At 34.9% G+C, this 50837-nt stretch overlaps 5 protein-coding genes across 5 annotated transcripts; all 5 read left to right on the forward strand.

Moving 5' to 3' along the window:
• Nucleotides 1-12481: 12481 nt before the first annotated feature.
• LOC136855257 (uncharacterized) lies at nucleotides 12482-22121 on the forward strand. The gene is made up of 12 exons (XM_067132155.1): nucleotides 12482-12586; nucleotides 14304-14374; nucleotides 14964-15076; nucleotides 16069-16138; nucleotides 16768-16901; nucleotides 17971-18039; nucleotides 19474-19608; nucleotides 20036-20069; nucleotides 20745-20806; nucleotides 21029-21154; nucleotides 21525-21659; nucleotides 22013-22121. The coding sequence occupies exons 2-12, from the start codon at nucleotides 14314-14316 to the stop codon at nucleotides 22019-22021; spliced, it is 948 nt and encodes a 315-aa protein (XP_066988256.1). The 5' UTR covers nucleotides 12482-12586; nucleotides 14304-14313; the 3' UTR covers nucleotides 22022-22121.
• A 1276-nt stretch (nucleotides 22122-23397) lies between these two features.
• Nucleotides 23398-24009, forward strand: LOC136855309 (uncharacterized). The gene has a single exon (XM_067132214.1). The coding sequence runs from the start codon at nucleotides 23398-23400 to the stop codon at nucleotides 24007-24009; it is 612 nt and encodes a 203-aa protein (XP_066988315.1).
• A 56-nt stretch (nucleotides 24010-24065) lies between these two features.
• LOC136855310 (uncharacterized) lies at nucleotides 24066-24757 on the forward strand. Its single transcript, XM_067132215.1, has 2 exons — nucleotides 24066-24438; nucleotides 24588-24757. Exons 1-2 carry the CDS (start codon nucleotides 24066-24068, stop codon nucleotides 24755-24757), a joined length of 543 nt encoding a protein of 180 aa, XP_066988316.1.
• A 692-nt stretch (nucleotides 24758-25449) lies between these two features.
• On the forward strand, nucleotides 25450-26123 carry LOC136855311 (uncharacterized). Its single transcript, XM_067132216.1, has 2 exons — nucleotides 25450-25549; nucleotides 25678-26123. The coding sequence occupies exons 1-2, from the start codon at nucleotides 25450-25452 to the stop codon at nucleotides 26121-26123; spliced, it is 546 nt and encodes a 181-aa protein (XP_066988317.1).
• A 3847-nt stretch (nucleotides 26124-29970) lies between these two features.
• LOC136855258 (zwei Ig domain protein zig-8-like) lies at nucleotides 29971-44266 on the forward strand. Its single transcript, XM_067132156.1, has 7 exons — nucleotides 29971-30354; nucleotides 36804-36923; nucleotides 40128-40339; nucleotides 40968-41178; nucleotides 42172-42299; nucleotides 42922-43096; nucleotides 43877-44266. The coding sequence occupies exons 2-7, from the start codon at nucleotides 36878-36880 to the stop codon at nucleotides 44062-44064; spliced, it is 960 nt and encodes a 319-aa protein (XP_066988257.1). The 5' UTR covers nucleotides 29971-30354; nucleotides 36804-36877; the 3' UTR covers nucleotides 44065-44266.
• The last annotated feature ends 6571 nt before the right edge of the window (nucleotides 44267-50837 follow it).

A 50837-nucleotide genomic window follows, 5' to 3' on the forward strand; every position in this document is an offset into this window, starting at 1 on the left:
TGACGTCACACCAGTTAAAAGTCCAAATGATTACCAGGACGGATTTGACTCCGTTCGGTCATGTTGAGTTTCGTGCATGGACCATGGCACTGCAGATTTGAGTTCCCGGAGCTGTGAAGTATGCAACTGATATCTACGATAAAAGATATTTTAAGTTCTATATCATTATGAAGATCTTGGATCATTTCGTCTGTGGATTTTTTTTTTTTTTGTCATGCGCAGCCCAAATATACAAGCATCTTGCTTTTTTTTTTTATTGGTATTGGCCTAAATGGCGATCACATAAAACCACATATTAATTGAAATGATGCATAGACTTGCAGCCATGTCAAATGTTAATATCATTGGAGAGATTAGCCTCACATCAAATTCTTATATTTTGAGACAATGACAGGGCATGGGCCTACACGTCAATTTCTTATATTCTGAGGCAATGACAGGGCATAGTCCTACACCTCAAATTCTTATATTTTGGTACACTGACACGGCATGGGCCTACACTTCAATTTCTTATCGCAAATAGTTTTCTACCCGTATCTGTTGGAAATAGAGTAGCTTTTAATTAATATAGTAGTTTCAACTCCACGATATATAATGTATATGCATAAAGTGGAATGTACACGTGGATGGCCATAGTAACTGTAACGCCACTTATACCACAGAGAATAAAAGTAAAACTTGTGGGCACGTAGTCGATGACACACATACACACAGATCAGTCACAGGACTGTCTCAGCCTCGCACACAACTATCAAACTGCTCTCAATGAACTATATTGAAAATATATTTACAAAAGGGATAACAAATTATATTACTGTGATGATGAGTAAATATATGGCTACTGTAGCATTTCAGCGAAAATGAAGGCTATGGTAGGAAGGCATCATAAGGTACTTAACGAAATAGGACAAAAAATAAATGATAGCTGAAAAAGTTATGTATGAGATGATCCAAACCAGTCTATGAGTAGCCCATGATTCATTTGCTTTTGGAGGCATTCTTAGATTACCCTCTTGGACAAGAGGATACATAAGAGTCAGTCTCTCTCTCTGTTGTTAGCATATTCTAGCATAGATTATATTCATAAAGATCTCGATTACTTTTAATTAAAACAAATTACTAAATTTCAATTAACAAGAGTGGGCAGATAATTCTTTACACCAGTATTTCATGAATAGGTCTATATTTATTCTGCAATGTTAGGATACCATATGAAAATTTTTCGAAGACATCACAAGCACCATAACAGCAGCAAAAAAAAAAGGACTAACCACACAAAACCACAATAAAACGGCTGAATATAAGATAGGCCTATAATCCAAACGTCATAAAGACATAGGACATTATAGGTCTATGCCATTTTTTATGGTCCTGTTATTTCGAAAGGAGATAATGTCCTTGAGAAAATTCTCAGCAAATTCTATCCGAAATGACTCGTATAGCCTATCATGATGTAACTTTAAGTTAAACATAGGCATATTCTGGTTTTGTAGAGTGCAGCCACTGCTCGTCATCCCTCCGAATGTGTAAACGATTGCAATGAAATCGATTTTATGACTATTAAAATGCAGTAAAATTTCCTGAAATCAATATGAAATACCAGTCTGCATAGCTCTGAGAAAATCTTTGAGTTAAACTTTGAATGGTGAACGCGCTTGACAATATCAGACGGTAATTATCATTGTCCAGTGATTCAAGCGCACCGATTCGAACGCAGACATTCCCTGTGTCACCTCCGTATTCAGGCGAACCTCATTTACGAAACACGACATTGAAGCATCGCGGAACACTCCTGACTTCATTCGTATTTTCCCGTATTATTACCATTTTTTGGGAGATGTCTATTATGATTTTATTTCAGGGGATTATATAATGTTTCTTTCTGATAATCAGCAGAACGTAATTTACTTCGGTAAAACAACCATTGGAAAATAATTGAAGATGAAAAGAACCACAGATTAACCAACTTTTCGAAACCATTGCCAACCAATCAGCTTCAAGGAATGGTCGTGACGTAATCAGTGGGCGGGGCTTAGCTGCAAAGCACAGTGAACTTTGCTATACCAGCAGTGCTGGATTTTGGCGGAAATTCGTCCGAGAAACGGATAATGATGTCACACTTCGAAGATGACGGAAATGGCGGTAAGAAAGGAAAATAGTACTTGTAGAATGAAATTTTTACACCAAAATTTTGTATTTGAGCTTTTTAACCGTTTCTACTGGTTTACCGGGAGTAACGATTACCGAACTAAAATAAGTTCTGCTGATTATCAAAAAGAAACGTTATATTATCCCCTGAAATAAAAATCATAATACAAATCTCCATAAAAATGGTAAAAAAAACAGGAAAATATGAAAGGAGTCAGGAGTGTTCCGTGATGCTGCCATGTTGTGCTTCGTGCTATAATTTGCATTATTTTCTGGACATAAAAAAAAAGTTTATGATAATATTTTCAATGACATTTCAATTTTCCTAGTATAAATTAAAAATTTTTTGTACAAAAACGTTGAAAATTTTACTCTTACTTGGCTACAGAAACGTAGGTTCAAGGGCCTATTCTGCTTTAACGGATCATAGACCTACTGTATACTAGCCTATATACCACTAGACTATGCAGGATGCTGTGTATGCAACATAGTTACTTTTTACCTTTGCAAACTCGTGTTGCATAACTTGAATCATTACTTTACATGTCTCTGGGATTATGTGCCCCAAGAAACGACTACTGACGCCGAAGCAAATCGCGGCCAGCAACCTCTCGTACAGTGATACTGGTTGTCTTGTAAAAGCGTGCCTTTTATTTCTAGAAGAGGGGAGATCATATAGAATTCCATGTCGGTCTGCTCGTCCATTCTCCGGTAATTAAACCAGTCGCCAGGGTAAAGTTTCAATTCATTAAATAAATAAGCGTGAAGATCATTCATTTCTCTTCTCCAGCTATATATATATACATATATATATATATATATATATATATATATATATATATATATATATATATATATATATATATATATATATATATATTGCATCCTTCTCCTGTAATTTTCAAACTAATTTGTCATAAGCCTCATTTCGCTTTCCTACGACGTTCAATAAACTCCTCCAAGAACTCATCTGCCGACGTAGCTGCCATGTTTCCCTTTCAGCGTCCAGTTGAAACTGAAGTAAATCTTGAGATCACACCATAGACGTGGAGGCTTCCAGCCACCTGAACTAAAACGGAAGCCCCGAACCTGGCAACGGCAGGTTACGAGCTGGTCAGAGAGGCCGATGGACTCCGCCCACTTTTGGTCGGAAGAGAACACCATAGACAGTGAGGTTTACTTCCAGTTAAGACGACCGGATCCGGCGATCGTAACGTCTCTGGGGACTTTAAGAGGGCCTGGCAGCTGCTGATTTCCTTAAGGAGACAACCCACCATCCAAAAGGTGGGCAGAAGTCCAGTTTCGATGACAGAGCAAAGTTTTGTATCTCGAACTAGTATCTGTAACCCAGTGCCCTAACAGCAGCTGATTTCCTTAAGAGACAGGCCACCATTCAAAAGGTGGGCAGAAATCCAGTTCCAATGACAGAGACAAATTTGCCTATGTCTCGAACTGGTATACCCAACCTCAGGAGGGCCTGACAGCTGCTGATTTCCTTAAGGAGATAGGCCACCAACCAAAAGGTGGGCAGAAATCCAGATTCGATGACAGAGGCAATGTTGTCTATGTCTCGAACTGGTATACCCAACCTTAAGTGAGCCTGACAGCTACTGATTTCCTTAATGAGACAAGCCACCATCCAAAAGGTGGGCAGAAATCCAGTTTCGATTACAGAGGCAAAGTTGTCTATGTCTCGAACTGGTATACCCAACCTTAAGTGGGCCTGACAGCTGCTGATTTCTTAAGAAGATAGGCCTGCAAAGGTGGGTGGGCAGAAATCCAGTTTTGATTACAGAGGCAAATTTGCCTAGGTCTCGAACTGGTATACCCAACCTTAAGTGGGCCTGACAGCTATTGATTTCCTGAAGGAGATAGGCCACCATCCAAAACGTGGGCAGAAATCCGTTTCAATGGCAGAGGCAATGTTTCCTGTCTCGAACTGGTATACCCAACTCTAAGTGGGCCTAACAGCTGATTTCCTTAAGGAGATAGGCCACCATCCAAAGGGTGTGCAGTGAAATCCAGGCTCGATGACAGAGGCAATGTTGCTATGTCTCGAACTGGTATACCATCCAAGTGGGCCTGACAGCTACTGATCTCCTTAAGGAGACAGGCCACCATCCAAAAGGTGTGCAGAAATCCAGCTTCGATGACAGAGGCAATGTTGCCTATGTCTCGAACTGGTATACCCATCCTTAAGTGGGCCTGACAGCTACTGATCTCCTTAAGGAGACAGGCCACCATCCAAAAGGTGTGCAGAAATCCAGCTTCGATGACAGAGGCAATGTTGCTGTAATGTCTCGGAATCTGGTATACCCATCCTTAAGTGGGCCTGACAGCTACTGATCTCCTTAAGGAGACAGGCCACCATCCAAAAGGTGTGCAGAAATCCAGCTTCGATGACAGAGGCAATGTTGCCTATGTCTCGAACTGGTATACCACCCTGAACATACCCATCCTAAGTGGGCCTGACAGCTACTGATCTCTTAAGGAGACAGGCCACCATCCAAAAGGTGTGCAGAAATCCAGCTTCGATGACAGAGGCAATGTTGCCTATGTCTCCGAACTGAAAATACTACATCCTTAAGTGGGCCTGACAGCTACTGATCTCCTTATGGAGACAGGCCACCATCCAAAGGTGTGTAGAAATCCAGCTTCGATGACAGAGGCAATGTTGCCTATGTGAAACTAGTATATACCCATCCTAAGTGGGCCTGACAGCTACTGTCTCCCTTAAGGAGACAGGCCACCATCCAAAAGGTGTGCAGAAATCCAGCCGATGACAGAGGCAATGTTGCTATGTCTCGAACTGGTATACCCATCCTTAAGTGGGCCTGACAGCTACTGATCTCCTTAAGGAGACAGGCCACCATCCAAAAGGTGTGCAGAAATCCTTCTGATGACAGAGGCAATGTTGCCTATGTCTCGAACTGGTATACCATCCGCAGTGGGCCTGACAGCTACTGAGTCTCCTTAAGGACAGGCCACCATCCAAAGGTGTGCAGAAAATCCAGCTTCGATGACAGAGGCAATGTTGCCTATGTCTCGAACTGGTATACCCATCCTTAAGTGGGCCTGACAGCTACTGATCTCCTTAAGGAGACAGGCCACCATCCAAAAGGTGTGCAGAAATCCAGCTTCGATGACAGAGGTAATGCTGCTCTGTATGTCTCGAACTGGCATACCCATCCATAAGTGGACTTACAGCTACTGATCTCCTTGGGGAGACAGGCCACCATCCAAAAGGTGGGCAGAAATCCAGTTTCGATGACAGAGGCAAAGTTGTCTATGTCTCAAATTGGTATACCCATCCTTAAGTGGAGCCTGATAGCTGCTGATTTCTCTTAAGGGAGATAGGCCACCATCCAAACACACACACACACACATATATATATATATATATATATATATATATATATATATATATATATGTATATATATATATATATATATATATATATATATATATATGTATGTATGTGTGTGTGCATTATAATTCTTCTTGGGTGTATGTTATCCTCGAGATATTATACGACATTTGTAGTTTAATATTTGTGAATATATATGTATATATATATATACGTATATATGTATATATTGTATATATATAAATAACATAATATATATATACATATATATAATGTGATGTATATTTATAATTATATATATATATATATATATATATATAAACATATATACATATGTATATGTGTGTATGTGTTTGTCTAAGTATATATATGTGCAGGGGTGTATTTTAGTTTCGTTGCAGCACTAGATAATATCTGTTTTTTGGTTTTCATGACAGGTAAGATGTCCCTCCAAAAACAGAAAGTCACCATGATCATCCGTTCCAGAATACACTCAGGCCTTTTTTTAGTCACTCACTAAATGCCAGCGCAGCGGAACCTGTACTGTACATTATTGTTCCTAAATAAATCCTTGAAAGACACAACTCGAAACGAAATATGCTTCTGTCGTTGATATGGTCAAGTTGAGGAAATCTATTTATTTCTAGGCATTGCAAAATCTTATTTAGAATATATAAAGAATTGCATACCAGTTATGTACTGGTATTTGCATTAGTCTACTGGTGATTATTGATGGAATAACAAAATTCTGCATGTTGCAATTATACATTATTAATAATGACATTTAGCATACATGAAAGTGAAATATAAAGTATAGGAATTTATTTCTGGTGATAGAAATTCATTTCTCGGTATAATGTGGTCTGGATTCCACAATAAGCTGTAGGTCCCGTTGCTAGGTAACCAATTGGTTCTTAGCCAAGTAAAATAAGTTTAATCCTTGAGGCCAGCCCTAGGAGAGCTGTTAATCAGCTCAATGGTCTGGTTAAACCAAGGTATACTTAACTTAACAGGTAGGCTCTATCCTAAAACTAGTACTAGGTCTAATCATACAGAAATTAACTTTCTTCCGCTGATAAACTTTATTAAAATAGTAGCACTAAGTATTTGCGTGCTGACATCCTGGCTTTACTTTGAGCAGATACAATATTGTCAACCATTAGTGAATAAGATATATATATATATATATATATATATATATATATATATATATATATATATATATATATATATATATATATATATATAATATTAAATATGCATACATACTGTTTTAAACGTGTTTGCAGGAGTTTTCTGATCAATTCTTGTGAATTATCAAATATATTAGAATTGTTGAGTACAAGTTTCCCTTGGAAAGATATATAAATTTTTACTTTGGTAAAACTTTCCAAATGATTCTTTCAGGGAATATGCTTTGTTTTATAGAGACTGGATAGGGTACACGAACATATGTAAATTTTTACAGCGGATTTATTATTTTATAAACCTAAAATGGACATAAATACTTCGATTGTTTTGCCTGATCTCTTGTATGTACTTAAACGTCTCTGGATTCAACATTCTTCTTGTCAAGTTTGTGAAAGCTACTTTATCGGATTATCCGGTTTATCTTTCTGTTTATTACCCTTTGACAATAATTGACCATCTGGTATTCTTGTTCTTTTTGTTTACTTTGTGACCTTCCTTTCATCAGTGTCTCATTTGTGCCCAGATGATGCGTTAGTAAACGTGAAAGCGCTTGGTACTGAACTTCTGCTGCCTGTCATTTTCCTGTGGGATTTTTCAAGCATTATACACTGAAGTCACGTGCATCTACTGTGATTTCTTAAGCATATATATATATATATATATATATATATATATATATATATATATATATATATATATATATATATATATATATATATATATATATATATATGTATATGTATATATTCTTTTATATAGTATATATATATATATATATACAATATATATATATATATATGTGTATATATACTGCCTGGGAAAACTCTGAAGGGTTCCCAAATATTTTCCCTCCTTTGCTGACCTGTCCTTGTGCTGACTGTCCCTTTTATCCAGATATTACTGTTCTGACTGTCCCATTTATCCAGATATTGCTGTAGTGACTGTCTCATTTATCCATGTATTGCTGTACTGACTGTCCCATTTATCCAGGTATTACTGTACTGTCTGTCCCTTTTATCCAGGTATTACTGCAGGGAACTGTCTCTTTTATCCAGGTATTACTGTACGGACTGTCCCTTTTGCCCAGGTGTTACTGTAGTGAACTGTCCCTTTTATCCAGGTATTACTGTGGTGATGTACCAGTAAAACCATTTTAAAACTACACCCCACTGTAACTGGTAAACACCCCACTAAACCTAAGTACACCCCACTAAACACACCCCAACTAAACGTAAACACACACATCCACTAAACCTAAATACACCCCCACTAAATACACCATTACAAACCCAAAACCTGAAACCTTAGTACAGAATTATTAATCACAGGAAAGAAAAAGCATTTACGATGATATATTTCTGGGCATCGGAGTACATGAAATGAGGTATGATAAACCCGTAAGTTTATTTTACCATGAGTTACAAAGGAAGAGGAAGGGGTACGGGTTTTTAAAACTACCTTGTTATCTAATTTGGGTTAACTGATGGCCTGCCTAATTTTGTCTAGATCGGTCAAGCTGTTATCACATAAATTACAATGGAAGGGGAAAGGGAAGGAGGGAAGGGGTGGGTTTAGAAACGACCCTATTTTCTAAGTTGGGTTAAATGGTGCCACCTGCCAAATTTTGTCTAGATCAGTCAAGCGGTTCCGGATCTCTATAGCGCACAAAGCTCAAGTATAAAAGCATACAAGTATACAAACATTCACTTTTACGTATAAGATATATATATGTATACACACACACACACACACACATATTATATATATATATATATATATATATATATATATATATAGTATATATATATATATATATATTACATATATATATATATATATGACCAGCCGCAAGTGTTGGTACCACAGGTCATCAAATGGCTCTTAGCAGGCCTACATTCTACATGCAATGTAGAACAAATTTCTTTAAATAAAATTTCGTACCGTACTGTGTGTTAATAAACCAACATAAACTACAGTATGTATGAAAAATTATTTACTTTATCATGCATCCACATTTTCAAAATAGAACCAATGTCAGTCATACATTAAATGACAAGATAATTTATCCTGCTGTGAAATGATTCCCAAGAACATGTGCGAATGTAAAATTCCTCTGACGATGATGAAACTGACGCCATAATTGTACTATCACCGTATTTATTATTTCCTCTGAATATGATCAAATTACTGAACAACAAAGAAACCAATACAATTAAGGATTCTGATTCGCATTAAGCTACTAAGATTAGTAAAAAAAAAATGAATAAAAAATTACTAAAAACCTTGACTTCTTCATTACTCCAAATGTACTATTTAGTCTTCAATACCGGCCTTGTTTACCTCAGGGTGTAAACGGCGGAATTTTTGAAGAGGAAAAAGAACAGCACTGTATACCAGCTATTAAGACTCAAGTCGATCTGGAGCTTATAGGACTTACAATGTTGAAATGAGCCCCCCATAGTCCTAACGCTTGCTGGGTTTAGTGCACACAGGCTCCGTCGTTACATTGTTAAACCAAAGTCTAATAAAAGATAAGTCTGTTCACTTGCTGCGAAAAAAGCAGCACGAGCCGCGCAATGACGTCATCTGGCCCGCAATATGCTGGGTCCGTTACATGGAACCGAGTCAGTCAGCCAGCGTGCCAGATATAGGGATTTATCCCTAGATTTGGGGATATTGGGTGTCCGATGGGGATATGGGGATATTCTGTACAAATCTGGGGATTTTTGGCTAGAAAATGAGAAATCCCGTAAATATCGTAAAAAAAAAAGGAATAAACTATATAAATGCATGCAAAAGGACGAAATATCATTATAAATGTCACATTGCTGAAAAATATTCCTAACAGCTAATTTGCGTAACAAGATTCGCATAAGATCATGAATGCAGACATATATAAAGCAAGGATAGCGACTCGGAATAATTTTTTTATTATTGAATTGGAACCACATAAATTCAGTGTGGCCATGTGCAATAAATAAGTTTTTTATTTCGAATGAGAGCCCTCAGGATAATTTTCCTTTTGTAATGCATCGATGCAAAGTATATCTTATATAATCAGTGAATAAACCATTTTCATTTTTATTGGAACAATTAGCCCTTGATTTACTCCAGGATTAATGAAAACATTTCCATATTGCGAATTATTCTATAATCATTGGTTTTAACTATGAACAATACTGTTGCCATTTTCATCATTATTTTATAATATACCCCGGTATATAGTAGCATGAAAGTAAATTAAAACCATTATTAATGATATAGCATTTTAAATAAAAGCCTTTCTGGATGTCCTTTGGATTCCTAGGAAAATAAATTCCATCTATGAAGAAGAAGCAAAGTTTGCATGCACTTATATGAAGCACAGTGAGTAATTTCTATATTAGTAAGGCTCACAGACTCAAAAGAAAATATATTTGTGGAAATGGGGATTTTTGGGGGCTTTTGGGGATTTTTTTAGCATGAGTTTTGGGGATTTTTAGACTAACCCATCTGGCAACACTGCAGTCAGAAACGAGCCGGTGTCGTGTGCAGAGCTCTGACGGCGGCAATCAAACATGCCTAGCAATTGTGCTGTTAGTGACTGCACATCCAATTACGGAAACAAAGATGGAACTTTTTGTCACAGCTTCCACGAGATGAGACTTTACAATACAGAAAATATAAATCTACAAAAAAAAGACATAAGGATAGAAGCTTACGTTTCAAAGGTTAATTATCTAATTAAATGCCAAATTACATTATAATGATTGTGTAAGATGCTTTGTTCATTTCTCTCTCTCATTTCTACTCATTTACTGCAGTAACTTCTTATAAATTATAAGTAATTACTTCAGTCTAAAAATAATAATAATAATAATATTACACAGTCATTTATAATATTAGACAGTAATTTACTGAGAGAGTACAGTGTAAACTGGCCGCTCACCAATATTATTAACTTTAAGTAAGCTATAACAGGAACAGACATACTATTTATGTTATTTTTCTTTAAATACGAATGATATGCTTGAAATTAATACAGTTAAATAGTGTGACTGAGAAGTGAGCAAATAAGATAAAATAAAGTCATTAATCACCCGTTTCTATAATTTAGATACTCAGGCTAGGTGACGTCACCACCTGCGCACGAACAGATTTCATATAGTTCTTCACTGGATGGGTCGATATCGTACTCGCCTAGCAATCTCCTAGGCCCGCGTTCGATTCTCCGGCCAGTATTAGTGGAGAAATTAGAGCAAATTTATTTCTGGTGTCAGGAAATTAATTTCTCGGTATACTGTAGTTCGGATTCACAATAAGCTGTAGGTCCGTTGCTAGGTAACCAACTGGTTCTGCCACGTAAAATAAGTCTAATCCTTCCGGCCAGCCTAGGAGAGCTGTTAATCAGCTCAGTGGTCCGGTAAAACTAAGGTATACATAACATAACATATCTTTTAATAGACTTTGTGTTAGACTGTCTAACACAGGTTTTTCGCTCACTGGGTTTAGATCTTACAGACTTACTCATTACTTTGTTAAACGGTGTCCAACGTAGGCCTATCGCTCGCTGGGTTTAGAACTTACAGGCTCCAATTATTCCTGTGTTCACAGGCCTCCAGGCTTAACGCTCTCTTGGTCTAGAGCTTTGGCGTGCAGTTTTTCGCCACAGTCGAATACGCCTCAGTGACTGTCATGTATTTTACTCCTTTCAAAGGATACTTGCAAGAACTACTGACATGTTTGCATGCACTCAAGGCCATTCCTCTTCCATCTGCCATGACTGTGCAGGAAACAGATTATGTAACCTCAGCGTTTGTGACGTAAACGGTGACCTCTGGAAACAATATGCCTACTACTGAGTCACCGATTGATTTAAATTGATTGATTGATCTGCTGTTTATGCAAATTGTGTGGAAGACTTCCTATACGTACAAGGGATCCCTATTTAGTGGAGAAAACAGCTTTCTTCACTCCATTATCTTTTGTTTTCTGTCAAAAATACCACCAAATTGAACTCAGCTAGTTTATATTAACACTTTTAGGAAATATCTATGTTACAATTATATTTTTTACGTTTCTTTAATTCGTCAGGAATCGTTATTTTTATCAAAGGGAGACAGATCTCTCAACTATCCTATTCAGTTTTCTTTATATTTTTCGAAATACTTTTTTCAATGATGAAAGCGAATAATTTAATCTTTATCTGTCAAACGGTTATTTTTTTCCAATGTATGGATCTGCTTGTTTGAAACACTATTAAATTATATTCTCTTTTATTTTCAATATCATCATAGAAACTGTTTGTCTGGTAAATGCCAAATTTCTAATAATGAATTTCCAATCAATTCTGGTTTTTAGTTTGCAAAATTAAATACGTTAATCGACTGATCTTGTACGAAATTAGTACTAAAATGTGAATATTTTATAAAAACATTCTGCCTTGTGTTCAATGTTGCGTAAGGTGTTTACGTGGTCCAGTGGCTATGTAACTAAGCAAATAATTTTACGCTAAGGTATGACGTCAAACAAACACTAAGAAAAAAATTACATGTATAAAAGCATACGTTCATTCAAATCAGCCAGACGTGAAAAAATACACCCCAGATTTATCCGTGTATGCAGAAACTTTAAGATGCAAGAATATAAAAGATAATATGCGCACGCACACAAGTATTATGTGCAGTTAACCAGAGCGAGGAAGTGTTACGCTCAGCTAGCACACTTACCGGGCGTGTCTGCTCTTCGTACATATATACAGGAGGGTGACAGTTATCATTCGTCAGTTGCCGTTGCAGTCATAGTCTCATAGTCGAGTGTTCTCCGTTCCTGTAGTGGGACGCCACCAACAGTTCAGTTTCGCCTGCCTGTCATCAGTCTGTATTGTAAGGATCCACGCTGTAAGTTACGACAAATTCTACCTTTAATCGTTATCTTTCAACAGACATACGGGTACAGGTGTTGATTCATTAGTGACAGGTAAAATCCAGGAGTACCGGACGCTATCTTCCATACAGTTCGCTGTTTATCTTCTGTACTTTACAGGATCAGCGCTGTAAATTATTACGTTTTCATCTGTAGTTATTTTCTTTAAGAAATTATTTATTTTTTGCATAGTTATTGTGTTTTAACTGCCATACAGGTATAGTGTCACGTGACGACTTATTAGTGGCCAGGTAAGGTCCAGGTGAGCCGGACGTTTAAATGAAAATACGACATAATAGAAGAATTATTATCTGTTTCCGTTTTCTGTGAAATACAGCATTGTCAGCAACGTAAATAGATAGATAGATAGATAGATAGATAGATAGATAGATAGATAGATAGTGAGATAAGCTGCTTATTCAGCAGAACCTATCAATGCTTCACTTCCGGTCGCCAGACGTCATAATACAGATTATAAGTCTATTTTAGTTCTCCAGTCATTGACACCGAATCCATCGCATTAGAAATGTAATTATTTGCTTATTTATTAATTAATTTGCTATTATTTTATAAAAATACAGTGCAGTTACAGTGCGAACATATATTAAAATATCTACCCATCGCAGGATTCCATTCTATAGTCCGCCATGAAATAATATAATAGAAAACGAAAAAGGTTTATTCTCAGAGTTTGCTCCGGAAAATGGTTTAGTCTCAGAGACTAAACCATTTTCTGGAGCAAACTGGTTCCTGTCAAATGAGAGAGAGAGAGAGAGAGAGAGAGAGAGAGAGAGAGAGAGAGAGAGAGAGAGAGAGAGAGTATTCTGTTAGTCTCTGGAACACAAAATAAACCCAAGACGCTTTGGTTGAAAGGAGGTAAACCCAAAATATAGGTCTAAGGCTGGTAAGTTTTAACTCACCAGTCAGTTCTTGCTCACTTCACTCCCCTAATTATTATCATTATTGCTAGTACCACTGGATGCTTAATCTACTTACTCCCTGTAAGAATAAATACCAGGAAATATTCTTATGAGTGGAAATATAAACCACAAAGTGAAACTTGCTTGTCTTTACAAACTTTCAAATTTTTTTACGAGTCTCTCGAGTCTTAGTACTATCACTAACAAAAGCTGCATTGCCTACGAAAATTTAGGCCTAAGTGAATTTAAATGTAATAAAAAACAAAGATACAACGCCACAATTGAATATCAAAGAGTTAAACATAACGGACTTAATGAAAAAATATAAAAAAAAAGAGGATAAATACAAGGGAGGAGGAGTCACATCCGGTTTTTGGTTGTGTTTCGTCAGACCGACTACACCCAACACGCATGCGCACCACTACTCGCTTTAGATTTTGCTTGGGCAGAGAACGTCAATTATTATCCCACTATATTTCATAAGTTCTGATATAAATATGAAGTATTTTTATATAAATTAATTCATTTAGATTAGAAGGCTTATAGAGATATTATTATTTAGGTGTCCGTTATCATTGGTTGCAATATGTTATCAAGTGCGCAACACACGCACACATACACACACACACACATACACACACACACACACACACACATATATATATATATATATATATATATATATATAGGAGAGAGAGAGCGCCAATCAAACTATACATACAATTTCAAGAGTTTGAATTTTGAAAAATGTTCATTTTTCTTTATTTTTCAGTCCTGAAAGGATGGCGGGATTCTTCAAGGCGATCTTACTAATATCAGCGTCCGTGGCAGTAATTGCTAATGGTAAGATTCTCATATATTGTAAGATTCTCACTCGTAAGATTCCGTGATTCCTGTTCCTAAACCACTGATGACTGCACATGGCAGGGTGTCAGTGAGATTTCAAATATTATTCAATTGTGATTTTATTCTGATTTAGGTTGTAATATAGATATTGGAAATGTAAAATATAATTTAAATAAAATATAGCTTAATTGCGTATTTTGCAAGAAACATAATAGTTATACAGTACGTAATGATTTTATAAATATATGTATACAGTATATATATATATATATATATATATATATATATATATATATTTATATATATATACACAGTATTTTATGTACTGTATATATATATATATATATATATATATATATATATATATATATATATATATATATATATATATATTCATATAAAAGATATATATATGTATATATATATATATATATATATATATATACACACACATATATACAAAGAGAGAGAGAGAGAGAGAGAGAGAGGTACCCTTTCAATTATAAATTTCGCCCCGAAAAGTCTACGCTGCATATCAGGAACCCCCATATTTCTTTCGTTTAGTTACAATACCCAAATCCTACAGGAACAGAATTAGGAGGCGCCTTTGAAGTTAAGGACCTCGGGTGGCCAAAATGTCTGAGCAAGATGGAACTTCCCAAAAAATTGGCGGACACCTTTTCAATCTGCGAGTCGCAGGTCAGTGGGCATAAAAACTGTCTACATTTCTTCTATAGCTTGCAATAACCCTTCACTCTTGAAAACTGCCTACTTTTGTTCTGTAACTTACAATAAACTTTTCACTCTTGAAAACTGCCTACTTTTGCTCTATAACTTGCAATAACTTTTCACTCTTGAAAATTGCCTACTTTTGTTCTATAACTTACAAATTGCTACTGTGGTTCTATAGCTTACAATAACTTTTCACTCTTGAAAACTGTCTACTTTTATTCTGTAAATTACAATAACTTTGCACTCACGAAAATTGCCTACTTTTGTTCTATAACTTACAGTAACTTTTCACTCTAGAAATTTGTCTGCTTTTGTTGCGTAAATCTCATAAATAACTCAAACTAAAAAATTGTCTACTTTTGTTCTGTAACTTGCAATAACTTTGCAATCTTGAAAATTATCTACTTTTGTCCTGCAACTTACTATAACTTTGCACTCAAGAAAACTGCCTACTTCTGTTCTATAGCTTGCAGTAACTCTTCACTCTTGAAAATTGTCTACAATTGTTCTATAACTTACGATAACTTTTCACTCTTGAAAACTGTCTACTTGTGTTTTATAACATACAGTAATTTTTCACTCTAGAAAACTGTCTAATTTTGTTCTGTAACTTACAATAACTTGTCACTCTAGAAAATTGTCTACTTATGTTCTATAACTTACAATAACTTTTCGTCATCATTACTAGTGATATCTGCTCAGGTTTTGTTTCAGATAAGAATGATTATATCAGCTGAAATTCTCCTTGGCAAGATTCCAAGGAACAAACGTGCTATGCCAATTATATTTCTGACTAATAATCTTAATCTATTTGCCAAGCGAAAGTTTACCATTTTATTTTTAGTCTGTCCGTCCAAGGAACCTTTCAATGAAAACAAAGTAAGAATGAATAATTACAGTTTTGAAGTTTCTAATTACCAAAATAATAACCAAGAAAAAATTATTTGCTATTTTGACAGAGTTTCAGAGAGCTCAGAAAACGAATGGACTCCTTTTTGAACCAAGTTCCCACATTCTCCACAATTGACGGTAAGAGAGCATTTGATTTTATACTTATTGATCCTCAAAAGAATATAAAATATAAAGATAATTTACTCTGTTATATTCCTCAGAGGTAGGTAGTGCCGTCAGTGCATCTCATGCGGTACACTGTTGGCATTCTCAAGATTCTTTGCATTGTCTGTTTATCAAAAACTTATCAATAAAATGGAATTATTATGATTCAAAATAAAAACTTTTAAATTTAATTTTACAAAAAAATGCAAAAATATACGGAAAATATTCATAGGAAGGTTATAATCACTTCGAATAGAAATTTAGCAAAAAAATATTTTTCGAATGATGATTTAACTTTTTTTTTTTAAATAAAATCCTTGTCAGATCCCATGTTCAAAACTTATTAGATAAAAGAATTACCATCATTCAAACAAAAATTTTAAAATTTCATTTTACAAAAAAAAAAATGTATTAAAAAAACATTTATAGAAAACAAATACAAAGAAAATTTAACAATGACAAAAAAAGTTTTGTCGACAATAACTTACTTTTTATTCTTTTTGAATATTCATTAGAATTATCTAATCAGTGCAAATGGAGATTTAACGGTGAAAAAAATGTTTTTGAATCTTAATTTCTTTTAATAAATTTTTTTTTCCAAGAAATAAAAGCCATGACGGATCCGGTGTTCGCCGGATGCGTCGTTCAGCGGATGGAATACACCAGGCAAAACGGATCCCTAGACCAAGAGAAAGTGCTGAAGGATTTTGACACCATCAAGACGGAACACCTGCTTGTAAGCCTTCTTCCTTCTGAGTATTTCTTATTTTTTACTTAAATATTTCTTACTTTTTACTTAAATATTTCTTACTTTTTGCTTAAATATTCCTCACTTTTTAATAAATATTTCTTACTTTTTACTTAAATATTTCTTACTTTCTACTCAAATATTTCTTATTTTTTACTCAAATATTTCTTACTTTTTACTCGAATATTTCTTACTTTTTACTCGAATATTTCTTACTTTTTCTCAAATATTTCTTACTTTTTACTCAAATATTTCTTACTTTTTACTTAAATATTTCTTACTTTTTACTTAAATATTTCTTACTTTTTACTTAAATGTCTTACTTTTTACTCAAATATTTCTTGTTTTACTCAAATATTTCTTACTTTTTACTCAAATATTTCTTACTTTTTTTCTCAAATATTTCTTACTTTTTTACTCAAATATTTCTTACTGTTTACTCAAATATTTCTTACTTTTTACTCAAATATTTCTTACTTTTTACTCAAATATTTCTTACTTTTTACTCAAATATTTTTTAATATTTACTTTTTACTAAAATATTTCTTACTTTTTGAACTTTTGTGTAATACAATTTCCAAAAGAAAACTGTTTTCTATTCCAAGTGTAGTTTCACAAAAAAGTGTCAAGTGTAAAATACTTTCCAAGAAAACTGTTTTCCCTTTCAAGTGTAGTTTCACAAAAAAGTGTCGAGTGTAAAATACTTTCCAAGGAAACTTTTCCCTTCCAAGTGTAGTTTCACAAAAATATATTTATTTGTTTTCCTGGAAGGAATTTTCTCACTCAAAAACTTTCCAAGAAAACTGTTTTCCCTTCCACTGTTTTCTTTCTTTTTCCAAGTGCACTTTCACAAAAAGAGTGTCAAGTGTAAAATACTTTCCAAGAAAATTGTTTTCCATTCCAAGTGCACTTTCATAAAAAAAGTGTCAAGTGAAAGTGTCCTCATGACGACTAACCTTTGAAATATCTTTAAGGTAGAACATAAAAAAAGTGTCTGCTAATTCAAACTGCGAATTTCTGTGGTGTTTGAGTATTGAAATCTTGTTGTTTTTTGCAGACACTGTTCAGAGTCAGAGCGATGGTGTCTCGTTGTTTGCAAGAAGCTCCTGGAGATGAGGCTGATAAGGTAAGAATTTGCTTATTTCTGTGTCTGTGTATGTGAGTCTTTGAAGCATATTTCTGTGTCTGTGTATGTGAGTCTTTGAATCATATTTCTGTGTCTGTGTATGAGAGTCTTTGAAGCATATTTGTGTCTGTGTATGTGAATCTTTGAAGCATATTTCTGTGTTTGTGTATGTGAGTCTTTGAAGCATATTTCTGTAACTGTGTGTATGAGTCTTGGAAGCATATTTCTGTGTCTGTGTATGTGAGTCTTTGAAGCATATTTCTGTGTCTTTGTATGTGAGTCTTTGAAGCATATTTCTGTGTCTGTGTATGTGAGTCTTTGAAGCATATTTCTGTGTCTGTGTATGTGAGTCTTTGAAGCATATTTCTGTGTCTGTGTATGTGAGCCTTTGGAGCACATTTGTGTGTCTGTGTGAAGGTCTTTGAAGCATATTTCTGTGTCTGTGTATGTGAGTCTTTGAAGCATAACAATGTCTGTGTATGTGAGTCTTTGAAGCATATTTCTGTGTCTGTGTATGTGAGTCTTTGAAGCATATTTCTGTGTCTGTGTGTGAATCTTTATAATCATAGGTTTTAACTGGTCCTCAGCAATTTAAAAAAAAAAAAACTATGACTGACACGAAAATAACTTTTGATAAGAATAAAATAACTAGTACCATAGTTGAAGCGTGTCTTTGTACATAAAATAATTTAATTATTTTCTATCTTTTGCGTTGTAACTCTTTAATCAAGACAACTGTATCAGTACGGTTTAAACATTCTTTTAAAAGGCGTTTACTGACAAATATCACAGACGAAACACCGAAAATCAATTATCATTAAATATATACTTACACGGTGAACAATAGGCCTACTCTTGTTCCGTAACATTGTACATTCCAAAATTGTTTCTCCAAAATTATAATTAACATTGTTATCCGTAATTTTAAGTATTTCTCTATGTTCGTTGTTTTTTGAAACCTGTAGCAGGTTTTTTTAGGCATAAAAACCTTTCGTTATATATGATTTATTAGAGGGGTATCTGACTTAAAATTTTTTAATAGACGTATAGTGTCAATCCTACATGCTTACGTCATTTACCGTCAAAGTTGTAATTTATAAATATATATATATATATATATATATATATATATATATATATATATATATATATATATATATATATATATATATATATATATATATATATATATATATATATATATATATATATATATATATATTATATATAATATAAATTATATATATATATATATATATATATATATATAAATATCATTATTATTCCCTCTCTCTCTCTCTTTCTCTCTCGTTCCGTAATAATCATAGACGCTATTATCATATCTTATACACCAATACAAAAGTACATAAGAAATTTTTATCTCAAAAATAATTTATATTTACTTTCATCCTCTCTCTCTCTTTTATTCCCCAGGAGTTAGTCCACTTGCTCAACTGTGTCAAGTCAGAAGCGAATGATTTTTGCGACCAACAAACAGAAGTGCTTGAAGTGTTCCTGAACAATAATGTACACCCTTCACGCTGTACAGCCGTGCAGAGCCATCCGGAAGTAAGTGGCAATAATCTGTCTCTCCTTCTTGCTAACTCACTCACTCTCTCTCTCTCTCTCTAGATATCAGACCTGGCTTTCATTTTACCTAAATAACTTTATTTATATTGTCTTCATTTTATATCAAATCAAAAATAATGATTGAGCTTCATCGAAAAAAAAATATTTCGAAAATAAAATTCATGATTTAACATCGTTGACAAGCTGTTATCGAATCTTCTGTTTCCTATTGAAGTCTTATCTTATTATTATTATTATTATTATTATTATTATTATTATTATTATTATTAGCAAAGCTGACCACATATGCTTTTGAAAAACAAATAACTTCACCTCATAGTTTACGTGACGTACCAGTCTCTCGTGTAAATAAAAACATTATTTTTTTCTGTCAATAAAATACGCCTGATGTTTTTCCTATTTACAGATGAAGCAGTTTCTTAAAACGTGCAAAGATGATGGTGAGTTATTTCTTTGTTATTATTATTATCACTATTATTATTGGAAAATTGTGCTGAGTAACCATCCATTCACTGCCCAGAATCAGAGGTTTAATTTTAGTTGTTCGAAAAGCCATAACAAGCCCAATTTACATTGGCTCAATTCACATTAAGATGCAGAGAATGAAAGACAACCTTAACTCCTCAATGGCTAGGTTGAGACTGAAGATGAGACTATAATAACAGTACAATAACATTTATTTAGAGAAGCCGTGACGTCACTGACTTTGAAAATGGTCCCTCCTGATTGGCTGTGGAAAGGAGGTGATAAGTCAGCCTTGAATAGCATATATCAGCCTAGATATAAGTTCCTTTCTAGGTAAACTACGATATATATATATATACTCGCTTGTAACTATAGATATAACCAAATGCGTATTTACTATTATTTGTTGCTGAATAAATAAGCACGTAAAACGCATGAGCCCTGGGAATGAAATAGTTAAGAAGAAATTAGGCTTATGTTCAGTCTCAGTGAGATCGGTGCTGATAATGTGGAAAATCGCTCTTAGAATTTCTTTAGATTAAAATTAAATGTCTGTACTGGTTATACTGTATTTGTACAAATGTAAGCAAGAACTGATAAGTCGTCTTTAAACTAAGTTAACTTCAAATTCTTTCTTCATAATCTCACAGAAACTGAAAAGGTCCCAAGGAGGCGGAGACGAAATGAGACTAAGAGAAACAGCACAGTACCGGTAATAATATATATATTTTATCCATAAATACTACCAATAAATAATAAATTTTGAACAAATAATATGCGATTACATCTAATTTATCCACAAGTTTTGTTATAAATCATAAATTTCCCATAATGTATTTCTTGTAAACTTCACAGACTGTGGTATACATAAACTGATGTTACTGAAAAACATTACTAAGCTTTTATCCGTAAGTAACTGGGTTTTTTTTCGCAGGAGATGGCTCGTGTGGCCTTATGCTTAGGAGGTAAACTGGATTACTATAGGCCTACCACAGGTTTCAGCTTCACCAAACTCAATGAAGTAGTCGCGAACTTGAGCGGATGGAGTGAACTTCCTGAGGTTGGCACCTAGGTCTAATTTATTACCAGTTAACGGCGTTTTTTGCCTTCTATATCCGTCCCTCTCTTTTTTCTCCCTCTATTTCTCTTTCTTTTTGGACGTACTTTCTATTTTAAGCTTTAATCAGGCAAAGAATATATAAGGAAGGTCCGACCTTCCATGGAGGTATTGGGATGGTGAAATCTTCGTTTACTCCTCTATAGGCCTAAGGCTTCTAGTGATACACATATCCAAAATGCATCAAAGCCTCAAGAATATGAGGTTATTGTGGTTATTAAAATCATAATTATCCAGTAAGCTAATCATTCTATATACTTCTTTATGCTGTGAAGAAAAAATTACTGTATTTTTGTTGTTTTGCGGTTCACAGGATATACAAACCAACCTCAATCTCGCCCTGACCGAATGTAGCAGTCAGGTTGGAGGAAGCACGAGATCTTTCACCACTTGGTTCGAATGGGAGATGTGCATTAGCCTAAAATCGTCGGCCTCTGTGGATTTGGAAGTGAGTTGTCAGTACGTCTTTATAGGCCTAGTGTCTCTTTGGAAGTGAGTTGTCTGTACGTCTTTATAGGCCTAGTATCTCTAAGTAGGCACTGTTATTATAATTCATTTCAATATGACCATGCATTTTCTCACCTCTATGACCTTTGTTCTATACAAATGGGAAAGTAATTCATTATAAAAATGACTAGAGTTCTTGTAATCTGGCAGTTAACGGCACATGCAGAGAATGATAAATATAAACTGGCCTATAGACAGGTAGACAGATACAGGTGATTAAACAAAAGGCAAAAATCCATTATAATATGATCTGATGTATCTATCTTAATAAAACTCAACTCCTTTAATTTCCAGATAACGTAACAAGCACCCTTTTACCACTCTTAGAAGAGGAGGCTACACCCTTTGCTTGGAAATACGTCATGAGTGCAAGTCAGTCTAAACTTGGACATACCGCAGAGAGGTAATAAATGGATTTGGTATTTGCCAGTTTTCTTTGTTCTCTTGCGGAGGTAAATGTCAGGTGATTCACGCATTTATCTCTGGTTATTTTCTCACTTGCAATTACATTTGTCTAGAAAGATAAATACCAAAAGGATGTTCTTGCTTTTAATGTTTATATAAAGAAACATCTTGATATAAACATTTAGATTTCAAAGTTAAAATATTAAGTACAATCTTCTACTTCTAATTTAGGCTGTCCAACAAGATGATTACTTATGACTTAAGAGTAACGAACTGTATAAAATTTAATATAGAAAGATAATATGCAGAAGTACAAAAGCTACGAGTTTCTTACTTTATTATGATAATAATTATAAAAATAAAGTGGACCCATTATAGAAATAATGTAAATTAAATTCATTCATTTTCCAAAAGATACAAAGAACAAAGGTGCAGGAAGACACAGGGCCTATGAATGACTCCAACCAACGAGGATCCAACGAGTCAGGAGCGGGAAGACGCAGGAGGTCTTGGATGGTTTGAATTCTCTGAAGGATCAATGAGTCCAATGGAGCAGAAGATCGCAGAGTGTCTTTGGATGGCCCAGCCATTCAACGGGGTTCCAATGAGTCCCAGTGGAGCAGGAAGACGCAGGAGGTCTTTTGATGGTTCCAATTCCACCCAGGGTTCCAACGAGTCCAGTGGAGCAGGGAAGACGCAGGAGGTCTTTTGATGACATTAATTCTTCTGAAGGTTCAATGAGTCCAGTGGAGCAGGAAGACGCAGGGAGGTCTTTGGATGGTACCAATTCAACGAGGGTTCTTAACGAGTCAGTGGAGCAGGAAGACGAGGAGATCTTTGGATGAACCCAATTCCAGCTGAAGGATCCAACGAGTCCAGTGGAGCAGGAAGACAGGAAGATCTTGGATGACTTGGAATACCACTGAAGGTTCCAATGAGTCAGTGGAGCAGGAAGACGCAGGAGGTCTTTGGAGGTTTTTGGAAGGACCAATGAGTCCAGTAACGAGGGTTCCAGGAGGTCTTTGGAGTACCAATTCAACGGATCCAGCAGGTCAAGACGGAAGGAGGTCTCTTGGATGGCTCCAATTCCAACAGAGGGATCCAACGAGTCAGTGGAGCAGGAAGACGCAGGAGGGTCTTTGATGGCTCCAATTCCAACGTGGTTCCAACGAGTCCAATGGAGCAGGGAAGACGCAGGAGGTCTTTGGTGGCTCCAATTCCAATGAGGGATCCAATGAGTCCAGTGGAGGGGAAGACGCAAGGAGGGTCTTTGGATGGCTCTCCACCCAACGAGGGTTCCAATGAGTCCACGAGCAGGAAGACGCAGGAGGTCTTTGGGTGACTTGAATTCCTCTGAAGGATCCAATGAGTCCAGTGGAGCTGGAAGGCGCAGGAGGTCTTTGGATGGCTCCAATTCCAACGAGGGATCAACGAGTCAGTGGAGCAGGAAGACACTGGGAGGTCTTTTGGATGGCTTGAGATTCCAACGAGGGATCAATGAGTCCAGTGGAGCAGGAAGACGCAGGAGGTCTTTGGATAACTTGAATTCCTCTGAAGGATCCAATGAGTCCAGTGGAGCAGGAAGACGCAGGAGGTCTTTGGATGGCTCCAATTCCAACGAGGGATCCAATGAGTCCAGTGGAGCAGGAAGGCGCAGGAGGTCTTTGGATGGCTCCAATTCCAACGGTGGGATCCAACGAGTCAGTGGGCAGGAAGACGCAAGGAGGTCTTTGGATGGCCCCAGTTCCAACGAGAGGGTTCCAATGAATCAATGGAACAGGAAGACGCAGGGAGGTCTTTTGGATGGCTCCAATTCCAACGAGGGTTCAATGGAATCCAATGGACAGGGAGGCGCAGGAGATCTTTGGATGGCTCCATTCCTCTGAAGGTTCAATGGAGTCCAACGAGCAGGGAAGACGCAGGAGGTCTTTGGATGACATCAATGCAGAGTCCAGTGGAGCAGGAAGACGCAGGAGATCTTTGGATCTTGAATTCAATGAATCCAATGTCCAGTGGAGCAGGAAGACGCAGGAGGTCTTTGGATGGCTCCAATTCCAACGAGGGATCCAATGAGTCCAGTGGAGCAGGAAGGCGCAGGAGATCTTTGGATAACTTGAATTCCTCTGAAGGATCCAATGAGTCCAGTGGAGCAGGAAGACGCAGGAGGTCTTTGGATGGCTCCAATTCCAACGAGGTTCCAACGAGTCCAATGGAGCAGGAAGACGTAGGGAGGTCTTTGGATGGCTCCAATTCAACGGGGATCCGAGTCCAGTGGGCAGGAAGACGCAGGAGGTCTTTGGATGACTCCAATTCCTGCAGGCTCCTAATGAACTAATGGAGCAGGAAGACGAGGAGGTCTTTGGATGGCTCAGGTCAAACGAGGGTTCCAATGAGTCCAATGGAGCAGGAAGACGGAGGAGATCTTTGGATGGCTCCAATTAACTGAGGGTTCCAATGAGTCCAGTGGAGCAGGGAAAACGAGGAGGTCTTTGGATGGCTGAATTCTCTGAAGGTTCCAATGAGTCCAGTGGAGCAGGAAGACGCAGGAGGTCTTTGGATGAATTGAATTCCTCTGAAGGATCCAATGAGTCCAATGGAGCAGGAAAAGAGGAGGAGTCTTTGGATGGTCTCTAACGAGGATCCAATGACTTGACGGATTTCGCAGGAGATCTTTGGGTTCTCTGAAGGAATGAGTCCAATGGAGCAGGAAGGCGCAGGGAGGTCTTTGGATGGCTGAACCCAACGAGGGTTCCAACGAGTCCAACGGAGCAGGAAGACGCAGGAGGTCTTTGGATGGCTCCAATTCCAACGAGGGTTCCAACGAGTCCAACGGAGCAGGAAGACGCAGGAGGTCTTTGGATGAATTGAATTCCTCTGAAGGATCCAATGAGTCCAATGGAGCAGGGAGCGCAGGAGGTCTTTGGATAGCCTCCACTTCCAACGAGTCCAACGGAGCAGGAAGACAGGAGGTCTTTGGATGGCTCAATGTCCAATTTGAGGGTTCAATGAGTCCAGTGGAGCAGGAAGACGCAGGAGGTCTTTATGACACTGAAATCCTCTGCGGCTCCAATGAGTCCAGTGGGCAGGAAGAGGCAGGAGGTCTTTGGATGGCTCCAGGTTCCAACGGTTCAACGAGTCCAATGGGTGGGAAGACGCAGGAGGTCTTTGGATGGCTCCAATTCCAACGAGGGTTCCAACGAGTCCAACGGGGCAGGAAGACGCAGAAGGTCTTTTGATGTTCTAATTCAACGAGGGTTCCAATGAGTCCAGTGGAGCAGGAAGACGCAGGAGGTCTTTGGATACCTTGAATTCCTCTGAAGGCTCCAATGAGTCCAATGGAGCAGGAAGACCTGCAGAGGCAACTTTTGGATGGCTCCAATCCAATGATGGTTCCAATGAGTCCAATGGAGCAGGAAGACGCAGGAGGTCTTTGGGTCTTGGATGGCTCCAATGGGTCAGTGGGCAACGAGGTCTTTGGATGGCTCCAATTCAATGAGGATCAATGAGTCCAGTGGGCAGGAAGACGGAGGTCTTTGGATGACCAATTCCAACAGGCTCCAATGAGTCCAATGGAGCAGGAAGACGCAGGAGGTCTTTGGATGGTACCCCGTTCAATGAGGGGAACAATGAGTCCAATGGAGCAGGAAGACGCAGGAGGTCTTTGGATGGCTCCAATTCCAACGAGGGTTCCAACGAGTCCAATGGAGCAGGAAGACGCAGGAGGTCTTTGGATGGCTCCAATTCCAACGAGGGTTCCAACGAGTCCAATGGAGCAGGAAGACGCAGGAGGTCTTTGGATGACTTGAATTCCTCTGAAGGCTCCAATGAGTCCAACGGAGCAGGAAGACGTAGGAGGTCTTTGGATGGCTCCAATTCCAATGAGTCCAACGGAGCAGGAAGACGCAGGAGGTCTTTGGATGGCTCCAATTCCAATGAGGGTTCCAACGAGTCCAATGGAGCAGGAAGACGCAGGAGGTCTTTGGATGGCTCAATTCTCTGAAGGCTCCAATGAGTCCAATGGACAGGAAGACGAGGAGGTCTTTTGGATGGCTCCAATTCAACGAGGGGCCCCAATGAGTCCAGTGGAGCAGGAAGACGCAAGAGGTCTTTGGATGGCCTCCATTCCTCTGAGGGTTCCAATGAGTCCAGTGGGCAGGAAGACATGGCAGGGGTCTTTGATGGCTCCACCTCAACCAGGTTCCAATGAGTCCAACGGGAAAGGAAGACGCAGGAGGTCTTTGGATGACTTTAATTTCCTTCTGAAGGATCCAATGAGTCCAGTGGAGCAGGAAGACGCAGGAGGTCTTTGGATGGCTCCAATTCCAACGAGGGATCCAATGAGTCCAGTGGAGCAGGAAGACGCAGGAGGTCTTTGGATGGTACCAATTCCAACGAGGGATCCAATGAGTCCAGTGGAGCAGGAAGACGCAGGAGGTCTTTTGGATGGTACCAATTCCAACGAGGGATCCAATGAGTCCAACGGAGCAGGAAGACGCAGGGAGGTGTTTGGATGGCTACCAATTCAACGAGGGTTCCAACGAGTCCAGTGGGAGCAGGAAGACGCAGGAGGTCTTTGGATGACTTGAATTCCTCTGAAGGTTCCAATGAGTCCAACGGAGCAGGAAGACGCAGGAGGTCTTTGGATGGCTCCAATTCCAACGAGGGTTCCAACGAGTCCAACGGAGCAGGAAGACGCAGGAGGTCTTTGGATGGCTCCAATTCCAACGAGGGTTCCAACGAGTCCAACGGAGCAGGAAGACGCAGGAGGTCTTTGGATGGCTCCATTCCAACGAGGGTTCAATGAGTCCAACGGAGCAGGGAAGACGCAGGAGGTCTTTGATGGTCGCAATTCAACGAGGGGTTCCAACGAGTCCAACGGGAGCAGGAAGACGCAGGAGGTTTTGGATGGCTTGAATTCCTCGAGGGTTCCAACGAGTCCAGTGGAGCAGGAAGACGCAGAGGAGGTCTTTGGATGGCTCCATTTCCTCGAGGGTTCCTAACGGTCAGTGGAGCAGGAAGACGTGAGGAAATTTTGGATGGCTCCACCTAACGAGGGTTCCAACGAGTCCAACGGGGCAGGAAGACAAAGGAGTGTCTTTGATGGTTCCAATTCCAACGAGGGTTCCAACGAGTCCAACGGAGCAGGAAAGTGAAAGACAGATGAATCCCTCTTGGCCCAATATTCTTTGATTTATTTTTTACATTGTGTGTTTTTAATAATTTTATTGTAATATTATAAATTTAACTTAGAATTGTCATTTATAACTATTTTTTATTTTAAGTGTCATTTTTAACCATTTTATTTATGAATGACTATAAAAAAATGACTTAAAGAAAAATGTAATTTATAACCATTTAAAATTATCAATTGACTTAAAATGTCATTTATAACCATCTAATGTTATCAATTGACTAAAGATGTCATTTATACCTATTTTATATCATAAATAGGTTTAAAATTAAATTTATAGTCATTTCTATTTTGTTTAATGTTTAACTATTAAATCTTCACAAAAGTTATCTTCAGTAGAAAAATTATCTTGAATGAAATGAAAAGTTATATCACAGACAATCTTCACCAGTTAGTTCAACAGATAACACATTCCTATGATGAAGAAATAACTTTTGTTTAAATTTGATCTTTATATTGTTCTATGTTCTATATATATATATATATATATATATATAAAAAAATAAATTTTATTGCATCATCGGTATGTTTAATTAACCAGTACTTCAAGTTCCAACAAAAAAAGTTCTAGTTTTTTTTACTAGATTTAATGCCGTCAAAGGCAATGAGTGAAAAAATGTTTCATTATAAAATTCATGTTTCTTTTCTTTCTATAAATCTTCTGCTGACAACCCTTATGGACAAAGTCAAAAGGCCTTGTAAACCCAAGAGAGAGAAAAGGTAATTAAAAGGTGATAAACGAATAAATACAAGGGAATAGCAAATAAAACCGATACACATGAAATTTAGCAGACGTCAGCAGCTCGTTTCAACATTTGGAGGTCAGAAGATTCCACAACTGCACTAGGTAAATTATTCCATACTTTAATTGCAGCCAAGATGAAACTCTTATTTAGTTATTAGCGTTGAAAAAAAAAAACCGACTTTTTTTACTGTCAAAACACGAACAACCTCTCTCTCTCTCACATGAACTTTTTATGCGGTCTCTCTGCTTCAAAGATTAATATGATTTACAAAGTTCAAAAATGATATAGGATATTACTCTCTCTCTCTCTCTCTCTCATGAACTTTTTATGCGGTCTCCCTGCTTCAAAGTTCAAAAGATGACACAAGATACTCTCTCTCTCTCTCTCTCTCTCTCTCTCTCTCTCTCTCTCTCTCTCTCTCCTCTCTGAACTCTTTTATGCAGTTCTCTCTGCTTCACAGATGAATATGTCTTACAAAGCTCAAAAAGATGGGATATTACTCTCTCTCTCTCTCTCTCTCTCTCTCTCTCTCTCTCTCTCTCTCTCTCTCTCTCTCTCTTAGGAACTTTTGTGTGGTCTCTTTGATTTAAAGACGAATATGATTGGCAAAGTTAAAAAGATGATATAGGTTATTCTCTCTCTCTCTCTCTCTCTCTCTCTCTCTCTCTCTCTCTCTCTCTCTCTCTCTCTCTCTCTCTCTCTCTCCAAAAGAGAATCAAAATTCCCCGAAGAGAATCAAAACAGAAGTAATAATAATTTGCTATTAAGTATTAAGTAAAACCAAGGATTTGCGTCCAGACGAAGTCTTTATTTAAATCATTCAAAAATCTATTAATTACAAAGATATCTATGAAGGGATGAGGCTGTTACCCTCACACTTTACCTAATGTATGTACAAGTGGTTTATGTGTCTAGAGTATTTATTATTTACTGACGTTTATTCGTTAAATTTTAATATCTTTCATATTTTATCAGCCATATTCTGTGGTTCTGTTAATTTTTTTGAATAAATCCATTGGTATTTTGTGAAAAAAAAAACGGATTTTACTTTATCCAGCGTCACTTTCACCCCACGACCGTTGAGATCTGAGCTTAGGCCTGGGCCTAACCTTTCAAAAATCCCCCTTTCAAATTCCTCTTCTTTTAAATCCCCTAATCTGATCCCCACAATGTATCGATCATCGACTGGGATTCTAAAGAAAGCCGAAGATTTTAATTTAGTGCTTTTCTCTGTTTATACGTTCAATATTCTTATGGTACTACGTGATATTTTTACCTCTGAAGTGTACTGAATTATTAAGTAAAATAAATATAAAATAAATAAAAAAAACTGAAGGATAAAACAGTATATGAAGTAATAACTTATTAAAGGAAATAAATATAAAAAAAAATTATTGAAGGCTAAAATAACGTTTAAAGAAATATTTCCATTGCATTTTGCTTTAGTTCGTTAAATCATGCAATATGACCTAATGGAAACTATGACGTAACAATTACCAAGCGACTATATGACCTATAAGGATAATTACCCAGGACCTTTCAGACCGAGAATTGCTCTCATTGAAGGCGTGGACCAATAGGTTTCGACAAGAGTTAAGGAAGGCTGATATCTTTCTTAAAAGCCGGTCCAGTTCTGAATGCGTGAGTTTGTATGTGCGTTCCTCAGTTAGATGATACGGTTCTGCCAGACGTACGGGATGGTACGCAATATTGAGCCATATTTCACGATTCTGGGCTATTATTGCCATGATAGACATTCAGAAGTTGATTTAATATTTTTAAACGGGTTTTCTAAGATAAATTAAACTTTAAAACAACTGAGGTTAAATTGTATACATTAGTAATATCAAACGAAGTGACCAGTACGATTCGGGCACGGAGTTCAAGTTGCCAGAATCAACAATGCAATCAGTGATCGCCCAGGTCTGAGCGAGTGTGAGTGTCTGATTTTTCGTGCAACATTTTCGGCTCGACTTTGCATGAAATCTGTTCCCAAACAATAAATATAAAAAGTGTAACGTAAACTATTAAAATATTTATCGAAGAAATATAGTCTGATTAACATAACATCGAGTTATGGTGCGCAGAACTAATATAATAATTAGAAAGTTGTAAAACTTTAATAATTTGTAAAATTCGCGCTGATAAAACACGATACAAAAATGCGGCATGTATCGCATATGTGCAAATTAACTCGTCATAGTGATTTTACTGACCTCAAGACGTCATCTGCTATGTGGAAATATAGTTTTTAATAAAACAAATTTAAAGGAAAACGTCGACAATTATCCTGGGTAAGTTTAAATCTTCACAAGGAAAACTAAAACGAATTTCTATTATTGATTTGAATAGTTTTAAAAAATACGAAGATATGCTAAAAGTGCAAGTAGATATGGTTGAGACACGATGAAAATTTTTACATAATATATATATAAACAATATATATATATATATATATATACAATATATAATATATATATATATATATATATATATTTATATATATATATATATATATATATGCAATGCAGAATTAATAACATTTTAACAGAATTAAAATTAATAATATAACTTAATTAGAAAATACAGTATATACAGTATGTGTAGAGTGTATATGTGTGTGTACACACACACACATGTACACACACACACACATTATAGAGAGAGTATATATATTAGTATATATATATATATATATATATATATTATATATATATATATATATATATATATATATATATATATATATATATATATATAATATATATATATATATCTTATATAATAAATTTATTTAATATATATTCATCAATTATTTAACTTAAAATTATTTTTGAATGTTGATTTTTTTTACGACTGCACATCGATGTTAACTCGAATATTTTTATTTATTTATTAATTAATTAATTTACTTATTTATTTATTTCTCTATCTCCTGATTATAAAGATAATTATCTAGTTTACTTTAGTCTTGCTATCTTTTACAAGATTCTAGCTTTTCATCAAAGTCGATCACACAATTTCCCAACATATTAGAACTCCCGTAGCAACCAACTCCTCTACAAAGCATATTTATACCTTTATACCTTAACACAGAAGCACTACAATGTAAGGTAATCACGTTAATGTATATTTGAAAGGCACTGTGCGTTCATGCATTACTTTTTTTTCTAAATTATCTTTAGTGCACGAGACTACATTTAGCACTTGAAACTTAATTACACTGCCTAATGCATTTTCTGTGTAATTAGGCTGCTATAAAGGATTTCAAGTCTGTTATATTAAACGATGAAGGTATATTTGCCAATTCAGCAGAATTTTCTACAAAAGCCATTGTTATTTTTGCGTGCAACTACAAACTTTGTACTACTTTGTATTATTTTATCTACAGGGAAATTTTTAGATGCTATACCGTATATTATTCATCACGAAAACCACCACAAATATTTTTTATAAATCATTTGTCTAGATTTTAGTGAACACTGTTTTGAATTAGCGTATAAAATTTCTACATTGTAAATATTACGGAAGAGCGAAGTTTTTTTCTAAAATAATTCATATAAATTTTAGTAAATACTGTTTTAGATTTATGTATACAGTCAAAATTATTTTATGCATATTACGAAAAAGCGAACAATATTTTGAGGTTATGTGTAAAAATTCAGGATTATTTTATTCATATTACAGCAAAGCGAATATTTTTTCCAAAATCATTTACATAAACTTTAGCGAACAATTTCTTGAATTTGTGTGTAAAAATTCAGCGTTGTTTTGTGCTTATTATGAAAAAAGCGAATATTTTTTCTGATTTTATTCATATAGCCAGATTTTAGGGTACACTACTCTGAGTTAACGTATAACAATTCTATATTATTCTAGATTCTACGTATATTCTGTATTGTTCTATCATTTTTACGCATATTACGAAAACAGCGAATGTTCTTTCAGATTTTATTTACACAAATTTCGACATTCTTAACCTGTCTCATTCTAAAGATGTATGCAAACACAACGACTAACATTCAATGTTTTGTAATCTAGAAATAGGCCTATGGCTGGTTGTAATCTAGAAACAGGCCTATGGCTAGCTGTAATCTAGAAACAGGCCTATGGCTAGTTGTAATCTAGAAATAGGCCTATGGTTAGCTGTAATCTATGGCTAGCTGTAGCCTAATCTAGAAATAGGTTTGTGGCTAGTTGTAATCTAGAAATAGGCCTATGGCTAGCTGTAATCTAGAAATAGGCCTATGGCTAGCTGTAATCAAGAAATAGGCCTGTGGCTAGTTGTAATCTAGAAATAGGCCTATGGCTAGCTGTAATCAAGAAATAGGCCTGTGGCTAGTTGTAATCTAGAAATAGGCCTATGGCTAGTTAAGTCTAGTCGAAGGCTATATGGCTTTTTTTTATCTATTTAATTTTTCTATTTATTTATCTATTTATTCATTCATTAACAATTCGTTTATCTTTTGTCCTTGGTCTGTGATTGGCGTACTTCCGGTTTTGTTGAATTACTTCACTCTGGCGTCACCTTAATTTCACTCCCACTTTCCTATTTAATAAAGTCATTTGGCGCCTGGTATGGAATGTCAATATATTCTCTCTCTCTCTCTCTCTCTCTCTCTCTCTCTCTCTCTCTCTCTCTCTCTCTCTCTCTCTCTCTCTCTTACTTGCATCCACTTCTGTTCCTTTTCTTTTTCTGGACCTCCTCTCTCTCTCTCTCTCTCTCTCTCTCTCTCTCTCTCTCTCTCTTACTTGCATCCACTTCTGTTCCTTTTCTTTTCTGGACTCCTCTCTCTCTCTCTCTCTCTCTCTCTCTCTCTCTCTCTCTCTCTCTCTCTCTCTCTCTCTCTCTTTTACTTGCATCCACTTCTGTGCCGTTGCTTTTTGGACCTCTCTCTTTGGACCTCTCTCTCTCTCTCTCTCTCTCTCTCTCTCTATTTCTTTACTTGCATCCACTCCTGTTCCTTCTTTTTTGGACCTCTCTCTCTTCTCTCTCTCTCTCTCTCTCTCTCTCTCTCTCTCTCTCTCTCTCTCTCTCTCTCTTTTATTATTTTCTGAATTATCTACGCCATCATTTAACCTTTAGAGAACCATATTTGAAGCATTAATTACATGATCCGTATTCGTAAAGAATCATGACAGCTTAACTTGTAGAAGTTCCTATATCATTATCTCTCGAACAGACAAATCGCAAAATAACAAACAATAATCTGCAAATAATAACTGGATATGAATATTAATCATTCATATGATTTGTTTATCTTTCCCTCATGAACAAAGTTTCATTTTTAATACATTTAAGCGGAGAAATGAGCATTTCATACGAGCATTTTACAGCGCGAAGATAAAAAAATAAATTCAATTAAAAATCAGCAAAAAGCGAACCTTCCTTTCAGACATAAAAGAATAATGTTTTTTCATGAAACAAATGACGATACAATTTTGAAAAAAAAAAAAAAATTCAAACTAGAATTACAAATGAAACAAAAATTTCTCTCTTTTTTTTTTCGCTTGGAAAAATGATTTCCCGAATTCTAAGGATTATTTTTTTCCTTTTTTTTTTACATCAGGGGAATTAAAACCAAGTGTTTTTTTCTAACCAAATAGTTTTTTTAGACAAATCACTTAGGATGGATTTATCCTTCACAAGATTTATGTTATTCTACGCTGAAATATATTAAGGAACAGAATGCGTTTTTTTTTTAGGATATTTTGGGATAATGTCTGTCATTGTGTGTGTTTATGTTTGTGTTTATATATTTATTATATATATATATATATATATATATATATATATATATATATATATATATATATATATATATATATATATATATATATATATATATATATATATATATATATATGTATATATATCTCATATATATATACATATATATTTGAGTGTCTCTCTCTCTCTCTCTCTCTCTCTCTCTCTCTCTCTCTCTCTCTCTCTCTCTCTCAGCTCTTCGTTGGGTGAGTCGGTAGAGCTGTGGACTGTCACTCGCTGGGCCGGAGTTCGATTCCCCGTCCGGCTGATGAAGAGTTAGAGGAATTTATTTCTGGTGATAGAAATTCATTTCTCGCTATAATGTGGTTCGGATTCCACAATAAGCTGCAGGTCCCGTTGCTAAGTAACCAGCTGGTTCTTGGCCACGTAAAATAAGTCTAACCCTTCGGGCCAGCCCTAGGAGAGCTGTTAATCAACTCAGTGGTCTGGTAAAACTAAGGTATACTTAAACTTAAACTCTCTCTCTCTCTCTCTCTCTCTCTCTCTCTCTCTCTCTCTCTCTCTCTCTCTCTCTCTCTCTCCATATTCCATCTTCCATCTCCCTATCTGCTTGCAATCGCGTTGTCAGTTGCCTGTTCATTTTTATCCTTTCATCTTCCCGTTCCAACTATCCCAGCTTCTCTTCCCAGGACTGTACCTGGTCAATACCTGTTCCATGAAAGACGTGTGATAGATCAATGGCGTCTCTCTCCCTCTCGCTCTCTCTCTCTCTCTCTCTCTCTCTCTCTCTCTCTTTCTCTCTCTCTCTCTCTCTCTCTCTGGAAATATTAGTTTGAAGGGAAGGATACTAATGGTCTTTATTATTATTATTATTATTATTATTATTATTATTATTATTATTATTATTATTATTATTATTATTATTATAATAGTAGTAACAAAAATTTTTCAGCAGCAAATTTTAAAATATTTATCTTAAAGAAATAATAATAATAATAATAATAATAATAATAATAATAATAATAATAATAATAATAATAATACAATAATAATACGCCATATAAATATGGCATATTATTATTTATTTTATTATTATTATTATATTATTTTATTATTATTATTATTATTCATTTAAAATATAGATTTTAAACAAATTTTATGCTGAAAAATATTATTATTATTATTATTATTATTATTATTATTATTATTATTATTATTATTATTATTATTATTATTATTATTATTATTATTATTATTATTCAGTAGATGAACCCTATTCATATGGAACAAGCCCACAGGGGCCATTGACTTGAAATTCAAGCTTCCTAAAAAGAATATGGTGTTCATTAGGAAGAAGTAAGAGGAAGTAAAGGGAAATACAAAAAGAAGAGAAACTACAATAACAAAACACAAATTGTAGTTGTGGAATCACAACCTAGCCTTGGAGAACCTTCATGAAGGAGAAACAACATAGAACAACAAACTGCCGCATGGAAACAGAAATGGAATCAGTTTGGTGCCTTCCTAATTGCCCAGTACAGTTTCCCCCACAGGAATTTCAATTTAGCATGACACTTTCCGAGAGAAAAATGTACTGACTTATTCCAAGCTGTAGTATGGAACTAAAAGGAAGTTACTGTGGAACAAAAATCTATGTTTACCTGTTTTGTACCGTGATATAAAATTAAAAGTTTTTATGGAACAAAAATCTAGATTCACCTGTTTTGTACCATAATATAAAATTAAAAGTTATTATGGAACAAAACTCTATATTTACTTATTGTGTACCATAATATAAAATTGAAACAAAGTTACTATGGAACAAAAATCTATATCTACCTATTGTGTACCATAATATAAAACTGAAACAAAGTTATTATGGAACAAAAATCTATATCTACCTATTGTGTACCATAATATATAATAAAAAATTGAAAAATCTATATTTACTTATTGTTATAATATAAAATTGAACAAAAATCAAAAATCTATATTCACCTATTTTGTACCATAATATAAAATGAAAAGAAAGTTATTATGGAACAAAATTCTATATTTACCTATTTTGTACCATAATATAAAATGAAAAGAAAGTTATTATGGAACAAAAATCTATATTTACCTATTTTGTACCATAATATAAAATTAAAAGAAATTTATCATGGAACAAAAAATCTATATTTACCTATTTTGTACCATAATATAAAATTAAAAGAAAGTTATTATGGAACAAAAATCTATATTACCTATTTTGTACCATAATATAAAATTGAAACAAAGTTATTATGGAACAAAAATCTATATTTACTTGTGTTGTTCCATAATATAAAACTGAAACAAAGTTATTATGGAACAAAAATCTATTTTTACCTATTTTGTAACATAATATAAAATTAAAAGAAAGTTATTATGGAACAAAAATCTATATTTACCTATTTTGTACCATAATATAAAACTAAAAAAAAAGTTATATGGAACAAAAATCTGCATATCTATTAAACCTATATTTGCACAGAATAATGTTTCTTGAGGTTCAACTTAAAGATACCTTCTATTGAAAGATAATATTACCAAAAATATCCTGAAAACTTTTGATGAAAGAAAATGTTACCAAAAATATTCTGGAACTTTTTATCGAAAGATACCACCAAGAATCTTAAACTTTTCAATTAAAGAAAATTTCAGCAAAAATATTCTGAAACTTTTTATTGGAAGAAAATATCCCAAAAAATCTGAAACTTTTTAATTAAAGTAAATACTACCAAAAATCTGAAACTTTTCGATTAAAGAAAATATTACCAAAAATATTCTGAAACTTTGTACTGAAAAAAATATCACAAAAATCTGAAACTTTTCAATTAAAGAAAATATCACCCAAAAATTATTCTGAAACCTTTATCGAAAGAAAAATCTTTTCAATGAAAGAAAATATTACCAAAAATATACCGAAGCTTTATATCGAAAGAAAATATCACCAAAAACATACTTAAACATTTTTCTTTCCATTTGCAGGCGACGTCGGACTTCAAGGACTGAGAAGTCCTAAGGGAAACCACAAACAACCATAGATTCTAAAGTCACCAAGTATGTTAAGCTACAAACTCCTTCGCGTCGCCTCCCTACTCCTCTTTGGTAAGTACTCAGGATCTTTGGTCATTGAATCTGTCCCGTAGTGGTTTAGTGCCATCAGCGCACCTCACGCAGTGCACTGTAGGCATTGCTCAAGGTTCTTAGCAGCGTCCCTTCGACCCCTAGCTGCAACCCCTTTCATTCCTTCTTCTGCACCACCATTTATACTCTCTTTCTTCCTTCTTACTTTCTACAACTCTCTCCTAACAATTGTTTCGTAGTGCAACTGCGAGACTTTCTTCCTGTTACACCCTTCAAATTTCCTCTGCTTCCAATTTCTCCTCTTCAATTCTGGAAGCTTTTTTGAAATGAAAGATAAAATATTTACTTCGAAAAATTCTACTCATATTCATCAAGACAAGTTCGAAATTCTAAGCTCAGAGTTGACAAGTTTAAACCATAAAAGAATTAGGATTGAACTGAATTAAATATAGAATTTAGGCCAATGGCCAAGCACTGGGACATATGAGGTCATTCAGCGCTGAAACGGAAATGGACAGTAAAAGGTGTAACGGGAGGAAAACCTCAAAGCAGTTGCACAATGAATCAATTGTCAGGAGATGGTGGAGAGGATGGAATAAGAATATGAAAGGGGTACAGTAAAAGAAACGAAAGGGGGTTGCAAAGCTTAGGGCCGAAGGCACGCTGCAAAGAACCTTAAGTAATGCCTACAGTGCAAATGAATTAGAGATGAGACACTTGATATCTGCATTAAGGCCTTGGCTTGAAGTACAAATATTAAGTGAAGTGATATATGAATTCTACTTTTATTATTTATTATAAAAATAAGAGTTCTTTATCATCGTTACTCTGGTAAACAACTTTAATAATAATAATAATAATAATAATAATAATAATAATAATAATAATAATAATAATAATAATATATGAAAGTGATATATAAGTGATTCCTTTGTTATTCACTAAATACATAATATTTCTAAAACTACAACTCTTTATCTTTACTGTAATACACTACTTGAATAATAATAATAATAATAATAATAATAATAATAATAATAATAATAATAATAATAATAATAATAATAAGAAGAAGAAGAATAATTAGAAGAAGAAGAAGAACAAGAAGAAGAAGAAGAAGAAGAAGAAGAAGAAGAAGAAGAAGAAGAAGAAGAGTTAAATAACGACAGCTCCTATAAAAAAAAAAAAAGTCAGCTGTTAAGTGTAATACCTCGAGGTTGAACACAACGAGGACTGAAATTTCAGAGAATTTACCGAAGCATATAAATTCCCATTTTTCTTGTACACGTCTTTTTTTTTTATCTGTAACTCCCAGAAGCAACTAGCAGGCTATTTTTTATAGTGTGTATATACATACATATATATATATATATATATATATATATATATATATATATATATATATATATATATATATATATATATATACATACATACACGTAATTTAACTAAAGATATCATCTGGAATTCTGATTTCATATATACGTGGATGACTTATATCTTTCACTATTCCAACGTACCGTATATTACTCAAGACATACTTCCAGGAATGCCTTAATTAACAAATGCGTCTCCTAAAAGTACTCCCCCCCCCACCACAGCCCTTGCATCCTGAGCCGACGAGAGAGAGAGAGAGAGAGAGAGAGAGAGAGAGAGAGAGAGAACAGAGAACCATTCCTCTGGGAATCCAGGAATTAGTTGCTTTACATACCTGTAATATCTTTGGGCTTGTCCCTTGCTGGGACTCTCTCTCTCTCTCTCTCTCTCTCTCTCTCTCTCTCTCTCTCTCTCTCTCTCAGTGCAGAAATTTGCATGTGGTTTTTCTTTCTCTCTTTTTCACATTCTCTCTGACTCCCCCTTCGTCCTGAACCTCGAGGGATTTACAAAAGATTTTTACTTGTTCACTTTTGCTCTCAGTATAAATCTAATATTGCCTCCATATTCCTTTTTGCGAGAAGGTTTATATATGTGTGTATATATATATATATATATTTCTCCTTTCCTAAGTACAAGTATAATATCATATCCATCATTGAGTTGCCAAAGGTCTCTTCATCTGATATATATTTATATTTCAGGCACTTTCCTAAGCTTTCCTGAAGTCTTGAAAAAAATTCCATCACTGAATCAATAAATAGATCCTTTTAATCTGACAATAATATTGTACCGAAATGGAAAGGGACAAATTAACTTAGCAACAAAGTTTTCCTACAAATATGATATGGGTGTCACGTGATACAGTAGATATGTAATCAAGGTATTTTCTATAGTCCACTATTTTCAGGAATACACATTAAATAGGCCTACGTTCCTTTCAGTAACAATTTCTGGGACCTTTCTCCCCTTCCCAACATAAAATATCTGCTGAGAAGAAATGCTTCTCTTTTCCTTTGTTTTAGTCATTCATAGAATTTTTGTCCTCTCCAACAGCTTTTTTCTTTATAGCAGTTAGGCCTATCATTTCTTCCTAGGTGATAAACATGTCTTAATCCTCTAATATTGCTTATCTGCTTTTAGGGGAAGGTCTATCTCTTTCCTCCAAGCAAATTACAGCTTTCTAACTCTTTCTGGAAGTCAAGTCTGTCTCCCCTCTTTATCCTTAGCAATAGATTCTCTCTTCCAGGAGAGTGGTCTGTCAGTTCCTTCTTAGCCAGACAACTTCCCTCTTTCCAGGAAGCTGGTTTATGTCTTCCTTCTTGGCCAGGCTCAGTTCTAATCCTCCTCAGGCTCTCTCTCAGCCTGCTTCCTTCAGTCTCAAACAAGAGCTGCTTTTGCCAGAGGCCTTTTCTAGAATAATTTGAAATTTCTGTGAAGTTATTATTCATTCTTTGCTATACAGCTTCCCTCTTTCCAGGAGGCTGGTTTATGTCTTCCTTCTTTGCCAAGCTCAGTTCTCATCCTTCTGTATTCACTCTCAAGTTTCTTCGGTTCTAGAGTGTAAACAAGAGCTGCTTTCGCCAAAGGCCTTGGGCATTACAATTTAAAATCTTTATCAAGTTATTATTCATTCTTGCCAGACAGCTCCCCTCTTTCCAGGGAGCTGGTTTATGTCTTCCTTCTTTGCCAGGCTCAATTCTCGTCCTCCTGTATTATCTCTCAGGTTTCCTTCAGTCCTAGAATGTAAACAAGAGCTGCTTTTGCCAGAGGCCTTTCGTAGAATAATTTGAAATTTCTATTAACTTATTTGAAATTTCTGTTAACTTATCATTCATCTCTGTTTTCCAGCTGACATGTTGGTCGTAGACAGCAAGGTACGCGGGAAGCCCAACCGAAATAAAGTGACCTCAGGGACATCCCTGAGGGTCCTAGGGGAAGGTATCAACGCCTCGCCCCCTAGGGTACCTCATTTCGCCAAGGACACGCCCACGTCCGTTCTTGCTGCCGTGGGGGCTCCGGCACTCCTGCCCTGCAAAGCGAGGAACCTCGGGGCCAAGTCGGTAAGTCCTGAGGTCCTTAGGGGCTTCTGCGGGGTGCACTGTAGGCAGTGTCAAAAGTAATCCCCAACGCCGTTATGACATAGCTGCACTACCTTTTGGCTTTTACTTTTCGCCTGTGTCCTTTATTCTCGTCCTACTTAGCTGTCCAGCTTCTTTAACAAACTTTGCAATAATAATAATAATAATAATAATAATAATAATAATAATAATAATAATAATTTAATAAATTGACTCTTTTAAATACCCTTTACAGATTACCTCCTAAATAAATCAAATAAGTAAAAAAGCAAATAAAACAATAATAATAATAATAATAATAATAATAATAATAATAATAATAATAATAATAATTCTCAACCATTCACTCTTTTAACATACCCTTTGCTACATTTGTCACCTCCTAAATAAATAAGTAAATAAACAAATAAAACATAATAATAATAATAATAATAATAATAATAATAATAATAATAATAATAATAATAATAATAATAATAATAATTCTCAACTACTGACTCTTTTAACATACCTTGCTACAACACCTAAAATAAATAAATAATTAAATAAATAAATAATAATAATATAATAATAATAATTCTCAAACATCCGTTCCATCGCCCACCACCAGGTATCCTGGATTCGACACAAGGACCTCCACGTCCTGACGGTGGGGTCCTTCACGTTCACGAACGACGAGAGGTTCTCCGCCCACAGAGATCCTTCGTCAGGAGACTGGGTCCTGGTCCTAAGGCGCCCGGAGCCGACGGACTCCGGCTACTACGAGTGTTCCATCTCGACGAAACCCGTGACCGCCGTCAGCGTCAAGCTCGAAGTGGTCGGTGAGTTCGTAGAGAGAGAGAGAGAGAGAGAGAGAGAGAGAGAGAGAGAGAGAGAGAGAGAGAGAGAGAGAGGAGACGGGGACGGGGCTGGGGAGTCGGTAGTTTAAGTCTGTTCAAGGTAGTGAAAGGTTATGTTAAAATAATGGAGTGAGTATGATGTACGTTGGTGTATGTATGTATGTATGTATGTATGTATGTATGTATATATATAAACATATATATATATATATATATATATATATATATATATATATATATATATATATATATATATATATATATATAATAATACGCATTTATATTTATATACAAAGAAAACTGAGTTGTCAAACGTTTATTTTCACAGATATACAAAATTTCCTTAAAATTATACAACCCCATTTCAAAATAGCATTCTTCCTAAATAAAACCCGCCCCCAGTCAGTCCTGACCTTATATTGACCTTTATACCCCACTAATTACGACCTGATTCATACCTGTTGGCCTATAATGTATCAAAATAATAATTGTAATTGGGACAATAATTATAACTTTCGTGTTTTTTTGTTTTTTTTTGCAATGGAGGGGTCGTTCGAAACCTGTGAAGTCCCTCTTCTGAAATATATATTTTTTAAAGTGTTGTCCCTCTCAAGCTTCATTTGTCGTATGGTTAAATTTTTGGTAATGGTTTCACAGGATACACAAAGAGAGAGAGAGAGAGAGAGAGAGAGAGAGAGAGAGAGAGAGAGGAAAAGGATGATGGTGATGATAAAGAGAGTATACATATACTGTTATACTGTGTATATATATCTTAGACAGAGAGAGAGAGAGAGAGAGAGAGAGAGAGAGAGAGAGAGAGAGAGATAGAGTGATGATGATGAAGAAATAGTTAGTAGTATATATACTGTGTATACGCACACACACATATATAGCCTATATATATTCATATACATAATCCTACAACACATTCAGACTTCTCCAAATCAGTTATTCCAACTCCCTTCTCTCCTTCAGTGCCTTCGGCAGAACTCTTGGGGGACGGTAGCGTCTACTTAGACAAAGGCAGCACCCTGAATCTGACGTGCGTGGTCCACTTCAGCCCCACGCCTCCCGAATTCATACTGTGGTATCACAGAGATAAAGTAAGGATCCTTGTTCAAGTTTTGTTTATTATTATTATTATTATTATTATTATTATTATTATTATTATTACATATTATTATTATTATTATTATTATTATTATTAGAGAAGAAAGGATGACATATATATACAGTCATACACATACACACACACACACACACACACACACACATATATATATATATATATATATATATATATATATATGTTATATTGTATTATATTTTCGTCACGATCTTGTTTTCGTTAATTTACTAAACTTTTTAAAGGCCTGATAATGATATACTCGAGTTTAACCAAGGACCTGTTCTATGAACAATAAATTACACATTTTTTTATTTAAAACTTTTCTGTTCCCCGTACATGTCCAAACCACCCTGATAACATCGCTCAACAAACTTCAAAGCATCTTCAGTTTGAAGGTGTTTGCTAATGACATCATTTCATTGTCTATCTAATCTGAAGTTAAGTTTTAGTTGCTTATAGTAGTATAAGCGCATTCTACTCTGCTTCTAGTACCGCTAATAACTTGAATCACTTGTAATCCACTTCCTACTGTTTCTATTCTGTTCAGAATAAGTTATCCATGGATAATCTTAGTTTATTTTTATTTTCTTTTCCAGTTAGTAAACTACGGCAGGAGGGGAGGACGAGAGATACAAGTGGACACTCGGCACAGGGGAGACGTGACCAAATCGACTCTTTTGGTGCACAACGCGACTTTGCTAGACTCAGGAAGATACTCCTGCAAGCCAGCCAATGCCAAGAGAGTCTCCGTTGCAGTCCACGTCCTGGAAAGTGAGTAAGCTGTCCTAGATCTTGCTACTTAATTACTTTGCTTTATGATTGTCTCTGTCAAGTAACTGGTGCGTTTATCAACATTCAAGAAGTGTTCTATGTCATTATTTAATCACTGACGTGTCGTATTTGAATCACTTGAGTCAACTGAATGTGTTGAGGTCATTTCTTGTCCTCTACTCTCATTGCCACACTTGTAAACTAATTCTTCTTCTTCTTGTCGAATGTGCTGATCACTTCTTGTCCTACGTTCTCATCGCCACACTTGTAAACAAAGTCTTCTTCTTTTCAAATGTGCTGGTCACTTCTCGTCCTACGTTCTCATTGCCACTCTTGTAAACAAACTCTTCTTCTTCTTTTGAAATGTGTTGGTCACTTCTTGTCCTCCGTTCTCATCACCACACTTCTAAACAGACTCTTCTGCTTTTCAAATTTCTTGGTCTTTCTTGTCCTCCGTTCTCATCGCCACACTTGTAAACAAACTCTTCTTCTTTTCAAATTTCTTGATCCTTCTGTCCTCGTTCTCATCGCCACACACTTGTAAACAAACTCTTCTTCTTTTCAAATTTCCTGATCATATCTTGTCCTCCATTCTCATCGCCACGCTTGTAAACAAACTCTTCCTCTTTTCAAATTTCCTGATCATATCTTGTCCTCCGTTTTCATCGCCACGCTTGTAAACAAAAATCTTCTTCTTTTTCAAATTTCCTGATCATATCTTGTCCTCCGTTCTCATAGCCACACTTGTAAACAAACTCTTCTTCTTCTTCCCATTCGCAGGCGAGACTCCAGAAGCCATGAAGACCACGAGCAAAGGTGTTTCCACATCCCAAAATCATTTAATGTTCAGTGTCGTGACTGCTACAGCCTTCAGTCTCCTGACCTCTTTGGTGGACGACTTAAACTTTACGAGAGTCGTTCCAAGGTGCCTCCATTTGCACTTTCTCGCATTCTTCACTTACAGATAAGGAACGAGTAGTTACCGAGGGTTCGTCGAGGAGATTTTTGATCAGTTTGCTGGTGGCTTAGAACAGGCAATGATTGCGAACTATGGAGATCTCAGATTAACATTTTTTGGATATAATTTCAAATTTCTACAGCATGAACGTATTTTTTTAGGCATGAAATGTGCTGAAGATGAATGTTATAAACATCTTCCAATTTTTTAAAGCATTTTGTATTTTTCTTCGTTTAATCTACGGATCTTTTCAATAGCATTCACTTAATAATCTCAGCAAAGAGGATAAACAGTTTTAATGAAACTAAAAGGACTCATATGATAATCATATACAAGTGACGCTTTGATATGTGACATTTTTAATTAAAAAAACATTATTCACTCCAAGAAAAAATTAGACCAAAGAACTGATCACATTCAAATCAAATTATGTATTTATTATCATTTAAGAAATTGATTTAAACTAACTTCCACAAGCTTTCTCAATACTTCTTGTTAAGGGGACTTTAATCATATAAATACATAGTTATCATCAGACCTCAAATGTACAAACTTTCAACAACACATATTTGGAAAATAGGACCAGAGCCTAAAACACTATAGAATACAGAACTTAGGCCAAAGCCAAGTACTGGGACCTATGAGATTATTCAGCGCTGGAAGGAAAATTGACAGTAAGAAGGTTTGAAATAAGAGAAAGTGGAAAGTAAGATGGAAGAAAGACTGAAACAGTAAGCACAAGTCACGGACATATTGAATGTACTGAAGTTTATCAAAGAAAAACCTTTAGTAAAATAAAAAATAAAATAAAGACTCATAGGTGCGTCTGCCGGATACACAAATTACCACTAATGGCGGACCCCTGATTTCTACGAGTCAACATTTTTATTGAGGCCAAAACTTCTATATAAAACACTTCCTTCGGTATCCACGAAATTTGCAGAACTTACCCCTATTATTCCACAGGCTTAGGCAACATATATATATATATATATATATATATATATATATATATATATATATATATATATATATATATATATATATATATATATATATATATATATATATATATATATATATATATATATATATATATATATATAATATATATATATATATATATATTTATATATATATATACATATATATATAATTTAGATATTCCATTCAATTTAGACACATTCTTACACTTTTATTTCCGATTCTTTTCTCTTTGTCATATTCTTTCCTTTCTCTTTCGTCCTTTCTCCCCCCCTCACATTCCTCCTTTCAATTCCTCACTTTCTCTAACAATATCTGTGCATTCCATGGTAAAGTGGGACTCAAGGAAAAGAAAACTTGTAGAGAAATTGGTCTATATATATATATGTATATATATATATATATATATATATATATATATATATATATATATATATATATATATATAAATGAATTTTATCACATCACCGTGATTCATATGCAAGCATTAAGCTACAAATGACCTTTTTAACATCCAATTCACTCAACCTCGGAAATAATATATTTTCATATTTGTTACCCTGAAGGGGAATTTTTTAGTTGATAACAAGTTCGTCGTCTCGTGAGCTCGAACCACGGAAGACAACAACTCAGGACTACAGCGACGCGCATTAAACCACACGGCCATCATATATATATATATATATATATATATATATATATATATATATATATATATATATATATATATATATATATATATATATATATATATATTTATATATATATATATATATATATTATATATCACTTATGTGATCATTCATCCTTTTCAATGTACACTTATTAATATGATTCATAATATATGTACACGCATACATACACATAAACTATAAGAAAAATAAATTCCATTTCAGTAAATTAAAAAAAAACTACCACGCTTAACGAGAAAGCTTTAGTGAAATAACACTAAAATTTGAAAAAAAAAATTATAAATGAATTAAATAAAAAACAAATAATCATAACTTAGATATGGGTCGACTTGCAAATAAAAAAACATTTTTTAATGGAAATTTGGATTTTACTTATATTCTAACAGGTCTCCTATGGATTAGTGATGTGTACATAGATGGTCAATTTGTTGTGTGTAACGGACGGGTCAGGTCAGGTCAGGTCATTTCTATGTAATATAAAAAAAAACATGACATTTTCGTTTTTTGTACTTCTTGATAAGTGTAAGTATGTATGTATGTATGTATGTATTTATGTATGTATGTATGTATCCATGAGGAAAAGGGACCATGATTGGAAGACAGGAAGAAAGAAATGAATAACAGAGGAAAATAGTAAAAAATAAATGATTTGTAATTTTTGTGGAACGTCAGAATTTCTTTGGTAACAAATTCAGTGTCAAAATTTAATTGATAAATATATATATATATATATATATATATATATATATATATATATATATATATTATATATTTATATATATATATATATATATATATATATATATATATATGTATTTATAAGTAAATGATTAATAAATAAATAAATAAATATGCCAAGGGACTAAAGAAAGATAAAATAAACCAAAAACGTAGAAATAAACCAATAAACTGTTTTAGGAACCCCAAGCCTAAAAGTAAATAGAGAAATGATGAAATGTAAAAAGTGTAAATATGAGAGAGAGAGAGAGAGAGAGAGAGAGAGAGAGAGAGAGAGAGAGAGAGAGAGAGAGAGAGAGAGAGATGCAACCTGATAGGTAATATAGATGTAACAGTTTTCTAAAGACATTTACTGGCCTGTGTACAGATATTAATGAATGTCATTATTTTTCGAATTATGAGCAAAAATGTATACTTAGATTAATGTGCAATTCACGAATTTAAAAAAAATGAACGGAACTTTTACTGTACTACAAATGTTTTTGTAAGTTTTGAAAACGGACCCCAAAAAATAACGTTTTAGCCTACCCCAAAATATTTTTTTAGACCTGTGTAATTTTTTTATTTTACCGTCTGGGTGGGCTAGGGAATCTTATTTGGCAAAAGGGGCCTATTTGGGCCTATTTAAAGAAATTCTCAAGGGTATTTGGGCCTATTTAAAAAGAATTCTGAAAGGTAGGCCTATTTGGACTTATTCAAAAAAAAAATCTCAAGGGTAGGCCTATTTGGGCCTATTTAAAGAAATTCTCAAGGGTAGGCCTATTTAAAAAAATTCTCAAGGGCAGGCCTATTTGGACCTATTTAAATAAATTCTCAAGGGTAGGCCTATTTGCGCATATTTAAATAAATTCTCAACGGTATTTGGCCTATTTAAAGACATTCTCAAGGATAGACCTATTCAAGGGTAGGCCTAGTTGCGCCTATTTAAAGAAATCCTCAAAGGTAGGCCTATTTGCGCTTATTTAAAGAAATCCTCAAGAGTAGGCCTATCTGCGCCTATTTAAGAAAATTCTCAAGGGTAGGCCTATTTACTCCTATTTAAGAAATTCTCAAGGGTAGGCCTATTTTGAGGATATTTTGAAACTCCGCGGGGTCAAGTTCTGATTAACGTCTGAATAAAATTATTTTTTCTATTATAATAAATTAACAAACTGTGTCTTCACTGACCTGTAATCATCTCATCTTCTCTCGAATAGGTCAGGTCATAAAAAGGTCACTAAAACGAGTTTACTGTACATTCATTTTTATAAAAATTATGTTTATAGATAAGTTTCATTAATTATTATATTCCGTGTTTCGAATCTCAGGTCATGACAGAGACACAAGGCATTCCTTTTTTTCTTTTCTTTATACAAAAGTCTGTATATCAGATTCCCAGGGAATAAAAATTGTGTATATTTCATTGTATGTTCAAATTAAAGAGTGTTCACTCAAAAAATAAATAACGCAGAGGTACTGAAGTGTTTTATTTAACCTAAGGATGTTATTTGTTTAAGCACTTGGTAATATAAGTTATCTGAAAATTGAAAAAAGGGTACACTCTGGATACAATTTGTATGTATACATATATATAATTTATATATATATATGTATATATATGAATATATATAAATATATATACATTATATAATATATTATATATTAATATATTTATATTATATATTTATATATATAGTATATATATATACATATATATATATATATATATATATATATATATATATATATATATATATATTTTATTGTAATATTCCCACAAGCAATTACGTACAAGCAGATAAATCATTCAAGCAAAAATCTGCATATTATGATGCCATACTGGCATATCCTGACTGCTTTCATCTCTATTTCTACACAATATAAAGCGCGTCGTTAAGCCAATAAGCTTTTAGACAGTATAATAACAATTCTCTGTTTATAAAATATAGAATGTATCATTAAACTATTAAGCTTCAAGAGAATATAATAAAAAGTATCATAATTCAATTTTCGTGTCCTTTTGAAGCAACGTCCGGTCGCTAATCATTTCGGAAAGCGCACCAAATCCGCTGCCTTCAGGTAGCCAAAAATGTTTCCTGGTCCCCACCCGGCCCCCCCTCACCAACACTCCCCCCCCCTCTCTTTCTCCCTCCTCCCCAAATAAAAGAAAAACATATTTCTCTCTAATTCCTTTCATGAAATTGTCCCACGAAGCTTAAATTTCCCCTAATGGTTTGTTTCTCGCTTAAATTCGTTTGAATTTTGTCCTCGGAAAATTTTTGAATTTTTTTTAATTAATGGAAAGCATTGTTTATTCTTTGAATTCTGTCCTCGGAAAATTTTTGAATTCTTTTTTAATTCACGGAAAACATTTTTTATTTTTTGAATTCTGTCCTGGAAAATTTTTTAAATTTTTTTTTATTCACGTAAAGCATTATTTCTTTTTTTGAATTCTGTCCCAGGAAAATTTTTGAATATTATTTTCACGGAAAGCATTTTAAATTTTTTTTAATTCTGTCCTAGGAAAATTTTTGAATTTTTTTTAATTCACGGAAAGCATTTTTTATTTTTCATTGTGAATGAGAGAATCTACATTTTTATTCTCTCTTCATTTTTTATTTATATATATATATATATATATATATATATATATATATATATATATATATATATATATATATATATATATATATATATATTACATTTTCCTCAATGGGAGTTTGAGTAAGATTTTTTTATTTTTATTCTCTCCACAGTTTTTTCCTTTACATTTTCCTCAAGGGGAGTCTGAGTAAGATTTTTAATTTTATTTTTTTCTAATTCTTGAAAAAAGTATTTTTCTTCGTGAATGAGAAATTCTACTTTTTTAAATTTTCTCTTCAGAACTGTTTATTTTCATTTAAATTTCAAAACTGGAATACGAATATGATTTTCCTATCTTTTATGAGGATTTTGTCCCGAGTAAGGCAAAGAAAAAAGAAGAAAAAATTGGATATTAAAATCATAAATACTTACGATAACTCGTAGCCGAGTTTTGTGGAATAGGATATAAAACTAAAGAATTAACATTTCTTCAATGCAATAAAATTCTGGGAGTATAATTTATGATCAGAGAATTCTAAAGAGTCAGGGAAACTCCAGTAAAAGTGGGAATTGAGGAAACATGAATAAATGTAGAATAAAGAGGAAAGCATAGAGATATATGCCTAAAAGTTTCTCAGTAAATAAAGGTCTGTGGAAATTCTTGAGCTTTTACGCATATGAAGAAATCAAATGTCTCCTGAACTGAACTGAATATAGAATTCAGGCCAAAAAACGCCAAGCACTGGGACCAGTGAGGTCATTCAGCGCTGAAACGGACATTGACATTAAAAAGGTTTGAAAGGTGTAACAGGAGGAAAACCTCGCAGTTGCACTATGAGTCACTTGTTAGGAGAGGGTGGAAAGTAAGATGGAAGAAAGAGAATATGAGAGGAGGTACGGTAAAAGGAACGAAAGGGGTTGCTGCTAGGGGCCGAAAGCACGCTGCAAAGAACCTTAAGTAATGCCTACAGTGCACCGCATGAGGTGCACTGACGCCACTACCCCGCCTACGGATATGTTATATAAAGTTGTCGCGCTAAAGAGGAAATATTCCCTTTGAAAATAAGACGAGAATTATGTTTAACATAAATATCATTATCTATTATGAATGATTACTGATTATTTATTACTACCCAAAGGCTAGCACAAAAGGAAATTCATTGTATTTGAAACAGGCTCTGTCAAGACTGATAAGAAATAGCAGTTAAAGAAGCCAGGGGTAACTTCTTCCAATGAAACAACACTGGCATCAGTGCACCACTTTCGTACAAATCCCTCTAATTTATAAATTCAACTCGGACCTTGCAGATCGATACCTGTGACTGAATTTCACCTGAGGTCCCTTGCCAGAACAGGTAATCAGTGATCGCACCTGGTACCATTTAGGTATGCATAGAAAGTGAATTAAAAATAATATTATCTGACTTTATGGAATTCGGTGTAGCCTTCTCTTTGATCCCAGCCTGATATAATGGGCCATTGCTATTTCTGGATATCTATTAAACATTAATGCTGTCAATCATCATATACATAAATTTATACAGACATTTAAACTTAGGGAACTATGCATACATAAATTGGTTTGGATGCCTTTGGGCGAAGTAATCCTTGCCCTATAGATTTGATATCATTAATTAGGTGGTCAGCTTAATCTCTCTCTCTCTCTCTCTCTCTCTCTCTCTCTCTCTCTCTCTCTCTCTCTACCGAAATTTACGAGGGGTGACTGTTTAGAATATAAGAAATTTAATTGGACCGATTTTAACATTTTCCACATATTCCGTACTAAAGGATTCTCTCTCTCTCTCTC

This window comes from Macrobrachium rosenbergii, chromosome 31, assembly GCF_040412425.1.
Source record: "Macrobrachium rosenbergii isolate ZJJX-2024 chromosome 31, ASM4041242v1, whole genome shotgun sequence".
In the NCBI taxonomy this organism is placed as follows: Eukaryota; Metazoa; Arthropoda; class Malacostraca; order Decapoda; family Palaemonidae; genus Macrobrachium; species Macrobrachium rosenbergii.

What these genes read in the sequence shown, in the direction of transcription:
- LOC136855257 (XM_067132155.1), top strand. Translation starts at nt 14,314, where the DNA reads ATGGCGGGATTCTTCAAGGCGATCTTACTAATATCAGCGTCCGTGGCA. An exon ending in CTGGAGATGAGGCTGATAAG is followed by an intron (nt 18,040 to 19,473) that starts GTAAGAATTTGC and finishes TTTATTCCCCAG; the next exon opens with GAGTTAGTCCACTTGCTCAA. An exon ending in GATGGAGTGAACTTCCTGAG is followed by an intron (nt 21,155 to 21,524) that starts GTTGGCACCTAG and finishes TGCGGTTCACAG; the next exon opens with GATATACAAACCAACCTCAA.
- LOC136855309 (XM_067132214.1), top strand. Translation starts at nt 23,398, where the DNA reads ATGGCTCTCCACCCAACGAGGGTTCCAATGAGTCCACGAGCAGGAAGA.
- LOC136855310 (XM_067132215.1), top strand. Translation starts at nt 24,066, where the DNA reads ATGCAGAGTCCAGTGGAGCAGGAAGACGCAGGAGATCTTTGGATCTTG. An exon ending in TTTGGATGACTCCAATTCCT is followed by an intron (nt 24,439 to 24,587) that starts GCAGGCTCCTAA and finishes CAATGAGTCCAG; the next exon opens with TGGAGCAGGGAAAACGAGGA.
- LOC136855311 (XM_067132216.1), top strand. Translation starts at nt 25,450, where the DNA reads ATGAGTCCAATGGAGCAGGAAGACCTGCAGAGGCAACTTTTGGATGGC. An exon ending in GGAGCAGGAAGACGCAGGAG is followed by an intron (nt 25,550 to 25,677) that starts GTCTTTGGGTCT and finishes CAATTCCAACAG; the next exon opens with GCTCCAATGAGTCCAATGGA.
- LOC136855258 (XM_067132156.1), top strand. Translation starts at nt 36,878, where the DNA reads ATGTTAAGCTACAAACTCCTTCGCGTCGCCTCCCTACTCCTCTTTG. An exon ending in GGAACCTCGGGGCCAAGTCG is followed by an intron (nt 40,340 to 40,967) that starts GTAAGTCCTGAG and finishes GCCCACCACCAG; the next exon opens with GTATCCTGGATTCGACACAA. An exon ending in TGTGGTATCACAGAGATAAA is followed by an intron (nt 42,300 to 42,921) that starts GTAAGGATCCTT and finishes TTTCTTTTCCAG; the next exon opens with TTAGTAAACTACGGCAGGAG.